The sequence below is a fragment of the Entelurus aequoreus genome, linkage group LG09, assembly GCF_033978785.1.
Source record: "Entelurus aequoreus isolate RoL-2023_Sb linkage group LG09, RoL_Eaeq_v1.1, whole genome shotgun sequence".
Lineage (NCBI taxonomy): Eukaryota > Metazoa > Chordata > Actinopteri > Syngnathiformes > Syngnathidae > Entelurus > Entelurus aequoreus.
Window position 1 is genome coordinate 43444895 of NC_084739.1, and position 64072 is coordinate 43508966.

Sequence of the window (64072 nt, forward strand, 5' to 3'; positions counted from 1 at the left end):
GCCGAGACCACTTTCCATACACTTCCAGAGACGCTCAGCGTCAGATTGGCGGGACAATCCATTTATCCAATGACTGTCTAGTTTGGCTGCAGTGGAACAACCGACTCTATGCTCCACCAGTGAAGTCAATGAACGCTCACCTTCAACACTGTTTACTGCACTGTGAGACTACCACAATGAATGAGAAGAAACTCAGCTGTGGCAAAAGTAGCTAATTCTGAACAAAAATTAAATGCGTTCTAACGTTTTCAATTAGTCAGTGAAATTAAACACAAATGTACATACATATGACCGAGGGTTGTACGGTACACCGGCGACTTCCTTATGCTGCTGTATTGAGCTGTACGTGAGCTGTGCTGCTGTCAACGACCGTACTAATTTGCTACTTTTATGTGCTTTTTAAAGTGTTTTAAGTAGGGATGTCCGATAATGGCTTTTTGCCGATATCCGATATTCCCATATTGTCCAACTCTTTAATCAACCGATACCGATATATACAGTCGTGGAATTAACACATTATTATGCCTAATTTGGACAACCAGGTATGGTGAAGATAAGGTCCTTTTTAAAAAAAATAAAAAAATAAAATAAGATAAATAAATTAAAAACATTTTCTTGAATAAAAAAGAAAGTAAAACAATATAAAAACAGTCACATAGAAGCTAGTAATTAATAAAAATTTGTAAAATTAACTGGTAAAGGTTAGTACTATTAGTGGACCAGCAGCACACACAATCATGTGTGCTTACGGACTGTATCCCTTGCAGACTGTATTGATATATATTGATGTATAATGTAGGAACCAGAATATTAATAACAGAAAGAAACAACCCTTTTGTGTGAATGAGTGTGAATGAGTGTAAATGGGGGAGGGAGGTTTTTTGGGTTGGTGCACTAATTGTAAGTGTAGCTTGTGGTTTTTATGTTGATTTAATAAAAAAATAAATTAAAAAAACATACCGATTATAAAAAAAACGATACCGATAATTTCCGATATTACATTTTAAAGCATTTATCGACATCTCTAGTTTTTTTAAGTGTTTTTTTTAGTATTTTTAAACCGTTTTAGTCGTTTTACACCATTTAATGATATTTTTCATTGTTTCATTCTGAGGCCATTGTTACGGCGCATGCGCACACCATCATTCCCTCCGCAGAAAGCGCCGCTGGAAGCTCCACTGGGAGCACCTCTGGACACGCCCCTGCTCATTCCTCTCATGCAATCAGCAATCAGCGCACCTGGACCTGATGAGGCTCTACGCCATAAGGACCAGCGCATCCTGAGATCCAGTGCTAGAACGTAGTACTCTGTTCACCAGTAAGCTGTCACGTCTAGCTCCTCTCCTTTATTCTTGCTCCCCGTGTTACCTTCTGCCCTTGTGCTCACCTGTCCTTGTCGTTTCCCTTGTCCCCTCAGAATACCCTCCGTTGCCTTGGATTTGAGCTGTGCGCCTCACTTCTCTGGACCTCCCTGGATTCTGACTGCCTCCCTGGATAACGACCTCTGCTTTGGACACGGACCTCTTGATGTCTCTCTCAAACTTCACGGACCTCCCGCTTGAATTACGGATCTTCTCAGCCAACACGCACCTACAACAACTTCCTGCATGGTAACATCCATCCATCCGTTTTCCACCGCATGTCCCTCTCGGGGTCATGGGGGGTCACTAGAGCCTATCTCAGCTGCATTCGGGCGGAAGGCGGGGTACACCCTGGACAAGTCGCCACCTCATCGCAGCCTCCTGGTAACATTTCCTTGGTAAACCCTCACATAGTCATGCACTCACACACATAGTAATATACACACTCCACCGCATCATCAGTCTCAATAAAGACTTATTGAGCGATACCTCCTGTGTCGTGCCGTCTCCTTCCCCCGTTGTACGTAACATCCATGGCACAAAGTGAGCTCACGTCCTTCACAGTGCTAAGCTAACGATCCGCTTACGGCGAGTGACGTGAGTCATGCCTCCCCTCAACTCCACATACTGTATAGTTGCAAAAACTGTTTGTGTCTCAGCTAGAAAGAGATGGAGCTCGAGTGGAGAATTTCGGCGCTATACACCTTTCACGATGCCAAAAAGCAACTGGACACGATTATCCTTGGCAAAACGCTAGCCATTGCCACCAGTGCCCAACTAGCAGACACAGCGATCCTTCCAGATGAGGCCACAGCTGCATCCTGGCCCTCTTCTTCTACTGCAGCAGGCGCTGCCTGTGCTGCGTGCACTCCCACCGCTGCCGGCGGTCCCTGGCTTCACTCGGGGATAGGCCAAAGGTACTGGTCAGCTCCACCCCATCGCAGCCTGAGAAGTAGACCTTGGTCAGACGCCGCAGCAGGAGGTCTCCAGGACGTCTGCCGACATATTCTCCTTCCTCCGTGTCGACGTCGGAGAACGGATCTAATCCCCTGCTGGAACCTGCCTAGTTTCCTCCTCTTACTGGCGACTATGATTACCCTACAGCAGTGGTTCTTAACCTTGTTGGAGGTACCGAACCCCACCAGTTTCATATGCGCATTCACCGAACCCTTCTTTATTGAAAAATTATTTGAAAAAAATTTAAAATTCAAGAAAAAGTTATGTTTTTTTACTGGTGCACAAAATGAACCGTGCATGAACATCACCTTGTTCAAAGAACAAAACCAACACAGTGCATGAACTCACAACAAATTACACACCTTACACACATTCACATGAATTGATTAACGTGGACACCGACTTAAACACGTTGAAAAACTTATTCGGGTGTTACCATTCAGTGGTCAATTGTACGGAATATGTACTGTACTGTGTAAACTGTACTGTTTCATATAATATATTCTATTCCTTTGCAATCTGCTAGTAAACGTTTCAATCAACCAATCAAATAACCTGCAAATCAGATGGAAAACTAAAGGGAACATTGTTTGGGGGTATCCATAATACACCGATAGGGAGAAGTTTTTATTTACACGATAAGTCGGATGTGTCTTTACCTCCGTGGCCAAACCCCTGAGGCTGACTCACCGAACCCCTAGGGTTCAATCGAACCCAGGTTAAGAACCACTGCCCTACAGTGTTGCTGGGCCCCGCACGGTCCACACTACCGTCCCCCACTGTCACGCATCATACCCCGGGAAGATTAACTTTACTCCGGCTCCACAGAAGAACAAACCTGCGGTGCGGGCCTCCCCTCGCTTGAGCAACCCTCATGGTCCGGTATCAAGGTCTGGATCACGACCCCTGAACTCCAGCAGCCATGATTTGGGAACCACCATCCACCTATCCACCATCCACCTATCCACCATCCAGCCCCTCCCACCACCCTACTTATCGGGGACTCTATAGTGAGGAAGGTGCGTGTGAGAGGAGTTCTCAGCGCTGTCATTCCCAGGTGCCACTGTTGCTGACATAACAGGACAAATCCCTGACATCCTCAACTCACTCCTGCAGGTCAGCAAGATAATCATCCACGCAGGTACCAATGACACTCACAAACAACAGTCGGAGCTGCTCAAGCGTGATTATATTGCCCTTTTTAACTCTTAATCGTACACGTTGAAGTGTTTGTATTTCTGGGCCCACCCCTACATGCGGCAGAGGAATAGGTTGCCTGAATACTTGGCTTGCATCCACCTGTGCCTCCCACAACATGGCTTTTATTGACAATTTTCATGCTTTCCAGGAGAGGAGACATCTTTTTGGGAATGATGGGCTTCACCTTAAGGCACCTCTTATCTGCCAACCTGGTGCATGCTCCTATATCCTGATGTCCCCCTGGTCCTAGCGCCTATGGGTTTATTTTTAACAACAATTTACACAAAAATAGACTTGGACCGGCCCTGCGATGAGGGTGTACCCCGCTTTCCGCCGGAATGCAGCTAAGATAGGCTATAGCACCCCCCGCAACCCCGAAAGGGACAAGCGGTAGAAAATGGATGGATGGATGGACTTGGACCTCATTTTTCCACAATTAATTCATTAATTCCTTCCATCATCACTAACCGAACGATACAGATCACATTCACACAACACGGTAAATATCAACAACCTTAAACAACTTCCAAAAAATCACTACCCATTCGTTAAGTTAAGTTAAAGTTAAAGTACCAATGACTGTCACACACACACTAGGTGTGGCGAAATTATTCGCTGCATTTGAAGGTTACCAAGACACCAATCACTATTAAAAATTGCACTTTTAAATATTTGTTCTTTGGTCAATAAGTCTTTTATTATTAATGATTTGATTTTAGGGCCATGTGATGAGGTGGCGACTTGTACCCCGCCTACCGCCCGAATGCAGGTGAGATAGGCTCCAGCGACCCCCCGCGACCCCAAAAAGGGACAAGCGGTAGAAAATGGATGGATGGATGGATTTGATTTTAGACCACGAACTAGACTGCTTTTAACTGAGGTATGTACAGATGTACCAGTTGTCCTCACTGAGGCCTCTCCATCCAATGTTAACTTCTCTTTTTCAATCAGAAGTGGTAGGAAGGGAGGAGGCAAAGCACCAATAGCCACACATTCACTAACATAATCACTATACCACTTTTGAATATCATGCCATTTTTTTTTAGAAACCCCCAAGTTGTGTGTGTCACTGTTTATAGACCACCAAAGAAATGTACTGCTTTTATGAAGGATTTTTATCAATCATTCATTTAACATGTAATATGATCATTTTAATCTACACACTGACAATGTTTTAAACCCTGTTTAAAGGGAATTTTTAAATATGTTAGATGTTATGGATTTTACCCAACATGTCACACAGCCAACTCACAACAGAGGACACACTCTGGATTTGGTCATTACTTTTAGTCTGTCCACCAGTGTGTCCTCTGTTGTCGACTTGGTTGTGTCTGACCACTACTGTGTTTTTTAATATCACAGCTTTTATCCAGCGGGAGACCTCAGTGCGAACTGTGATGAAGCGATATCTATCTTCTGAAGTGGCTGCAAATTGTATTAGAGTTTTTAATAACTGTCCTCCAATAGTTTTACCTGCACCCTGTGATTTTATTGACAATTTTAATCAAAACCTCAAGTCTAGCATTGACGCTGTTGCTCCTCTAAAATCAAGAAAGGTAAGTTTAAAACCAATATCTTCTTGGAGAAATGATGATGAAATCAAAAAACTACAAATACATTTCAGGATAGCAGAGAGGAAATGGAGCAAGAATAAACTAATGATTAACCATCAAATGTTACGTGAACAGCAAAAAAATATACAACACGGCGGTTAAGAATGCAAGAAACATGTTTTCTCCACTCTAATTGCAAACAATAAGAATCAATCAGTCAATAAAAGTTTACTTAAATAACCCTTCATCACAAATGTCTCAAAGGGCTGCACAAGCCAAAACGACATCCTCTGCTCAGATTCCACATCAGGGCAAGAAAAAACTCAACCCAATGGGAATATGATACAATACAATCAGCAAGATAGGATGGAGCAAGATCGTTTAGTATTTTATACGTAAGTAGTAAAACCTTAAAGTCCCATCTTAAGCGCACAGGAAGCCAGTGCAAGTGAGCCAGTATAGGCGTAATATGATCAAACTTTCTTGATCTTGTCAAAAGTTTAGCAGCCGCATTTTGTACCAACTGTAATCTTTTAATGCTAGACATAGGGAGACCCAAAAATAATACCTTACAGTAATCGAGACAAGAAGTAATTAACGTATGAATAATGATCTCAGCGTCGGTGGTGGACAAAATGGGACACATTTTTGCGATATTACGGAGATGAAAGAAGGCTGTTTTAGTAACACTCTTAATGTGTGACTCAGATGAGAGAGTTGGGTCGAAGATGATACCAAGATTCTTTACCGAGTCTACTTGGTATTGGATTGCAGGCCTGGCCCTAACCAATCTGGCGCCCTAGGCAAGATTTTAGGTGGCGCCCCCCCACATCGGCAGTGAAGTGTATATACTCACAAGAAACCGAATAGCTTTGTCTTTGACCTTTTTTTTTACTTAAAGAAAGCAAATTAACAATCAGAATAGTTAACAAGATTAAAAAAAAATGAATAAATAAATGAATACAAAAAAAAAAATGAGTATATGAAATACAATATTTTTTACATACATAAACACAAAATAAAACGTGTCAACAAGTTGCATAAAATAACTTAAAAATACAATATAAATAAGGCACTGCACAAAACAAGATATCAAACCAGTATGACTTTAACAACTATATTACAAAAAAAGGGGATCCTACAGAGTTCTCTATTTGTGCTTTTTAATATTGCATTAACTAGATTGACTTACAAATTACTGTACACCAGGGAGTATTGTAATTACCTAACGTTACATTATTATTTTCCATAACAATTTAGCCCCCTCCACAATATTAACCCGACGTTAAAACAGAACTAGCTATTTATTGATTAGCAATTGCCGAATCATGTAACATTAGCTTAAAGCCAGGTTACTATCACATTCTGTAACAGACAAATAATTTCATGTAGGCTAACGTTACCATACCTGCTACCGCTGTCTTTTTCTCGTTTCTCCTCCTCTTCTTTTCTCTTTTTTCTTCCCTGGGCACCTGACAGTTTTGGCCGTTTTGACATCTTGTGTTGTTTTTTGATGTGGTGTGGTGACGTCCAAAAAGAGTCATGATACGGGAAGGGAGGGGGCGCACCGTGCGGGGGGAGGGGGGGTGGGGCGTAATGTTGTAACAAATAATATTTCTATTAAATAGGCTTTACTTTGCATTTTAATTAACGTGGGATTATTTTTTGTATTTAAAAATACAATTAATTTTTTTCTCCAACATTTGTGGCACTGGCGTGGCGCCCCCTGATGGACAGCGCCCTTAGCATTTGCCTATACGGCCTATGCCACGGGCCGGCCCTGTTGGATTGATTTCAAAATTTGTAGTATCACCCAAAACTTTTGTAAAGTATCCAAACAACAGAAAATAAGTGTTTATCACATTTTAACAGAAGTGTAGATAAAACATGTTAAAACAGAATGTAAGCAGATAAATGCACAAGTAGATAAATATTCCATCGATTTCCTACCGCTTGTCCCTCATAGTTTAGAAAAAATAATAGAATAGGAAATGACACATTATGTTACTGTCTTGTCTTTTGATCATGTTTTGTTTGGTTATGTTCCGTTGGTTTTTGGACTCTTGGTGCACTGTTGTTTGTTTTTTTACCATGCCGACCCATTAGTTTTCACCTGTTTCACGTTTTGGACTCACGCACCTGTCACTAATTAGTTCACTAGTATTTAAGCTTGTAGCTGCCAGGCAGTCGGCCTGGCGACATCACTCTGCTTCATGCCATGTTTACTGTTTCATGCTTAGTTCACGCTGCTTGTTTCATAGTCCATGCTGCCCTGTTTACGTCACCGCAAGTAAGTTTTGTTTATTAATGCCACAGTTAGTGTCTTTTGTTTCATGTCCATAATTTACGTCTTAGTGCTAGTTTTGTTTAAAGCGTTAAATTTTGTGCCTACGCTGTAAGCGCCTTTTGTTTGTATACTTTTTATAGTCAGAATAAAATCATGTCTTAACCTTCAAGCCATGTCCGGTCCAGTTCATTTGCATCTCGGGAAAACATTCCACGCAGTAATTTGCGTAGCCAAAGTCCACGTCATGACAGTTACTGCCATACTTGCCAACCTTGAGACCTCCGATTCCGGGAGGTGGGGTGTGGGGGGTGGGGTGGGGTGTGGTCGGGGCGGGGTGGGGGCGGGGGCGTGGTTGGGGGCGTGGTTAAGAGGGGAGGAGTATATTTACAGCTAGAATTCACCAACTCGAGTATTTCATATATATTTCATATATATATATATATATATATATATATATATATATATATATATATATATATATATATATATATATATATATATATATATATATATACAGTATATATATATATATATGTATGTATGAAATACTTGACTTTCAGTGAATTTTGGCTATATATATTTATTTTATTATACATATAAATAAAAGAAATACTTGAATTTCAGTGTTCCGGAGGCTATCCAGTAGATGGCAGTATTGTCCTGTCTAAGAGTGTCACAACATGGCTGTTTACGGCAGACGAACTGCTTTACGGTAGACGAACTGCTTTACGGTAGACGAAAACATGACTGCTGTTGTTGTGTGTTGTTACCGCGCTGGGAGGACGTTAATGAAACTGCCTAACAATAAACCCACATAAGAAACCAATAACTCGCCCTCGATCATTCTACAGTTATAACGTGATTGGGCAGGCACGCTGTTTATATCGTGGGAAAGCGGACGTGAAAACAGACTGTCGCCGCTGTCCCCACTCAGGTCTGCATGGAGCTGGAGGGGGCGTGGCCTACAGATCCGGCTGAATTCCGGGAGTTTATCGGGAGAACATTTCTTCCGGGAGGTTATCGGTAGAGGCGCTGAATTCCGGGAGTCTCCCGGTAAAACCGGGAGGGTTGGCAAGTATGGTTACTGCATACATCAGCAGCCAATTAGGAACCTTTGTAATCCGTTTGCTAAATGAGAAGTTGTTTAGTATGTTCACTCTGTTTTTTAATGACAAAATTGTTCTTTCATTGAATTAAGAAACCTGTATTTATTGTATAATACGATTTTATGTTAAAATAAAGCCAATAATTACATTTGTTGTGCTTCCCTTTATTTTAAAAAGTATCAAAAAGTATCAAAATACATTTTGGTACCGGTACCAAAATATTGATATCGGGACAACCCTAGTATGACCACTTATTTTTTTACATTTTTGGAAAAACCTAAGCTTCCCTTGCAGTCTTAGAGCAATCGCTACTGCAATATACAAAACCAAGGAAACATTTTGGCGAAAATGTTCAGCGAAAGCTGAAACATTTAAAACGTACAAAAACAACATTATTTCATAAGTTTGCTAAGCTTGGGTGTTGCTGACACTTTATAACACAGCTTGATACACACGGAGAGCAGCAAAGAATCTGCCCATCAACACTTAGAAGCATTTTGAATCAGCATGTTGCATCTTGTTAAAAACACATCGGGTTGTGATAGTACATACTGCATGGTGGGTTTTTCCCTGGGAGTTATGTGGTGGTTCTTGGCACACAGATGTCCTGGAGTCTTGAAACATTTAGCATGCCAAGCCACAAGTCAGGTACTCTATGTCTAATATGTCTAATTATAACTCAAGCTATAATATCCCATCTAGATGCAATATTTTTTATTTATCTGAGGATAATTTGGTGCATGTTTAGTGCATTGGTTTGCCCCGTTAAATACAGTATGATAAGATGGGAATGCAAAGCCTGTGAGATCCACTGTACATGAGTGATGTTGAGAAAAAAGCTAGAATGATGACTAAAAAATGAAGACTGTATTTTGGCGCTGTTTTGCTCTACTAGACTCATCCGTGTGGTAGCAGAAAAGTTCTTAGTCACGGTAGCAGTGTTGAGTCTAGGGAGCGCATTTGAGGATCACAGGAGGCCAATGAAGCCAAAAAAAAGTCTGCCAGGAGTGAAAGACGACACCACCCATGGAGTCTGGGCAGGAGGCATCCAGACGACAGCTCTGCAAATCCATGGTCCCTCGCTGCCAAACAGCTGAACCTCGAAAACCTCTTGCAAGGCACGTTGCCACGCACTGCCGCTATCTGTGTCATTCTGTGATGACATTTTACTTGGAAGTGCGACACAGACAGAAATTATTCACTTGTCGTTACATTGAATTATATTTCTGACCATAAATGTACTTGTTATCTGTGGTAATCAAAGCTGGATTATAATGAGGCGTCAGAGGATATCACAATAGTCAAAACGTCTTGCCTGATACGTATCTGAGAAAGATGAGAGTTCCATAGTGAAGTCTGCACAGAGCTATACAGCAGGCATAGCAAGCACATTGCTGCGTTCCTCACCACCTGCTGAGTCTGAGCTTTGCAATGGTTTCCCACTGACCCGGCAGACTGGTCCAGTAGTCAGGGAGACCCCTCAGTTTCAGCAAGTAGAAGAGTTGGCATCATCTATCTTGCTCGAATCGTAAAATTACAAGAAGTTTTTGGGGACTTGCTGAAAACTTAAAGTTGGTACTCATACTCATGTGAGGGCATGTGTTTAATCATTTAGGATATGGTCTGAAACCGAGTAGACCAAGCTCCCTCCATATACGGCTCTGATTGCACCCAAGTCCAGCGCAGCATGAACGGTCTAGTATGAGTACGTCTTTAATCTCTTTTCCAAATGCTCAATGTCTATGACATGTACAATTATTAGAGAGAAGCTATTTTTACCGACCATATTCTCAAACTTATATGGTCGTCCTGGTCGTGGAACTGTGGACCAGCTCTATACTCTCGGCAGGATCCTTGAGGGTGCATGGGCGTTTGCCCAACCAGTCTACATGTGCTTTGTGGACTTGGAGAAGGCATTCGACCGTGTCCCTCGGGAAGTCCTGTGGGGAGTGCTCAGAGAGTATGGGGTATCGGACTGTCTGATTGTGGCGGTCCGCTCCCTGTACGATCAGTGTCAGAGCTTGGTCCACATTGCCGGCAGTAAGTCGGACACGTTTTCAGTGAGGGTTGGACTCCGACAAGGCTGCCCTTTGTCACTGATTCTGTTCATAACTTTTATGGACAGAATTTCTAGGCGCAGTCAAGGCGTTGAGGGGATCCGGTTTGGTGGCTGCAGGATTAGGTCTCTGCTTTTTGCAGATGCTGTGGTCCTGATGGCTTCATCTGGCCAGGATCTTCAGCTCTCACTGGATCGGTTCGCAGCTGAGTGTGAAGCGACTGGGATGAGAATCAGCACCTCCAAGTCCGAGTCCATGGTTCTCGCCCGGAAAAGGGTGGAGTGCCATCTCCGGGTTGCGGAGGAGACCCTGCCCCAAGTGGAGGAGTTCAAGTACCTCGGAGTCTTGTTCACGAGTGAGGGAAGAGTGGATCGTGAGATTGACAGGCGGATTGGTGCGGCGTCTTCAGTAATGCGGACGCTGTATCCATCCGTTGTGGTGAAGAAGGAGCTGAGCCGGAAGGCAAAGCTCTCAATTTACCGGTCGATCTACGTTCCCATCCTCACCTATGGTCATGAACTTTGGGTTATGACCGAAAGGACAAGATCACGGGTACAAGCGGCCGAAATGAGTTTCCTCCGCCGGGTGGCGGGGCTCTGCCATCCGGGGGGAGCTCAAAGTAAAGCCGCTGTTCCTCCACATGGAGAGGAGCCAGATGAGGTGGTTCAGGCATCTCGTCAGGATGCCACCCAAACGCCTCCCTAGGGAGGTGTTTAGGGCACGTCCGACCGGCAGGAGGCCACGGGGAAGACCCAGGACACGTTGGGAAGACTATGTCTCCCGGCTGGCCTGGGAACGCCTCGGGATCCCCGGGAAGAGCTGGACGAAGTGGCTGGGGAGAGGGAAGTCTGGGCTTCCCTGCTTAGGCTGCTTCCCTGCTTAGGCTGCTGCCCTCGCGACCCGGCCTCAGATAAGCGGAAGAAGATGGATGAATGGATGGATGGATGGATTCTCAAACTTAAAACAAGCAACAAGCAAAAATTCCCAAGTTTCAACTAACTGCAGTAACTAATATCCACGCTGTTCGGAGACATGGGAGGAGTCGAAGGTGCCTCATGCAACAAGCTTGCTTAAGCACAAAAGCCTGGCCTACACCCTTTTTTCACAGCAAAGATGAGATGTATCATGGCTGACGTACGTACATTTGTACAGGCTGTGGATACTTTAGCGACACACAGAGATGGTTGTTCGAACTTTGCTAATATTTGATTTTAGCAATGTATTAAAGATTGGGGCAAGTCCACAAAATTCACTTTTAATGCTGCATATTCATATTAATATTTTTGAGGACATATACTAACTTATTTAGGCAATCATTTTGCCACTCGCTGTCAAAAAGTGATCCTGTGACTCCTTGGCCATGCCAGGGGGACAGCAGTGGTCGGGGAGGCTGTGTTGTATCATCAAATTAAATAATCAAACACGAGTCTTTCGTAACCTTTGCGATATGCTGGCATGTTTAAATGTAAAAGATTTCAAACAAATCTATCCATATACTTATACTGTCATTATGTCACATGAATCTCTAATGTGGCTTGTGTGAGCAGGCTACTGTATAAACACATGTTGTTATAAGCTACACAAATTATATTGATCTCGGTGGTAATCAGTCACCCGTCTCTTTTACATATATGCACTTGTATCCCTGAGTCAGTTTTGTCCATGCACATTGATCTTCTTTTTCACTTTCTTCCTGACCCGACTATTTATTTTAATTTTTTTCAGTCGGCAGGCGGAGTGCAAGTGAAAACTATTTAAGTCAAACAAAACGAAAGAGTGCAGCAGGCACAGGAAGCATATAGCTATCCAGCAAGTGGTGTACAAAGCAAAATGTCATACAACACAAAAAAATACATAGACTAGAGAAGTGGCAGAGACAAACAGGTAGTGAAAACCAAAAACAGAGCGCATCCGGTATTCCTCGCTAGCTTATAGCTAGAGATTGACATAACTTGGTTTTTCAACCATGCAAAGGAAAAAAGAGAGTGTGAAGGACACTGCTGAGAAGAAGAAGTGGATGATATTTTTTTAATTAAAGAAAGGAAGCATCAAAAACATGACAGAGCGTGCAGCTGACTTGGCAGAGCCGTTAAAGCGTATCACTGCCAGTCTGCACCACACAGAAGCAGAACGAGTCTAAAGCCAGCCAAGAATGTTAATATAAAATCAAAACGCGGACATTTATCCATGAAAACATAGAGAAGCTGCTGATGGTGTGTGTGATGAAGAAGCAGCTGGAAGAAAATACGGTAGAAGTCCACTCTCCAAAGTAAATGCTGTACATTATTATTACATTTTGTCACAAAACTACTGCTGTTGTTTGTAATACATTATATTGTATTGTTTGTTACAATATTTCCTGTATAAAGGTTTGTATTTCTTATTACATGTGAAAATTGTGCTGTTGTGAGGGGGCCAAGCACGTTGATTATAGACACAAGTGTTTTGAGTTAAGAGCGCTGTCAGAGAACCAATTAAGCTCGTAAGTTGAGGTAACACTGTTAATGGTGCCAATTTGAAACTGGAACTAATTATTTTCATTATTCTCCATGGGAACATATTTTCTTTCAAACCAGCAACCTGGAATCAATTGTGAAACTGTAATTCCATTTTCTCTACTTGCGGTGCCTCAAGAATAATGTCTAATACAACATTAAACTGTCACTGTTCCCACGTTACGAGATGTATGTTTCGTCTCCCCGTATTCCCTCTGGTTCCCTGGCTGCCTCTTGGATCTCGACCTCCCACCTGGACACGGACTCTGACGCCTCGCTATTGCCCCCGACTTCCTGCCTGTCTCACGGACCTTGGAGCCTGCCTTGCCCCTCTTGGTCTCACACCTCTCAATCAACACTACCGGTAACACTCAACAGCTAATCACCACACATAGTCACACACCACACATATTTGGGTTAGTTTCACACTTCATTTATTATTTATATATATTGTGTATATATATAAATAAATATAGCGCCAAAACAATGTCCCTGCTGTCTGTGCCGTCTCCTTCCTCCTGTACGCGTAACATAAACAATATTGCTTAATGTCAGTGTAGTTTCAAGTTAAAGTTAAAGTTAAAGTTAACGTACCAATGATTGTCACACACACACTAGGTGTGGTGAAATTTGTCCTCTGCATTTGACCCATCCCCTTGATCACCCCCTGGGAGGTGAGGGGAGCAGTGGGCAGCAGCGTAGCCGCACCCGGGAATCATTTTTTGGTGATTTAACCCCCAATTCCAACCCTTGATGCTGAGTGCCAAGCAGGGAGGTAATGGGTCCCATTTTTATAGTCTTCGGTATGACCCGGCCGGGGTTTGAACTCACAACCTACCGATCTCAGGGCGGACACTCTAACCACTAGGCCACTGCGTAGGTATTGCGAGGACGAGTACGTGCATATAGAGATATTGGCTGGAGTTGACGACCATCTGTTTCTTTTTGCTGCATGAGTGAGTGTTTACTAGGCTGCTATTAGCAGATGAAGGTCAGTTTATTGCAGCAAGTTAAAGTTAGCCTCTGACCAGTTTCTGTGTAGTTGAAGCTCACCACAAAATGTTTGAGACCTGGTTCGGTTTCATCCACTTTATGTTGACCTAAAGAGCAAGTGACTGCTCAGCACAAATAAATATGAATCTTTTTCCCCCCTAATCCTTTCGGTGCCCCCTATAGAATGCTGCCCTGGGCAATGTACCATGTGGCCCACAGCTACTACTACTGTCCTAAAAGATGTCACACTGAGAATTCACATCAGCGTTGCACGTTAGTACAGTTGCTAGGCGATTATCGTATAGTAGAGTTAAAGCACATCCTTCCTGAAGTGTTAGTGTCGCTGCAGGGTCTTCATCAGATACAACCGCATGCATCATCAGCCATCTGTCAGTTATAAAACCTTCACTGAGAACAAAATAAAGCTTAAGTACGACAATAAATGGAAACAAATGGAAAATGGGTTATACTTGTATAGCGCTTTTCTACCTTCAAGGTACTCAATGCACTTTGACACTATTTCCACATTCACCCATTCACACACACATTCACACACTGATGGCGGGAGCTGCCATGCAAGGCCCTAACCACGACCTATCAGGAGCAAGGGTGAAGTGTCTTGCTCAAGGACACAACGGACGTGACGAAGTTGGTAGAAGGTGGGGATTGAACCAGGAACCCTCAGGTTGCTGGCACGGCCACTCTCCCAACCATGCCATGCCGTCCCCAATAAAAGTGTGGTTTATCTCAACTTTATTTTGAATGCAATGTTTTCGATCTACATTAGACCTTTTTTTCCTGCTGGATACAAGTGACATTAATGAAAGTACATCCTTTGACCATAATGACAAACTTTAATTCATACAATGTAGATAACTGTTTCATGTGCTTCTCACATTGATGAAGAGTATGAAGGTGTATGGAATCATTCCCTTTGTGATTTCTGCTGAATCTGATTGAGATGTTTTTTTTGTCGAGCCTGAGTAAAACATCATGAAGGGACATGTGTCAACAATAGTCTTCTCCATATGGTGCAAATTTATAATAAAGCTTGCAGAAACAAGAATGTGACGTGTGGAAATTATGTGAATTACTCAATACTAAAGCTTTTATGGATGTTTTCCACTGGTATGATGACTGTGCTCCCACAGTCAACATTATAAATGGTTGTTATTATGCAACACCCACTTTTCTCACCTATTGGTACCTGTTTTTGTGCATTTGGGATCCTCATGAGTCCCGAACATATGAAATCAAAGGAGGCATGGCAGAGATATAAACCCCTTCTGAATTTGAGACTTGAGTGACGTATTTTGCCTTAGTTACAGTACGTCAGTAGATATCTCCATATATGCTAGTGCTTTAACCGAAGAGCTTTGCGCGAGTCCACCATTTTTACTCATTTGTAGTCCAAATTTTAGTCAGTTCCTTATTTTTCTCGATCCTCTTATCGTGGAGCAGACTGGCTCGTACATGCACATGCATCCTCTTCTGTTGTCATTTCTAAAACAAAGTAGCCCATAGTTGTAACTTTTATCTGTCATTCAACTTGATATGGAAGCGCTAAAAACTACAACATGACTGACAAGGTGGAGACGCAGTCGAAGTTGGCTTGGCCTGAAGAGGGGTTTCTGCACGTAAGTAAGAGCGCCTACAAAACGGCGCATCCTGAAGAGACGGTCAGAAAGCAGCTTGAAGATGGTCTGTAAAACTGAATTCATGCAACATTTTGACCAAAGCACAACTATTACATGTCATTTAGACCACAACCTGCTACCCAAAAATGTACAGCAATTCTTCTCAACACAAGAGGAGAGATATAACATTAGGACAAATATAATCACTATGTGGAATTAAATGATGGGATGGATTAAGCAAAGAAGTGAAACAAAGTACTAATATGATCCACTTTAAGGAACTGTTGAAGCTAAAAGTGTTTACAAAGTACAAAGAGGAATCCTGATAAAAATGTTAAACTTTTAAAAATGAGATTTTCTTATTTATCTTATTATGTGAGTTACATCTTATTTAACTATTCATTGAAAACTTCATGATTCATGAATGGTGTAAAAATTGAGAACAGGAAGTTAACAAATGTGTTAGTAATTGCAATGAAATGGAAAAAAGGGTAGGGTTAAATAAGTTGTACTTCTTTCTACTCTTTTTTGGGCATTTTGTAATGAGAAACTAGAAATATGTGATGTATCATATAGTAATCGCATGCATGTTCAAAATAAACTTAAAACCATAACCGCAAGGACATGTTTTATATGTAGAATTTATTAAAATCATAATATGACTTTTTAACACATCAATTATAGATCGAGTGGTACCTCAACTTACAAGTATTTTAAGATAAGAGTTGTTTCTTAGTTTTTTATTGTGCTTTAAATTGCGTGCATAATTTGAGTTACGAGCCCCCCGCCGCCATGTGTAGTAATTGTCCAAAGTCTACAGCTAGATATAGTCACAATCCTGCCATCTAGCCACCGGAACTGAGAAAGGTAGTGCAAAGTCCACCCGAGGAATGCATCACTGTCAGTCTGCATCACAGAGGCTGCAGCCATCAGCCTCTGCGGCATGCAGACACAAATGTCCACATGAGGAACATTTATCCATGAAATTATCGAGAAGCTGCAGATGCTGTGTTCAGTGTGTTTCAGTTCGTTCTGTCTCCTGACAAACTGGATAACTGAACCTTAACTTTGATACGCTGACACAGCTAGCCAACTCTGACTTTGTGGTTCATCACTCAAAGACGTCAATCTACCATATAAACAATTTCCTAGTTTCCATTGTAACTGAGGAGAAGCAGGTCATAGGAGACACCTACAAAAGTCAGATCCCCAAGGTAAATGCTGAACAATAGTATTACATTATTTCATAAAACTACTGTTATGTCCAGAGTTATCCTTCATACTTTGCTAGAAGTTCTGTCTTAGTTCCACAGTTTTTTTCACCGTCTGTATCAAAGTGCCGGCATTTGAGTCAATAACGTGTGGGAATTGTTGTTTGGGTACTCAATTCTGTGGAATGATACACAAAAAAAACCATATAAAACCACGTTTTCGATCAAAGACAATGGATGGAGGTTATTTTGCTGATAAAACAATACTGTATTGTCCTGCAGGATTGACTACATCTTGGCCTTCATGTGTGTTAGAAGTTCTGTAATTTGCTTAAAGTCGAATTGAATATTGCAATTCATACTGAGGAAGGGAAGATCATTTAAAACATAAATGCCTCAAAGCCACCCTGTACAATAAGGAAGCGTTGACGATAATCCTTTATAAAGCCTCTTGCTGTAGATGCAGCTGTCAAGAAAGGCCTTAAATTCCACTGTAATGGAACAGTGCCACCCTGTGGCCCCATCCTTGTCTTACTGCAGGGGACACATCCTAAAGGTTAGTATTTATTAACAATAACCGTATTTGTATCAATGAATGCCATTAGTGGATGTTTGGAAATATTTAATATAGAATAATGGTCAATCCATTTTTCAAGCTTCTGTTGCCAAATTCTAAGTTTGTTCCCTGGAAATACCTTGTCACTGCATCACTTTTTTTGTTTGTTTTGGAGTTAGCTTACCCTAATATTGGTCATGGTTTGTTTGATATGGACATGTTTAACAAAGTACATTGAGGAACATCAGATGCTTACACTTAATGTTATGTTTTTATTAATTTGTTAATGTAATATTTATATTATTATGGGTTTGGGTTTATACTTGTATAGCGCTTTTCTACCTTAAAGGTACTCAAATTATATTTTATTCTTACGTATATTTTATCATATGTTTTATGCTATATATATATATATATATATATATATATATATATATATATATATATATATATATATATATATATATATATATATATATATATATATATATATATATATATATATATTCTCCAGTGTGGACGCCTCAAAGTTTGGATTTTTCCTCAAGTCCTCAGTGCCATGCCATGTTTTCTTTTTGCTTTGTTATTGTCAATAGCTCTGTGTGTGAGTGTGTTTGTGTGTGTGTGTGTGTGTGTGTGTGTGTGTGTGTGTGTGTGTGTGTGTTTCTGTGCGTGTGTGTGTGTTTCTGTGTGTGTGTGTGCGTGTGTGTGTGCATGTGTGTGTGTGTGTGTGTTTTCTTCTCTTCTTTTATTATTGTTATTATTTTGTTGTCTGTTTTGTTTTGTTTTGTTTTGTACAGTACTTTGTGTTTGCCGCTTGCCTGTGCATGAAAAGTGCTATATAAATAACATTTGATTTGATTAGTATACTAAAAAGGAGTAATCCTACTCCATTTACAAACCTTAACATTTACGGCTCATTCGTTATCACCACATATTTCACAGGATGCCTTTTAAATATGACTATTTTCTAGGGACCAATCTGTCATGATCAGTATCAGCTAGTTTTCGTGAAATGTGTCCGATCACCAAGATTCACTATTGCCGATTAAAGAAAATTTGAAAATAATATTATTTAACTTAAATAAAATCAATTCAGGGCCCCCATACACAAGACTTCGAAATGGCCTCACATTTCAGCCTAAACCCTACATTGCTGCCCCACATACACATAGACATCTTATAAGTACACGCAGCATCGAGTGCTACTGCCTACTGGCGCTGACGAGACGTGGGGCCGCCATCTTGGAGTGGTGATCCTCTGCAATTAATTTGGCAAGAGCAATGAACTGTCTGCACATTTAATTCATCTTACCTCACTGAATACCACTGATTTTCACACGCTTTTTGTCGTATGTGTAGCTATGATAAAGGACACATGTTTTGGTGTGTTTTATTATTCATAATTTGCTTAACAGTAATAGAATATTCTTATACGCTACAAGTGACCAGACGTCTGAGATCAAAACTGGGAATATAATCCCAGAGAAGGGGGAAAAAAACAGTCAGCTATTTTTAAATTCAAGAAACAATATGATTAGGTTATATAAACATGCGTATATCCTACATAAACAATGTATGAATACATTAGATATCTATATATCTTAGGGACCTATAGACTGTATCTCTGGGAGTTGATTCTGTCTTGACACTTTGTATTGATATTTTGTATTACATTCTTCCCTTAAATGTTTACAGTGATTGTTTTATATGTATTTTTTATGTATGTCGCTTTGGATAAAAGCGTCTGCCAAATACTTAAACATAAACATATATAAACACCTGAAAGTCTTTATATCAGCTAAAACCACCAATCTGTTTCACTATATTCAGAATAAAACCAAATTCTGTCTTACCCAACAATGAACAATCAAAGATCTTTGCTCCTTCTCAATTCTGTGGTAATATTATTTTCACAAAATACAACCAATAGTATGTTAATGTTAAATCTTACTTGTGAAAAGTAATCCCCCGATTCCTATTTTCAACAGTCCGCTGATTTGAGCAGAACACCAACAAAACATCTTTGTTTTCTACCTGTCAGTTTAGGCTGCTCACCGGCTCCTCATCACAACTTCAAGATGGCAGCCGAATTTCTCGCGTCACAGCAGCCAATGCTGCGTCTACTTATAAGATGTCTATGCACACACACACACACTTGGTATGTTTACATGCACTAAAAAAACTAATTATTGACTTAATTTGGTTATAACCAGATTTTTTTTAAATGTAAAAACTTTAAATAGGTTCTCGACTTTTTAAAGATGGGATTACTAGAATATATCTAGATAAACCCAATTTTGTTTTGTTTGGAATTTTTATATTTTTTTTACTGAAAAAAACAACATATTGGAATACTTCCCCTAATATAACAATAATCAACTCCATTACCGCAAATAAACTGAATTTCTCAGTATCTTTATCAAATATTATCACTGGAGGGTGAGGCTAAACATGTTCACACTGAGAGCAAACCAGAAGCAGCCGTGCTAATAGCTAAGCTAGCCGATAAACTAGGTTTAAACACCACCGAGAAATAGATGCTTAGTAACGTTTCAGAAGCCTGGAACCACTTTGCAGCAGGAAGTAAGCAGTTCTTAACAGTATATTAACAGGTAGATTATCAAGAGTCTGGAGAGAAGATAATATAACAACTGTTGGTGTATCAGCATTGTCACAGTCTATACACGACACGCAAGACTAGGGTGTGTCACGACTTGGTCCTTGGCGTGGATTGTTTTTCCGTGGTGCAAAGCATAAATGTGGAGCATGAATGTGTGTCAAGAGTGATGTCGCCAGGCCGACTGCCTGGCAGCAATGGCCTTAAATACTAGTGACAGGATTAGTGAAAACGTGAGACAGGTGCGTGACATGAGGATGTGAACCAGGTGAAACTAATGGTTACTATGGTGACAAAGCAAGGGAGTGAAGACAAGAACTAAAAAGTGTCCAAAAACCAAGCAAAACAAAAACATGATCAACACAGACATGACAGAGCCCCCCCCTTACGGACAGATCCCAGATGTCCAAAAAAAAACAGGATCAAGAGTCATGGGAGGGCGGGAGGGGCACATGGCGGTGGGTCGCCAGGCCAAGTGGCCCCGAATCCACCGGGGCAGAGTCAGGTGGCGGCGACGCGTAGAGCGCCGCTGTACCAGGCAAGGTGGGCGACCTGGGAATGGCCATATCCATGGCCGACGAGGAGATCGGCGCACTTGGCGTGGCGGACGACCAGGTAGTGGCCACATTCGTGGCCGACGAGGAGGCAGGCGCGTCGTCGTCGTTGCAGGCGTGGAAGCAGCCGATGACACAGGTGCAGCAGACGAAGCAGGCGGAGAGTCTCGGCATGGCGGGTCTTGGCGAGGGTCTTGGTCTTGGTCTTGGTCTTGGCGAGGGTCTTGGTCTTGGTCTTGGCGTGGGGGGTCTTGGTCTTGGTCTTGGCGTGGGGGGTCTTTGTCTTGGCGTGGGTCTTGGCGTGGGTCTTGGCGTGGGTCTTGGCGTGGGGGGTCTTGGTCTTGGCGTGGGTCTTGGTCTTGGTGGGGGTCTTGGTCTAGGCTTGGACTTGGGGGATCATGGTCTTGGCTTGGACTTGGGGTATCATGGTCTTGGCTTGGACTTGGGGGATCATGTTCTTGGCTTGGACTTGGGGGATCTTGGTCTTGGCTTGAGGGATCCCGTCGTGGAGCTGCGACTGGCGGCACTTGGCGTCGTGGAGCTGCGACTGGCGGCACTTGGCGTCGTGGAGCTGCGACTGGCGGCACTTGGCGTCGTGGAGCTGCGACTGGCGGCACTTGGCGTCGTGAAGCTGCGACTGGCGGCACTTGGCGTCGTGAAGCTGCGACTGGCGGCACTTGGCGTCGTGAAGGTGCGACTGGCGGCACTTGGCGTCGTGAAGGTGCGACTGGCGGCACTTGGCGTCGTGATGCTGCGACTGGCAGAACTTGGCGTCGTGGAGCAGGTAACAGAGCTTGGCGTCGGGGAGCAGGTAACGGAGCTTGGCATGGTGCTACTACTGGCGGCACTTGGCGGCATGGAGCTGCGACTGGTGGCGCTTGGCGTGAAGCTGCGACTGGTGGCGCTTGGCGTGAAGCTGCAACTGGTGGCGCTTGGCGTGAAGCTGGGCATGGTGGAGCTTTGCATGGTGGAGCTTGGCATGGTGGAGCTGCTAGGCATGTTGATAGCCTTGGAGCAGGGCGTGGAGCAGGTGGAGGTGGCCGTGCTGGTGGCTGTGGCTTGGCGTGACAAAATTCAGGTGGTGGTGGCCGAGCTGGAGGCTGTGGCTTGGCAGACCGAAGAACGACCCCACCTGAACAGTCCCCACCCCTAGCCCCCCCTCAAGGAGCGGATCCCAGACGAGCTCCCTGCGGTCTGGAACCGTCTTTTAGGGTGGGTGGAGGGAGGCCAGGAGGGGGGCATAATCTTCCCCTCCAAACTGTCCAAAAAGTCTCTCTTTTTCTACCTGGGACTTTGTGAGTGAGAAAAAAAATGTTTGTGACATGGGTGTGACTTGAGTCCTGGGGGGCGGGGCATGAAAACTGGGTGACTGTGATTGACATGCTCTTATATCTAAAAACATGTTTTGATAGTGCTCTATCTTGGACTTAGAGTCTTTTGCTGGGGGCGGGTGATCAAATGAAAAAGAGTTCAGAAAAAAAAAATCCTGGTCTGTGATGTCATCCTGGGGAAGCCGGGCAGGCTGTGGCCCATTTCCGCCCGGAGGGGGAGGAGCTTGCAGGAGCGCCGCATTCTGTCCGCTCACCTTCCCTGACGTCCTCGGTCTGGAGCGGCGCTTCCGGGACTGCAGTGACGCAGCGCCATCCTCGGACCAAATGGAGCTAATCGGAATTAGCTTGCCATTTGGCCCCCACATCAAATCTCGGTCCCCCATGGCACCTAGCGCTTCCCACCTTCCTTCCTCCATCCGCCAAGTTGCTTGCGGAAAAACGGATTGCTGGCGACATCTGTCACGACTTGGTCCTTGGCGTGGATTGTTTTTCCGTGGTGCAAAGCATAAATGTGGAGCATGAATGTGTGTCAAGAGTGATGTCGCCAGGCCGACTGCCTGGCAACAATGGCCTTAAATACTAGTGACATGATTAGTGAAAACGTGAGACAGGTGCGTGACATGAGGATGTGAATCTGGTGAAACTAATGGTTACTATGGTGACAAAGCAAGGGTGTGAAGACAAGAACTAAAAAGTGTCCAAAAACCAAGCAAAACAAAAACATGATCAACACAGACATGACAGGGTGGATCGATCCATAAATTGGTGGTGTAGATACCAAGGGTAGTACCAGCATGATGGATAGGAGAGTGATTAGGTCAACATTTTTATTTACTCAAAATCTTGTATTTGTCCTTTTTGTAAGTGTTTATTAAATACAAATCCTGGACACAGGAGAACATCAAGGGGAAAACCAAAGGATTTAAATGAGTAGTAGATAGTAGTTTTTACTTTTGTTTAGTTATTGTCTTTATTTTGCTCAAACAATTGTATGTAACAGAAGAAAATAAGGAATAAGGAAAGCGGGCCGGCCCGGGACAGGCCCCCCATGACAGGGCCAGCAACGCCACTGGGCAGGCCAGCGGGAGGCCACAGAGAAGCACAATCGGCTGAGGACAGGGCATGGGAGGGGCAGAGGACCTCCAACCTCCCGCCCCCTCAGGGAAACCCAGACAGTAGATACGGGACACCCAGTACACACCAAGCAGAGCTGGCACAACCCCGGCTAACCCTTAATGGACCCCCAAATCGAAACAAAACAACCAAACAAATATAAATAAATAAACATAAGTAGGTCCTGCTTCTTAAAATAATCGGAGTCAAGAATATTTGAGAACCAGAATCGACTAAACTAGAGGAACCGAAATCATACAAATCCAAACAGTACCGAACCCTAGGGATCTGTGCTGAAGTCCAGTTTATAACACCAGGACTCCTCTTCCTAACATCCAGGAAATCGCAAAAAGCTGCTGCCTGACCAGGGCTCAGAAAATCTGTAGCGACTCCTCCCACCCCCACCAAGGACTGTTTTCACTGCTGGACTCTAGAAAGAGGTTCCGCAGCCTCCGTAGCAGAACCTCTAGGTTCTGTAACAACACCGCAGACACTACCACAGTGTATATGTTTCTTTAATTTTTTATTCATAGCTGTATGTAGAAATGGCTAGTTGCATCAACTCTGCTCTTTTAATGTCTTTAATGTCCTTTGTGTTCTTTGATGTTTCCCTCTTACACACATGTAAGAGGGATGTGTACTATGGCTATGAGTTGTTTTTTCCCTTGGCCTCAGTCAGGACCCCCTCTCCAGGGGCCCAGGCTTAGACCGATCCCCCCCATTGTTTACTTGTTTCTCACCTTTTTTGTAAGGGGCGCTGGAAATTGTGTCAGCGATCGTGTTGTGTCTCCCTGTAATGTTTGTCTGATCTTGAATGGGATTGTGCTGAAAAGTTTAATTTCCCCTTGGGGATTAATAAAGTATTTCTGATTCTGATTGTGATTCTTCCCTCAGGCCATCAGACTCTTGAACGCATCATAATAATCCCCTCAATTCCCCCCAAAAACAGATTGACTCGCTGGAATAAAAAAGACAATATAACATACATCCATAAACGTGGATGCATAGGCAAAAGTGTAATATATTTATCTGTATAGTAATCTATTTATTTATATCTGCACCTTATTGCTCTTTTATCCTGCACTACAACGAGCTAATGCAACAACATTGTGTTCTTATCTGTACTGTAAAGTTCAAATTTGAATGACAATAAAAGGAAGTCTAAGTCTAAGTCTAATTTCATTGAGTGTATTGGTCCAGAGTTTCCTACCTTGTACTTCACTTTGTTCTTATGCTGATATTTGTGTCACTCAAAAATATGTAGCTTTCTAAATGTTATTATATAAGTCTTACTTATTGATAGTAAAACGTGTTATTTTGTTTGACAATGTTGCTTATAATTGTTTTAATGACTATTTTGTTGAGATGAGATGTTACAAATAATAATGTCACTTTAAAAAATGTTTTACATAGCAGTATTTGTCTTATTTTCCACAAACCGTGTTTATTTGTGAAATATATTAAAATGAAGCATAATGTGTTTATTTATGACACCAAAAGTGACATTAAGACATTGTTACTATTTGCATTTGTCAGTCAGAACGTCTGTTTAGGCCCCTGCCTCTTCTTTGGAGCGACCCCTTGACCTACCATCACAATAAAGACAGTTCACAGGTGGCGTCGCCGTCATGTCTCATACAAAGGTGAAGAGACACGTGACTTTCGGGTTACTTGTGTCTGTGTGGGTGTTGGGGTTCCCGACAGTGCTGACCTATCGTCCTTTCAGTGAGCAGTGCAGGGATGGCCCAGGTGAAAGTAACAGGGGAGGCTGTGAGAAACCCCCAGGACTGTGTTGAGGTGTTCTCGGACATGGCGACTGTTAGCTCCACTGAAGGTAAGTTAAAAAATATCTCAATTTAATGTAGTCTGTCTTTAGTTGATTCATTTTGAACAGGGGCGTGCTGGTATTTTCCGATAAAAGATTAGTATTTCATCCATAATAACTAATACTGTATTTTTTGAGTGTAACCCAAAAAACACATAAGAGTTTGAATGAATATTATTATGTAATGATAACATTTACTACATGATGTTCAGCCAACAAACTAAACATTTCCCTTCAATTAAAGACATTTGAATTTGCATCTAATATTTGAATATTTCAACGAGAGGTTGCATGTTTTACCTCCTAAATCGATATATTTCCGACTAAGAACAATTTTTATTATTATTTTTTTAAGTATGATGTTCTCAATGTCTACAATTTTAAAAACATGTTTACACAACTGAGGGTTTATTTGCAATGTTTAGAAATAATTGATAAACCTATATTAATTTTCCTGAGGGAACTCTCCTGAAGGAATCAATAAAGTACTATCTATCTATCTGTTTAATAGTATTCAATATCAAATTGACGTTACAAGTGCAGATGGCAAAACAAGTATGTTGTATATTTAAAAGAAAAAGTGCCAAATATAATTTTAAACAATTAAATACTTATCTGGAAAAACTATATTATGTTCTAAAAATAAAGTTATAAAAAATGTTTTTTAAAAATAACAGCAACAATTAGGGAAAAGGAGCAAAAATGTGTAATGTAGGGAGTGTTAGTTGAAATGTTGATGCTGATAACACAAATCTGGCATGAAGACGTTTTTTATATATATATATATATATATATATATATATATATATATATATATATATATATATATATATATATATATATATATATATATATATAACTTCTCAGCATATTATTGGTTTTAGTCGTCGTACCTAAATATATCATACATATTACCAGCCAAAGAAACCACATTTTTCTTTTGAAGCATTGCTGTAGGTGTTATTTTATTTAATGTATTAATGGATATCATATGCTATACATAGCCTTAGCCACAATGAGCCCTTCTAATGCAAGGATTTACGTAAGTTACTAGAGTGCAAATATTCAAAAAAGAAAAAGGCACTTTATGAAAGCAATCATCAAATTGACGAAGGCCAGCAGAGTCGTGCACTTTGACAAATGAGTGACTTTGCTGCTAGTTGTGGTCATAATCTGCATCAAATCCCTCAGTTTCTGGTATCTCTTTCTCACGAGCTTGTGTTTGGCAACTAAATCTCTCTCGCTCTCAGGTTGCTTCATGCCAGTGGGAACCATACAGTCCTTCTAATCCTTCTTTTATCGAAACAGTCGTAGGTGACCTTACGAGTTAAGTCAAGCTTTCTGCGAGATGGAAGCTGGGCTACACAAGGACATCATGAAACAAGAGCTGAAGAATTGTCCTTAAAGTCAACGTCTGTGAAAAACCTCACCGTCTTTTTTCATCTCGAAAACAGAAATTGGAGATTTATCGTGTGCGACCTCCACGGCTGTAGGTGTCAGCAGACGGAGCAGAGCCTTTCAGTCTCCAACGAGGAGACGCCTGCGCACTACCTTCAGCCACAAGCAGCTGGAACATCTGGAGATGGCCTTTGGACAGAACCAGTATCCTGACATCTACTTCAGAGAGGAGCTGGCACGAATCACCAAGCTCAATGAAGCCCGCGTACAGGTATATATACACATATGCACACACACATATGCACGCACACACACACACACACACACACACATGCATGCGCATCATACATTCTTGTATTTGTTACCTTCTTGAGACCTCCGAAAAATGCCTACCTCTTTCTAGATATATAAAGATTTGTATTTACAACATTAATAATATATACATACAATGCAAATATAAAAAAGGTAAGCTTTTTGTTAATACATTTTTTTTTGTTGAATTTTTTGTTTGTAATTGGTTTTTAATCTTCATTATTTACTAAGTTATTACGGTATGTCTCTATACACATATTTATTTTTATTTTTGTGTTAATGTTGGGTAAAGGGGGCGCATTTCAATTTCTTACACACACTTGTTACATATGTTGGCCAGAGGGAGAGTACTTAATATTTTTACACACACTTGTTATTTCATATGTTGACCAGAGGGGGAGCACTTTTAAAACCGACACACGGTCAGTTTGAAAAATCCCTTTTTTTTTGGGACCACCCTAATTTTGATATATTTCACCACCAGGGGTGCAAATGAGACATTCTCTATCAGATGCAATGGGTTTCCTTATTGGGACCATGATTTTGGTCCTAACTTGTTCACCGGTCCTCATATGGAAGGTACTTTTCCTTGTTGATGTCTCATGAAGGATAAAAATACAAGAGAACACACACACACACACACACACACACACACACACACACACACACACACACATGCACACTGACTAAAGATGTGCAAGTCATGATCGTGTTCTTCAAAACTTGCACGTTTTTTTCACTGATTTAGGACACACACTCAGCTCTGCTACTGTTAGCTAAATAAAAATGGAGGCCAGGTTAACAAGTCACAAATTGTACAACTGTTAGTCTCATTGCATTTGCATTAGAAAAGTGGAAAAAGCAAACGATCTGTTCCTTGACTCATAAATACTCTCCCGAACAATTCACTTGTGTGAGGTTGACTCACACAAGTTGACTCACTTGTCGGGAGCTCGTGGGGGCTCGGTTGCTGGTGGGGCGGGGGCGGACTTCCCGTGTGACTGCGGGGAGACTCAGGGCCCCTCGGGGCGGGACGTCACGTCTTTCTGCCCGCGTGGGTTGTGGTCTCTCGCTGGCTTGGGGGCTGGCTGTCCCCTGCTTCTCCCTTGCCTTGTCCTCTGCCGGGTGCGTCTGTGTACGGCCTGCTGCTGGCCCTGCTGGGTGGCACAGTGGGCCCGGCTCTGGGGTTTCTGTTGCTGGCCGGCCTGGCTGCGTGGGGCCGGTGGTCCCGGGATGGGCTCTCTGGGTGGCTGGGTCCGTACTTTGGCTCCCGCACATACTGGGAGACTAATATATTTTACATACAAATTCACATACATACTCACATGTACACAATTATACATACATATACACACACATAAGTATATTCAATCATTAATACATACATACGCACACACATACATACTTACGCACATACATAGGTACATACGCTCCCACATACATACACAAATACAGTACATACATACACACTCACACTCACTGGACAAACATACACACATACTGTACATATACAAGCACTTATGCATACATACACTCATGCATATAATTACATTTCATCAAACATATATTAGCATTTTTCCCCTAGGGGAAACTGGGTAAAACACGGCATACGGACAAAGCTTAACCTATGGTTACTATAACTACTATACAGTTTGCTTCTCTTTCTTCCCCTCCATTGATCTGCTTTATTTTGTATTTCAAGTTATCATTACATACATGTATTGTTGCATTTGAAACAATTGTATTGTTGATAACAGAGGTAATTATTGTTATTATTCATTATCAATAGTGCTTTTTGTATTGGTATTTGTATTGCTCCATTTGTGGAGCAATAATGTTTATTGTCATTTCCGTGTTATTAATATTTACTTCACTAACTGCTTCTTTGCTCTCACTTTTACTATCATATTTGTACATATCGTATTCACTGATGCTGTTTTGTTGTTGTTGTTATTGTTGTTGTTTTTGTCTCTATGTTTTATCCCCCTCTTGTCCCTGCAATTTCTCCCTCTGTCTTCCTTTTTTTCTCTTTCTATCCCCTCCTGCTCCGGTCTGGCTGTGCCAAACATTAATATAAATCCATCTAATAAAGTCAAATACAAATAAGACAACAAGAGAAGTATCCCACACTTCTCTTTTGTAAAGTAAATCTGTACAGCAAATATGGGAATCTACATCAACAATAGGATTGGCCTGAGTAGCTGGACAGGACAAAAAAAAAAGTTTTCACTGACTGGGTTGACAAAAACTGTTTCGTTGTCTCAGTGGTACTCAACAAAGATTTAGTCGGGATACAATGACTCATGGGTTGTTTGATGAAGACAGGAATTTTACGGACTGAAGACTACTCGACAACGACTCGAGTTATCCTGACTCCTAGGTATTCGACGGGCACTCAAGTCTTACTGACTCACATGTTGACAAATACTCAAGATTAACTGACTAATTGGTTGCTCGATGAAGACTGGAATTTCCCTGACTCACAGGTATGCGACCTAGACTCAAATCTAGGTTGATAAATACTTACGTTTCACTGACTCATGGGCTGACAAACACTCGAGACACGCTCGACAAAGATTCAGTCGTGTTACAATGACTCACGGGTTGCTTGATGAAGACAGGAATTTTACTGACTGAAGAGTATTGGACACAGACTCAAGTTTTGTGCTCACTGTTCACTGACTCACAGGTTAACAAAGACTTCAGTTTCACTGACTCACAGTTTGCTAGATGAAGATTTGAGTTTCACTGACCCACAAGTACTCGACTGAAATTTAACTGACTAATGGGTTGCCAAATACTCAAGTTGCATTGACTTACTGGTAGTGGAAAAACATTTGATCGTGTTTCACTGACTCACTGGTTGCTCAATGAAGAGTGGAGTTTCACTGATTCACAGGTACTCAATAAAGACTCAAATTTCACTGACACACGACATGACCAAGACTTGAGTTTCATTAACTCGATGAAGATGAAGACTCAGCGGAGGAACTTGTTGCGCAATTGCGAGTTTTTGCGCGAGCGTTTGCGATGGGTGCCTTGAGTGAATCAAGTATTTGATTCCCTTTATTGAGTGACTCATATGAACTCAAGTCAGTAAAAGGAATCAAATCTCCAATTGCCAACTGACTACAACCCATTTGTTCTTTTGGTGATGTTTGCATAAGTTTTGTGACAAACTGAGAGTGAATGTTGTCATTAAAACAAAAAGTGCTTAAAAAATTAAATGTTAGGGGTTGGATTCGTGTATTTATTACCTCTGATTATGTCTGTCAGTAAGCAATATAACTTAAAATACTATGAATAGATTTTCATGAACGTTTCAGGAAATTTCCAAAATGGGATAAGCAACAACTAATTAGATTGTGCCGCTGATCTGAATAATTTCTACCACGTTATCTTACGTTTACATTTTGAGCTTCAACTTGTGTGTATGCTTGCGGCCCCGCCTCCACCCACAAAAACAAAACGAGTGGTGGACTTAACTCGGTTTATTTGATTCCGCTCTAGACACAGTAGCTCAAAAAGTTATGGGCACATTTTGATTCAATTTTCAGATACTGCCAGAAATTGCATAAGGAACAAATTATAACCTTTTGGGGGTGATCCGGCACTGTCTGGACTCAGGACATTTTTACTATTGGAAGTTAGGGTCATTTTTACGTATTTAGGTTCAGTTAGGCAAGTTTGAAACAATGTTTGTAGTAATTTATTACATGATATAATGTTTGAATTAGGTTAGTAAAATTGCAGGATGCCGTGAAAGAAGGGTAGAAAAAACAGTAGTGTGTATAAAGACTGGATCTTAAGTGTTTCATATGAGCATCTTAAAATAATACATTGTCCTCTCTCCTCTACCTGATGGTGAACAATCTGGAATCTTCCTTTATGTGTCAACAGGTGTGGTTTCAGAACAGAAGAGCCAAGCAGCGTAAGCGTGAGCGGGCGTCCCAGAAAGCTCTTTGTCTGGGTGTTATACCAGGCCACAGGGCACTGCTGGGCAGCATGCACATCCCACCATCAATGGCTCGGCACTATTATGCTCAACCCCTAGCCACGGTTCTGCCTGCCGCCATGTTCCCCCACCACCCAACACCAGGCAGCCAGTACCCCTGTTCCTCTATGCCACCGCAGGTGACCCCTCAACATCAGCATGAGGAATGGTACAGCCCCCTGAGGAGCAACCTGACACCAACTATGTTCTCCCTGACCTCCATGCAGCCCCTGGACACCTCTCACTGGAGCTGAGCATCCACCAGGAACAAGATTGTTCACCAAACTATAGTTAGGCTGTCGAGTATTAACCAAAACCTCAGTCACATGTCCTTTCTCACATATTCATGTTCATGGAGCACCTTTTTTTATTATGAAAATATATTATAGTATATCAATAAGATATCAATGTGATTAATAGGAATTGCCCTTTGTGTAACAATGAAGTTTATGATGTCCATGTCCAAAAAAACTAATATCAGCATTGAATCCAAAATTCTGTCTTTACAACGATAAAAACACACAGCTTTTGGTTACGTTGGTATGCCATTCCAAACGGTCCGATGGAGATAGAACTGTACAAAAAAACATAACATTCCATTGAAAATGTTTAAATCCAATCAGCTCACTCATAGGAGGGGCCATAGAGGTCGGGGGCAGTGTGAGCTAGGCGGAAACCGAAGGCAAGGCACTTGGCGGTCCAATCATCGACTACATAAGCTAGCTCTTGGGACGTGGAACGTCACCTCGCTGGGGGGGAAGGAGCCTGATCTGGTGCGCGAGGTGGAGAAGTTACTGCTAAATATAGTCGGACTCACTTCAAAGCACAGCAGGGTCTCTGGAATCAGTTCTCTCGAGAGGGGCTGGACTCTCTTCCACTCTGCTTTTGTACGCAGTGAGAGGCAACGGGCTGCTGTGGCAATTCATGTTGCTCCCCGGCTCAAAGCCTGCACGTTGGAGTTCAAACCAGTAGACAAGAGGGTAGCTTCCCTCCGCCTATGGTTGGGTGGGTGGGGGGGCGTCCTGACTATTTGTGCTTACCCACCAAAAATCAGCTCAGAGTACCTGCCCTTTATGGATTCCCTCAAGGGAGTACTGGAGAGTGCACCCTCAGGTGATTCCCTTGTTCTGCTGGATGACTTCAACGCTCATATTGACAACGACAGTGAAACCTGGAGAGGCGTGATTGGGAAGGACGGTCGCCCGGATCTGAACCCGAGTGGTGTTTTGTTATTGGACTTTTGTGCTCGTCACAGATTGTCCATAACAAACACAATGTTCAAACGTAAGGGTGTCCATATATGCACTTGGCACCAGGACACCCGAGGCCGCAGTTACATGATCAACTTTGTAGTTGTGTCATCGGATTTGCGGTCTCATGTTTTGGACACTCAGGTGAAAAGAGGGGCCGAGCTTCAAAGTGATTTTGGACCACCATTCGCCGCCTCAGGAGGGGGAAGCAGTGCACTGTCAACACCGTGTATGGTGAGGATGGTGTGCTGCTGACCTTGACTGCGGATGATGTGGACCGGAGGAGGGAATACTTCGAAGATCTCCTCAATCCCACCTACACGTCTCCCTATGAGGAATCAGTGCCTGGGGAATCTGTGGTGGGCTCTCCTATTTCTGGGGCTAAGGTTGCCGAGGTAGTTAAAAAGCTCATCGGTGGTAAGGCCCGGGGGATGGATGAGACCGGCCCGGGGGATGGATGAGACCCGCCCGGAGATCCTTAAGGCTCTGGATGCTGTCTTGGTTGACAAGACTCTGCAGCATCGCGTGGACATCGGGGGCGGTACCTCTGGATTGGCAGACCTGGGTGGTGGTTCCTCTCTTTAAGAAGGGGAACCGGAGCGTATGTTCCAACTATCGTGGGATCACACTCCTCAGCCTTTCCGGTAAGGTCTATTCAGGTGTACTGGAGAGGAGGCTACGCCGATTAGTCGAACCTCGGATTCGAGAGGAGCAGTGTGGTATTCGTCCTGGTGGTGGAACTGTGAACCAGCTCTATACTCTCGGCAGGGTCCTGGAGGGTGCATGGGAGTTTGCCCAACCAGTTTACATGTGCTTTGTGGACTTAGATAAAGGCATTCGACCATGTCCCTCGGGAAGTCCTGTGGGGAGTGCTCAGAGAGTATGGGGTGTTGGACCGTCTGATTGTGGCGGTCCGATCCCTGTATGATCGGTGTCAGAGCTTGGTCCGCATTGCCGGCAGTAAGTCGGACCCGTTTTCAGTGAGGGTTGGACTCCTCCAGGGCTGCCCTTTGTCACTGATTCTGTTCATAACTTTTATGGACATAATTTATAGGCGCAGTCAATCATTTAGGAGATGGTCTGAAACCGAGTAGACCAATCTCCCTCCATATACGGCTCTGATTGCACCCAAGTCCAGCGCAGCATGAACGGTCTAGTATGAGTACGTCTTTAATCTCTTTTCCAAATGCTCAATGTCTATGACATGTACAATTATTAGAGAGAAGCTATTTTTACCGACCATATTCTCAAACTTATATGGTCATCCTGGTCGTGGAACTGTGGACCAGCTCTATACTCTCGGCAGGGTCCTTGAGGGTGCATGGGAGTTTGCCCAACCAGTCTACATGTGCTTTGTAGACTTAGAGAAGGCATTCGACTGTGTCCCTCGGTAAGTCATGTGGGGAGTGCTCAGAGAGTATGGGGTATCGGACTGTCTGATTGTGGCGGTCTGCTCCCTGTACGATCAGTGTCAGAGCTTGGTCCGCATTGCCGGCAGTAAGTCGGACATGTTTCCAGTGAGGGTTGGACTCCGCCAAGGCTGCTTTTCGTCACCGATTCTGTTCATAACTTTTATGGACAGAATTTCTAGGCGCAGTCAAGGCGTTGAGGGGATCCGGTTTGGTGGCTGCAGGATTAGGTCTCTGCTTTTTGCAGATGATGTGGTCCTGATGGCTTCATCTGGCCGGGATCTTCAGCTGTCACTGGATTGGTTCGCAGTCGAGTGTGAAGCGACTGGGATGAGAATCAGCAGCTCCAGGTTCGAGTCCATGGTTCTTGTCCGGAAAAGGGTGGGGAATAGCTCTTGTCCCAAGTGGAGGAGTTCAAGTACCTCGGAGTCTTGTTCACAAGTGAGGGAAGAGTGGATCGTGAAGACGCAGTGCGGCGTCTTCAGTAATGCAGGCACTGTATCGATCCATTGTGGTAAAGAAGGAGCTGAGCCGGAAGACAAAGCTCTCAATTTACTGGTCAATCTACATTCTCATCCTCACCTATGGTCATGAGCTTTGGGTTATGACTGAAAGGACAAGATCACGGGTACAAGCGGCCGAAAAGAGTTTCCTCAATCGGGTGGCGGGGCTCTCCCTTAGAGATAGGGTGAGAAGCTCTGTCATCCGGGATGAGCTCAAAGTAAAGCCGCTGCTCCTCCACATTGAGAGGAGCCAGACGAGGTGGTTCGGGCATCTGGTCAGGATGCCACCCGGACGCTTCCCTGGGGAGGTGTTTAGGGCACGTCCGACCGGTAGGAAGCCACGTGGGAGGCCCAGGACACGTTGGAAAGACTATGTCTCACGTCTGGCCTGGGAACGCCTCGGGAGGAGCTGGACGAAGTGGCTGGGGAGACGGTAGTCTGGGCTTCTCTGCTTAGGCTGCTGCCCCCGCGACCCGACCTCGGATAAGCGGAAGAAAAATGGTTTGGTGAATGGATTCCTCGATTCCGTGGGATATGGAAGTAGAATTGTCTCACATCAACTTATATATATCAATATGATATTAATACATGTGCATATATTAATAAATATACAAATACAAATACAAATGTGATATACAAATAAATAAATAATTTTTGTAAACGCGTATTTCTAATTATATTTTTGAGATTTCAAAATATATACAAATAACATTTAGAAATATAAAAATCTGACACAAATAAATCAAGAATTTGTATAAATAAACGTGTATTTGTAATTATATTTTTGTAATTTGAACATAAATATGCCTGATTTTTTCTTTGTGTTTGTATTGAATTTGCAAATGTGGATCGTTTTTTGCTTTTGTGTCAAGGAGACATTCCTCCCACAAACCAGATGCACAAATACATGTGACCTACACACTCCCCTAAACAACCAGCAGAGGGCACTGCATCCTGATAAGAGATCAGTATCTACATCGGGACAAGGTCATTAAACGGCATTGATACAATAAAATACGCAGCTAGCACGGTCTTTCAGATTAACTGGATAAATTAGCAAGATGGCTGCGCTTCAGAGCAGCGGCTTCGTACGAGCGCTCCTGGAAGTGAGGGCAAAAATACCCCTCAATTCAGTCAATTTCATGGCTGGCTCACAGCGTGTTCACTCCGTGATCACTTACGACCGACTTACGATTCTGGATGTGGAGAGATCGGGCCATTTTGGGCTGATAGATGCGTGTACGATGGACCTGCTCGCTAGCTTGGGAATTCTTCGCGAGCTACATCCAGCAGTGGCCTTTGAAGCAGCGGCGTCGACTTCCAGCGGAGACCGACAGCGAAAGAGACGTAAGCGATGCGCTCGGAAGCAGAAGCGGGGGTGTCGGGCGGGGCTAACAACAAAGCTAAATGCTTTGTTGTTAGCGGGGCTAACGAAAAAGCTAAATGCTAATCCACAAAGAAGCGCTAATAAGGAGTCTGTTAAGCTAGAACTAGCCAGCGCCAGGCTGGATAATCCCTGCACACATAGCAATTCTTCTAGAATAATATACAACTCACATAATGTTTTTTCTGCGTCAGAGGTGGACATGCATTTTACTGAGGTGGCAAACAATCTAAAAATTCCTGTCATATCAATTCCTAGATATGGTCGAAATTATTTAAAGTGCACTATGCATAATAAACGTAACATTATTAATATTGCTACTACGGATACTTTCAACAAAAACTCCTCAAAACAGCCCACTACCTATAATATGGGCTTTTTAAACATAAGGTCATTGTCTTCCAAAACGTTATTAGTTAATGAAGTCATCAGAGACAACAATCTTGATGTCGTTGGTTTAGCCGAGACCTGGCTCAAACCAGACGAATTTTTTGCGTTGGGTGAGGCGTCTCCTCCTGGCTATGCGGGAACGCATATTGCCCGCCCCATTAAAAGGGGTGGGGGTGTTGCACTAATATACAACAAAAACTTTAGCCTTACCTCGGACCTAAATAATAAATATAACTCGTTTGAGGTGCTCACTATGAGGTTTGTCACACCGCTGCCTCTCCACCTGGCTGTCATCTACCGCCCCCCTGGGCCCTATTCGGACTTTATCAATGAATTTTCAGAGTTCGTTGCTGATCTAGTGACGCACGCCGACAATATAATCATAATGGGAGACTTTAACATCCATATGAATACCCCATCGGACCCTCCATGCGTGGCGCTCCAGACTATAATTGATAGCTGTGGTCTTACACAAATAATAAATGAACCCACGCATCGCAACGGTAATACGATAGATCTAGTGCTTGTCAGGGGTGTCACCACCTCTAAAGTTACGATACTCCCGTACACTAAAGTAATGTCCGATCATTACCTTATAAAATTCGAAGTTCTGACTCATTGTCAACAAACTAATAATAATAATAATAACTACTATAGCAGCCGCAACATTAATACTGCCACAACGACGACTCTTACTGACCTACTGCCTTCAGTAATGGCATCATTCCCAAATTATGTGGGCTCTATTGATAACCTCACTAACAACTTTAACGACGCCCTACGCGACACCATTGATATTGTAGCACCGCTAAAGCTAAAAAGGGCCCCTAAAAGGCGTACCCCATGGTTTACAGAAGAAACTAAAGCCCAGAAATTATCATGTAGAAAGCTGGAACGCAAATGGCGTGCGACTAAACTTGAGGTTTTCCATCAAGCATGGAGTGATAGTTTAATAACTTATAAACGCATGCTTACCTCAGCTAAAGCTAAATATTACTCAAATCTCATCCACCTCAACAAAAATGATCCTAAATTTTTGTTTAGTACAGTAGCATCGCTAACCCAACAAGGGACTCCTCCCAGTAGCTCCACCCACTCAGCAGATGACTTTATGAATTTCTTTAATAAGAAAATTGAACTCATCAGAAAAGAGATTAAAGACAATGCATCCCAGCCACAACTGGGTTCTATTAACACAAATATGACTGTATATACGACGGACATTGCCCTCCAAAATAGTTTCTCTCTCTTTGATGAAATAACATTGGAGGAATTATTAAAATGTGTAAATGGGACAAAACAAACAACATGTTTACTTGACCCAATTCCTGGGAAACTTATCAAGGAGCTGTTTGTTTTATTAGGTCCATCAGTGTTAAATATTATAAACCTATCACTTTCCTCTGGTACTGTTCCTCTAGCATTCAAAAAAGCGGTTATTCATCCTCTACTCAAAAGACCTAACCTCGATCCTGACCTCATGGTGAACTACCGGCCGGTGTCCCACCTACCGTTTATCTCGAAAATTCTCGAAAAAATTGTCGCACAGCAGCTAAATGAACACTTAGTGACTAACAATCTCTGTGAACCTTTTCAATCCGGTTTCAGGGCAAATCACTCTACGGAGACAGCCCTCGCAAAAATGACTAATGATCTATTGCTGACGATGGATTCTGATGCTTCATCTATGTTGCTGCTTCTTGATCTTAGCGCCGCTTTCGATACTGTTGATCATAATATTTTATTAGAGCGTATCAAAACGCGTATTGGGATGTCAGACTTAGCCTTGTCTTGGTTTAACTCTTATCTTACTGACAGGATGCAGTGTGTCTCCCATAACAATGTGACCTCGGACTATGTTAAGGTAACGTGCGGAGTTCCCCAGGGTTCAGTTCTTGGCCCTGCACTCTTTAGTATTTACATGCTGCCGCTAGGTGACATTATACGCAAATACGGTGTTAGCTTTCACTGTTATGCTGATGACACTCAACTCTACATGCCCCTAAAGCTGACCAACACGCCGGATTGTAGTCAGCTGGAGGCGTGTCTTAATGAAATTAAACAATGGATGTCCGCTAACTTTTTGCAACTCAACGCTAAGAAAACGGAAATGCTGATTATCGGTCCTGCTCAACACCAACATCTATTTAATAATACCACCTTAACATTTGACAACCAAACAATTAAACAAGGTGACTCTGTAAAGAATCTGGGTATTATCTTCGACCCAACTCTCTCGTTTGAGTCACACATTAAGAGTGTTACTAAAACGGCCTTCTTTCATCTCCGTAATATCACTAAAATTCGTTCCATTTTGTCCACAAGCGATGCTGAGATCATTATCCATGCGTTCGTTACATCTCGTCTCGATTACTGTAACGTATTATTTTCGGGCCTCCCTATGTCTAGCATTAAAAGATTACAGATGGTACAAAATGCGGCTGCTAGACTTTTGACAAAAACAAGAAAGTTTGATCATATTACGCCTATACTGGCTCACTTGCACTGGCTTCCTGTGCACCTAAGATGCGACTTTAAGGTTTTACTACTTACGTATAAAATACTACATGGTCAAGCTCCTGCCTATCTTGACGATTGTATTGTACCATATGTCCCGGCAAGAAATCTGCGTTCAAAGAACTCCGGCTTATTAGTGATTCCCAGAGCCCAAAAAAAGTCTGCGGGCTATAGAGCGTTTTCTATTCGGGCTCCAATACTATGGAATGCCCTCCCGGTAAAAGTTAGAGATGCTACCTCAGTAGAAGCATTTAAGTCTCATCTTAAAACTCATTTGTATACTCTAGCCTTTAAATAGACTCCCTTTTTAGACCAGTTGATCTGCCGTTTCTTTTCTTTTCTTTTCTACTCTGCTCCGGGGTGGACCGCTAGCCTGTCCATCAGATGGGGACATCTCTACGCTGCTGACCCGTCTCCACTCGGGATGGTTCCCGCTGGCCCCACCATGGACTGGACTTTCGCTGATGTGTTGGACTTTCACAATATTATGTCAGACCCACTCGACACCGAGGATGTCGTTGTGGCTTGTACAGCCCTTTGAGACACTAGTGATTTAGGGCTATATAAATAAACATTGATTGATTGATTGATTAGCTAATACAACACTAACATTACCTAGCTCAGGCCCGTTGTGCGTTCCCTCTGTAAAGACATGGATTATTTTTGTGCAGAGAACTCTGAGCATTTTGCATATAATGCATAGCATGCTCTGTGACCCAGACCGCTCTGGCTGCAGTGCCCTCTGCTGGTTGTTCAGAGGAGTGTGTAGGTCACATTTATTTGTGCATCTGGTTTGTGGGAGGAATGTCTCATCATCACAAAAGCAAAAAAGCGATCCACATATGCAAATTCAATACAAATACAAATACAAAATCAAGCATATTTATATTAAAATCTCAAAAATATATTTATAAATACATGTTTATTTATACAAATTCTTGATATATTTGTATGTCACATTTTTATTTTTATAAATTTATTTGTATATATTTTCAAATCTCAAAAATATATTTACAAATACGAGTTTATTTATCCAAATTATTTATTTATTTATCACATTTGTATTTGTATTTTTATATTTATTAATATATGCATATGTATTAATATCATATTGATATATATAAGTTGATGTGAGACAATTCTACTTCCATAGTGGGATGATTAGCAGGCAAACAGACCTGCTTTTTGAAGCAAACTTTTGGGGAAGATGTAATCCAGTGGATTTTAACCTGGGTTCGATCGAACCCAGGGGTTTGGTGAGTCGGCCTCAGGGGTTCGGCAGAGCCTCCGCCGCGGAGGTCAAAACACACCTGACTCATCGTGTAAATAAAAACGTTTTCCTATCGGCGTATTATGGATACCCCCAAAGAATGTTCCCTCTAATTTCCATCTAATTTGCAGGTGTGTAATTTGTTGTGAGTTCATGCACTGTGTTGGTTTTGTTCTTTGAACAAGGTGATGTTCATGCATGGTTCATTTTGTGCACCAGTAAAAAACATAACTTTGTCTTGAATTTGAAAAAAAAAAAACATTTTATTTTTCACTAAAGAAGGGTTCAGTGGATGCACATATGAAACTGGTGGGGTTCGGTACCTCCAAGAAGGTTAAGAACCACTGATGTAATCCAAAGCACAATCACATGAAAAGTGGGCATATGATAGGCTGACCATACGTCCTCTTTTCCCCGGACAAGTTCTCTTCTGCAGGTGTGTCCTGGGTGTCCGGGCGGGGTTTTTTAAATGCCTCAAATGTCCGCATTTTGAGTTAGGATTGCGTGTATTTTCAATATACGTCTTGGGCAGGGATCGGCAACCCCTAACAACTAAATTAAGGGCAAGGACGTGCCGTGATTGCACTGCATATATTATCCTCTATTACTTGCACAAACAGCATGCCAGCCCGGCCTCATGTTGTATGAAGCTTTCACTTGCACACGTGGGAGACAGCAAGGCATACTTGCTCAACAGCCACACAGCATACACTGACGGTGGTCGTATATAACAACTTTAACACTGTTACATTACAAATGTGCGCCACACTGTGAACCCACACCAAAAAAGAATGACAAATACATTTCTGGAGAACCTCCGCACCGTAACACAACACAAACACAACACAACAAATACCCAGAATCCCATGCAGCCCTAACTCTGTAACCTCAACCGACGCACGGAGGTAGGGAGGGGGTGGGGGGGGGGGGGGGGTGCGATGTGTGGGGGGGTTTGGTGCTAGCGGGGCGTGTACACTTGTGTAGACTGGGAGAGTTAGGGCTGCATGGGATTCTGGGTATTTGTTGTGTTGTGTTATGGTGCGGAGGTTCTCCAGAAATGTATTTGTCATTCTTTTTTGGTGTGGGTTCACAGTGTGGCGCATATTTGTTAAAGTTGTTATTTACGGCCACCGTCAGTGTAAGCTGTGTGGCTGCTGAGCAAGTAAGCTTTGCTGTCATATTCGAGTGCAAGCAGAAGATGCATTCAACATGTGGCCGATCAGGTAAGCTGTTTAAGCAGACTGTAGAGGGCGCTAAATACAGTGCCATCACCCCCAAATTTCGGGTGTCTCCCGGGGAAAGTGGGAGGATTGGCAACTATGACGCTGTTGAACACCATTCATGTAAATCTCGTGGGCCGCACTAACTAAAACTGTCATATTAAAGTGCGGGCCGGGGCGCGTGTCTGAGACCCCTGGTTTAAACATAGCACAAAGCAATAAAAAACTTTGTATGCAGTGTTATTTCATTTTAAATTTCAAAATAGTTTTGAGGCTCCCATTGTTTTCTTTCATTTGTGAAACTCGTCAAAATGGCCCTTTGACTGATAAAGGTTGCCGACCCTAGACTCTAGGGTTAAGTTAAGAAGGGGTTAAACAAAACAAGCTGTGAAGGTGCGCACGCAGAAACATTGGTGAGGGAGGGGCAGAGACACAGAGCGAGAGAGTTAGTGAGTGGAGACAGACATGAAAACAAGAAATGCCGAAAAGTAAATGCAACTTCAAGGATGATTTGCGGAAAAAGTATTTGTGTTTTGGTCCTGGCCGTGACACATGGGAAGCAGAATGCACTGTGTGCAAAGCAGGCACGTGTATATCTGTGGCAAATAAAGATCTACAAGCCCATATCGACACTACAAAGCACAAAACAGCTGTGCAGGGCGAGAGCTCGTTTATGACAACCTTTTTCCAAAACACAACATAGAATGTGAGATATAACAGGATAATGCATACATTTGGCATTTGTTTTCAAAACGCTTACAAAAAAGTGGTACCCCAAAAATATACTGTGGGACCCCATTTGTATGATTTGATGGGGTCCCTGGGACCCCATTTTGAAAATTCCTAGCGCCAACACTACTGTCAACATAGGAGAAAAAATGCTTTATTTAAATAAATATATTACTTATGAAGCAAGTTCGAGTATCATTGGCAAATTTTCACCTAGTCCCGGCCTTGGCGTGCTGCCCGCCTTGGCACGCATATATGTGTCCTCTTTTTGGGATTTCAGAATATGGTCAGCCTAGCATATGAAAAAGTTTGTCACAAGTTGCAATGATGAATGACTGTACTGCATCATGCTAAGCCCTGCTTTTAACATGTTAGTTACAATTAATGTAGTGCAGTTCTGCAATCACAGAAGTATTCATTGCAATAGTGTTGTTGTTTTTTACAGTTTTTATGCATTTCTAACTTGTGTTTTGTATATAGCATGTTCTGTACTTTTTAATCTTTTACCTTTCTGTTTTAATTTGTACAGCACTTTGGGGCAGTAGTCTTGTTTAAAAAATTGTGCTATATAAATATGTAATCCTTGACGTAGTTATTGTAGTTTGCAATGGTGTGGAAATGTACTGCATTCTGTTGAGCTGTTTCTAATTTTTTGAGCAGGTTAGCAACATGAAAGGAAATGACAACAAATAACAGTTAATTATGACACATTTTGAATACAGTTCTGTGCAGGCTGGGTTGGACATTTGATGTCACATGATAAAAAAGACTAAATTGTAATGCTTATTTTGTCTTTATCTTACAATAATGTGCCACAGCCTTAATGGTTACTTTTTTGCAGTAATGGTAAACAATAAAAAAAAAAAAAAAAAACGTCAAATTCTGCTGATTATAGATTTTAATAGTTCACATTTTCATAAATATTTTTATTCAACAAGACAAACTGAAGAATCAACACAAGACATATAAATATATGTATGTATATATATATATATATATATGTATGTATATATATGTGTATATATATATATATATATATATATATATATATATATATATATATATATATATATATATATATATATATATATATATATATATATATATATTCTAATATAATATATATATATATATATATATATATATATATATATATATATATATATATATATATATATATAGAGACTTAATCTTTAATAAACTGTACATTATCAAAAATCGCAGATGGACAAAAATGGCAGCTGACATCCAAAAATGTGTTGAGGTGTTTCACTGGGAATACAAAGTAAGCTTAGTAAGAGTACGTTTTATGAGCTTGTACACAAACTAGCGCACTTCTCGTTGATCTCATTCAGTGATAAAGAGGCAGCATTTCACAGAATGGCACTGCGATACATTCACAATGTAATGATACATTCATGACAAGTAACTGCTGGATGCACACAGTGTTACATTCCAGATAAGTAGCAGTTGGATGCACAGTAATTGGCTCAGATGTCTAGATATCATCATCCGGATACAACGTTCGGGCATTTTTTTTAATTTTTTTTTAAGTATCACACTTTTGGTTTGAGTTGTAATCCAGCTGTGGCTCAGTGCATTTTTAGCTCGGGAATACACTACTAAATGTGATTTAAATGAAGTGGCCCCTTTAAAAGGCACTATTGTAGGAATTTACAATCATTAATAGTGCAGACATGTCGCCCACAGGGTAATGTTTGATTTTGTGTTTTGCTATGAATTATCTAGCTTGCTGCTGCTGCAAGATAGCAAAGAAAACTTGACTGATTCCTGCAAAAGAAAATGATGTTTTAAACAAGTGGCCACTCTGAAGGCTGTGCAGGTTCCATTTTGCTGTGTTGTGGGCAAACACAGCGTTGTGTGAGGTGATGTGTTATTCCAGTGATTTGGCAAACTCAGCGTAGTCTATGTAACCATCATTGTTTAAGTCATCGTCCCTCAGAACGTCATCGATTAGATTCATTAGATCTTCCTCGCGCATCGGCTGGCTGTTTTCTCCTTTTTCCTAAATAAAAGGAAAAGAAAGGAAAGTAACTGAGTACTCAGGTAGAAATAAAGTCATAATAGTAATGTTCCAAAACCTCTTAAAACAGCCGTATATCTGGCAAATGTAACCTCATATTGCTTATACAGTAAAATAGGGCTGCACGATTTTGGCCACAAATAAAACCTCAAAACTACAAAAGACAACAAGAGGAATGGGTGTTGCTGATGTCATCTTGTGATTTCTTAATGAAATAGACTAATAAAAAAGGCTAAAGAAAAGTTATACATACTGTATTTTCCGGACGTATATTTTATATACCTACATTGGTAAATAAGTCGCTAACACTAAAACACTAAAAAATATTTTCCCACATATTATAGCAGCACCGGATTCTAAGCCGCAGATACAGTATATACTTTGTAAAATGAGTTATCTCCACAGTAAGATTTTGTAAATGTTTATTAATTCTTAATTGTTTCCAAACGGTGCATGTAACACAGCAGTAAAACGGTTAATCAAACAAAACATAAGTCATCGTCATGGGCCCACTAGCTGCGAAAGCTAGCTCTCCAATCGGCTAAACAGACTCAATGACTCCACGGTGACGTTTTGGTGAATTTGTGAAATTTGTGAAAGGAATTTGTGGAACTGAAACAATACAAAAAGAATGCCATTCTAAGTTAATAATACTAACGCAGACACTCGTAAACGCGTTTGCATATTAGCTAATGCTAACAGTGCTAGCTTCATTACGTTACGATAACACATAAAAATAAAAACACTCCTACCCACATCACATATGGGATGGTTTAGCAAGTAGGAGTAGTTTTAGTTATATTGTTAAATTTACAAACATTGATTCGAGTGATAAATGAATAATCCATACGAGTAATTAAAAAAAAAGAAAGAAAGAACGAACGAAAGAAAGAAACGCCATGGACTACTAGAAGACGGAACAACACGGTTAAAAACACTAAATGTCGTTCATGTATGGCCAGTCAACAGATTGGGTTCCTTCGTGAATATCACAACCTGACAGTCTTTTGATCAAATTTGACAATCTTAAAGGCCTACTGAAATGACATTTTTTTATTTAAACGGGGATAGCAGATCCATTCTATGTGTCATACTTGATCATTTTGCGATATTGCCATATTTTTGCTGAAAGGATTTAGTAGAGAACATCGACGATAAAGTTTGCAACTTTTGGTCGCTGATAAACAAAGCCTTGCCTGTACCGGAAGTAGCGTGACGTCGCAGGTTGAAGGGCTCCTCCCATTTCCCCATTGTTTACACCAGCAGGAACGTGAGAGTGAAGGACTAGAGTGCAGTGCAGGACGTATCTTTTTTCGCTCTGACCGTAACTTAGGTAAAAGGGCTCATTGGATTCCACACTTTCTCCTTTTTCTATTGTGGATCACGGATTTGTATTTTAAACCACCTCGGATACTATATCCTCTTGAAAATGAGAGTCGAGAACGCAAAATGGACATTCACAGTGACTTTTATCTCCACGACAATACATCGGTGAAGCACTTTAGCTACGGAGCTAACGTGATAGCATCGTGCTTAAATGCAGATAGAAACAAAATAAATAAGCCCCTGATTGGAAGGATAGACAGAAGATCAACAATATTACTATCAGGAGACACCGAACCAAACACTGGACCTGTAACTACACGGTTAATGCTGTGCCGCCTGTCGAAGCCTAGCAATGCTGTTGCTAACGACACCATTGAAGCTAACTTAGCTACGGGACCTCATCAGAGCTATGATAAAAACATTAGCGCTCCACCTATGTTATTCCTCTATCCTCCAGCGTTTATTGTAATCAATTATGCAAATGAGCAATGATTTCATCTCACAAATTTTATGACAGCCAATAAATAGCAACTTTCCTTACTGAGGAGTTGGCAACACTTGAAGATGAAGAGAGATCAGAAGAGATTGAGGACATTGAGGACAGAGATGTAGAAGAGATACAAATTGAGAACACAGATGCAGAGGATGAGACAGAAGAGCCAGCAGAGAAAACAGTGGAGATGATTTTAATTTCTATTTTCTGGTTCAATAAGACTTGCATTAGTGCAGGGAGATCTGCTGGAGGAGAGGACAACAGTCTTGAGAACAAACCAACATTAAAACAGGCCAAATCAGTGTGAAAAAGGCCATATTTCGCATCATGCCACCAAAGTCTCAGGCTTGTCATTTTCTGAAACTTGGCAGCCTTTTATTTGTATCCAAATTTCAGCTTTGTCATTATGCATTTTAGCTCTATTTTTGTGTTTTTTGAATTGTTCATATTATATCCATTAAAAAAAAGCACTGTACCACAAATAACACCCAAGCCACACATTGAACATCACTGGTTTACAGATTTCACCAAGAAGGCAAAGTGTAACCAAACGTTGAAAAAGTTTCTCTAAGATGTGTCTTCAAGTTGTTACCACTTTTAGAAGTGATCAAGGTTAGTTCGCTTCTGGATGTTTCCTGTGTTTTGCTATTTGTAAGTGCATTACCCAGAACTCTTACCAGTACAACAGAACAAAAAGTATAGAGTTTCCTGCAGAGTTGTAAATAAAGACTTTCTGCATTGTACAAACAAGCAACAAACATAACAATTTACACAATGTTTTATAACGCTCTCTGCTTTTATGGAGATGGAGCTCTGCTCATATGGTGAATACCCTGCCCTTCACGAACGTTTGCATCTGATTACCGAATAAACAGGCGACACAAGACTCCTCTTTCACTTTGAATAAACACCTCAACTCGCTAAGTATAACGTCAAAGTCGCAAAATTGGCACCGGACAACCCTTCTGCTGCAGCTTATTCTCTGGCAAAGCAGGTTTGTGTGAGATGTTGTGAAACGAACCCGAAAGTGCCAACTCCCATTTATTTATTTTTATTTTTGCCTACAAATAAATACATAAAAATGGTTAACACTGATGTGTGTGTGTGTGTTTGTTTGTGTGTGGAGCACCATATGTCTATGCAGATTTGGAGTGGAGCGTGCACTTGCAGGAAGGAGGAGCCTAGCTTGGAGGCGAAAAACATGATAGACAGGAACATCGATTTAACGATTGTCTTTTTTTAAACATCGTCATAATGAATTCGAATTACGATTTAAAATCGATTAATCGTGCAGCTCTACAATGAATAGATGCTTTATAATAGTTACAGCATGAATGCTTCAACAGTCTATTTACATTTTTAAAGACAAAATATATATCTTGAAATATAACTTAATAATGAGGTTTTCGAGAATTATGGACCTATCAAACATGTTTCACTTTTGAAAATGAGATAAACTGAATATGGTGTGGGGGTAATGCAATGAATGAAAAAAATTCATTAAAAACAATTATATTTAGGTTCAAGCAAAAATATTATGTTACTCTATAAACCGGCACTGTCACTCAAACAATTAAACAATGGGAGGAACATTCAAATTAGAGCATCTTTAAGAATTCCATGTTCTTCAAGAGGTAGTAAGTAGCAAATGTTCACATGCACTTCTGGTCTCACCTCAAGAAGAGCAAATACACAGAGCACAGCTTCTTACCTCTCTGTGGACATGCGTAATAGCTGTAGCTAACTCCAGTCCATCCAACAGGTTGTTGCCGTCGTAATCATGCATCTTGAAATAGTGCAGCTGAAGCTCCTGAGGCGACATTTCTTTCTCTGGTTTGTCAATGACACCCTCCAAATGCTCCATTATGTGGCTGCAAAACAAGAGAGAGGAGTTCACACTGCTCCTGTCTGCTCAAAGTTCATCAGAATACAGCCTCAATAGTTCATCCACATGACGGTTATGCAGGCATCGCTCACTCTTTATCTTGGACCGCCGCTTTGTCAAAGCGACCGTGACTCGATAAGGTGGCACCACTCTCAACCACAGGCGGCTGTCTCTGGACATGGTCCCCATGACAGTGGACACACAGCAGACAGGAGGACAGGAAGAGGAGGAGACCACATCTGCTGCTTCTCATCGTGCTGCAAGGCAAAAGGACACACATAAAGCAAAGTTACGCGAAAAATGAATGCACTGCTGCTTACTGTTTAGTATTATATTCTAGCATATTTTACCAGACTGTGGTACGTGTACCACTAGTGGTATGCCAAATAGTCACTTGATTCAAGTAGAGTATTTTATTTTCCTAAAATAAAACACAGTGTTACTCTTCAAACTATGTGTGTGTAATGTTACATTGGCCAAAAATATAAAATATACTTGTTAAACAAACTCTTAGGTCTACTATGCTACTGTTTTTGAATGTTGGTTACCGTATTTTTCGGAGTATAAGTCGCTCTGGAGTATAAGTCGCACCAGCCGAAAATGTAATAAAGAAGGAAAAAAACATATATAAGTCGCACTGGAGTATAAGTCGCATTTTTTGGGGAAATGTATTTGATAAAACCCAACACCAAGAATAGACATTTGAAAGGCAATTTAAAATAGATAAAGAATAGTGAACAACAGGCTGAATAAGTGTACTTTATATGACGCATAAATAACCAACTGAGAATGTGCCTGGTATGTTAACATAACATATTATGGTAAGAGTCATTCAAATAACTATAACATATAGAACATGCTATACGTTTACCAAACAATCTGTCACTCCTAATCGCTAAATCCGATGAAATCTTATACGTCTAGTCTCTTACATGAATGAGATAAATAATATTATTTGATATTTTACGGTGATGTGTTAATAATTTCACACATAAGTCGCTCCTGAGAATAAGTCGCACCCCCTAATACGGTATTAGGGTGGTATTTGGAGAGCCACGTTTCTGCTGAGGTAAAAAAAAACACTTTGAAAATCACTGTATTATATTATGACAAATGAACAACACGCAAGTGGAATGTTTAGGTTAGATCAATGCTTCTCAATTATTTTAAGTTCCAAGCTGTCGCCTCTCTCCCATGCACACAAACCACAACGACATCCTCGACATGACGTTGTGTCCATTTTAACATTGGAGAAAACAAAAAGTGGATAAACTGACAGCAAATAATAACTTCATTAACATAGTTTTTTAGTTGGTAACCAAAAAGATTAAAAGTGCATCAATTTGTCTGACATTCAAAAACATTTAATCCTTATTTAAACTATAACTATTTGATAATGAAACATTAAATCCATCCATCCGTTTTCTACCGCTTGTCCCTTTCGGGGTCGCGGGAGAAATCAACTTAATAAATAATAAGACAATTAAAATGTTTCAGCAATATTAAAACTCGGGAGCACAATATTTAAAACACTTTAATCTACAAAACCAAAAATAATTTGACAAATTGTGCTGATTTTTTTTTTTTTTATCAAAATTTGTAGTGCATAGGTTTTTAAATCATGATACTGATAAAGCATGTTTTCGGGGTCACGCGTGTATCACCTGGCATCGCATCCCACCTGCCCTATTATTTGAGAAACGCTAGGTTAGATGCACAGAATATCATATGGAGGCAGATTGAAAACATGTGAATAACCGTACCTGTGTACATAATCAATAGTGCTGAAAAACGTTATACAAATAATGAATCCATGGGATGCTGGCAACATTTTTCTATGCCAATCACACATAAACCTACAGTCGTGGTCAAAAGTTTACATACACTTGTGAAGGACATAATGTCATGGCTGTCTTGAGTTTCCAATCATTTGTACAACTCTTATTTTTTTGTGATAGAGTGATTGGAGCACATAATTGTTGGTAACAAAAAACATTCATGAAGTTTGGTTCTTTTATTAATTTATTATTGATCTATTGAAAATGTGACCAAATCTGATTAGTCAAAAGTATACATACAGCAACATACGTTACCGATTTTGGTGATGTAGAAAAGTTACAATCAAATCAAATTAGTTTCATGGCACGGCCTCTTAACTTCATGTGAGTGATTATAATTGTGTTGACTTCTCTGAGTCCATTTAAAAAGGGCTCATGTGATGCAGTCATTAGACTCGGTTACAAACGCGACAATGGGAAAGTAAAAGGAACTCAGCACAGATCTAAAAAAAATGAATCATTGACTTGAACAAGTCAGGAAAGTCACTTGGAGCCATTTTATAGCAGCTTAAGGTCCCAAGAGCAACTGTGCAGACAATTGTTCGTAAGTATAAAGTGCATGGCACAGTTTTGTCACTGCCAGAATCAGGAAGAAAACGCAAGCTATCACCTGCTGCTGAGAGAAAATTGGTCAGGATGATCAAGAGTCAACCGAGAACCACCAAAAAGCAGGTCTGCAATGAATTGGAAGCTGCTGGAACACAGTCACACAGTCAAGCGTGTTTTGCATCGCCATGGACTGAGAGGCTACCATGCAAGAAGGAAGCCCTTGCTCCAGAAGCGACACCTTAAGGTTCGTCTAAAGTTTGGTGCTGATCACATGGACAGAGATAAGACCTTCTGGAGGAAAGTTATGTGGTCAGATAAAACAAAAATTGAGCTGTTTAGCCACAATACCCAGCAATATGTTTGGAGGAGAAAAGGTGATGCCTTTAATCCAAGGAACACCGTCATGCATGGTGGTGGTAGTATTATGCTCTGGGCCTGTCTTGCTGCCAATGGAACTGGTGCTTTACAGAAAGTAAATGGGACAATGAAAAAGGAGGATTACCTCCAAATTCTTCAGGACAACATAAAATCATCAGCCCGGAGGTTGGATCTTGGGCGCAGTTGGGTGTTCCAACAGGACAATGACCCTAAACACACGTCAAAAGTGGTAAAGGAATGGCTAAATCTAGCTAGAATTAAGGTTTTAGAATGGCCTTCCCAAAGTCCTGACTTAAACCCCATGACTTAAACATGTGGACAATGCTGACGAAACAAGCCCATGTCAGAAAACCAACACATTTAGCTGAACTGCACCAATTTTGTCAAGGGGAGTGGTCAAAAATTCAACCAGAAGCTTGCCAGAAGCTTGTAGATGGCTACCAAAAGCACCTTATTGCAGTGGAACTTGCCAAGGGACATGTAACCAAATATTAACATTGCTGTATGTATACTTTTGACCCAGCAGATTTGGTTACATTTTCAGTAGACCCATAATAAATTCATAAAGGAACCAAACTTCATGAATGTTTTTTGTGACCAACAAGTATGTGCTCCAATCACTCTATCACAAAAAAAACAAGAGTTGTGGGAATTATTGGAAACTCAAGAGAGCCATGACATTATGTTCTTTACAGGTGTATGTAAACTTTTGACCACGACTGTATCTAGGTGGAAAACCTGATGTAAATGAAAATTGTATTTAGGATAGCCCCTTAAGATATAATTTACACGGGGGTCCGAAACCAATACTGAACAACAAAAACCTACATTACAATGAAACAACAGATAAAGCCACTGCACTACTTCCACATCTGCTCACTCACATTTACATAAACCATCGCAATACATTACAATACAGTACAAGACAACGTCAACAGCAACTAAATACAATTTCAAAATCAGAAACAAACACAACTTGTTTGCAAGTGGGAAAATACATCTGATAATGGTTTTAAAAAAAAATAAAAAAAGAAGTAACGGACTTGAAAATGTTTCAAATTATTCCAATCGCCGCTTTGTGACGTTATAGTCCACAGCTTGTTGATACACTACTCGCTAGCAAGGAGTTTACACTAGCATTGCGTCCAGTACCACTGGCTGGTGAATGTATTGTATTATAATGGATTGAGTTTAAAACATTTGCATGGTTGTGGCGTAAATAATAAATGTATTCACCTGACTCTACGAGGATGGGTCTTGTTTCTCAGCTGGAGAGTGACAACGAACAGTCAAAGAAGAATTGACAGACCTCGACGCTTGCCGTATTTCCACAGTGACACGACATCGCATTGTGATTGGTCCAAATTGCCAAAGATGATGCAAGTGAAGCAAGAGAGTTAACTCAAATCTTATTTTCGAATCAACGTTTGCTTTGTAAGCCTGTATGTCATGTTCGTCGACTTATTAGCACATGGTTTATTTACTGGTGTATGCACAACTATCTGTATTTTCTGTATGTAAAAAGCTGGTATGTGTTCATTCTGAATATGTTTATTGAACTTGCAAGCAAAATTATTTTAAAACGACGGTATCTAACTTACTTAAGTTACAGTTTTCAAACCAAAAATTATAAAAAAGTAAACCTTGTTGCCATTAGTGGTTTAAAATACAATTTTTTAAATGTATATATGTTTCAATTACTAATTATATTGAAAATAAATTGATCATCGGCCGAATAGAAGGGCTGGCGTTCAGGCTGTCACTCATGACTGTCTCATACGCACAGAGGCGCTCCTGGCGAGAGTTGCGCCCTGGGTAAACCATCCCTTGACGCCCCCATTCAAAAATAAGACTTATCTATGGCGTCACATTAGTACCAAAAATCCGAGCGCATAAAAACTGTTATCGCGCGCTGATTTTCCACTTCGTGCGCGCGCGCGACACCCTTTTGCGCGCGCGTGGTACCTTTGTGCGCGCGCGCGGCGCCTTTTTGCGTGCGTGCGGTGCCTTTCTGCGCGCGTGCGGTGCCTTTCTGCGCGCGCGCCGTCTCGGTCTGTGCGCTGTCATGTTTCATGTTGGTACTTTGGGGGCGGGCATGCTTAGACGGCCCCAAGAGAATACAGAAGGTTGGAATACTTGAACGATACAGAGATCCACAAATCTCGCCATAACCGCTCTATCCTATTGAGGGTCACAAAAACATAAAAATTGAATTTCCATGAAGGCAAACATGATATTGTGTTAATAAGTGAAAGCTAGAGGAATTGTACCTTTGATTGTGGACACTCTTTCCCGAGATGAAACTTCCACGATTGTTGCTGTTGTGTTCATTCAAGTTAATCTTAAATACTGTTCTTATACTTGAATGCCTATTGGTAATGTGTTCTACTGTCTTACTCAGGCTATTTACGTTGTGCCTTTTGATACCTTGAAGCCACCGTAGTTGGGCTGGGCCTGTTGAGGAAGTTACTGAAATAAAGGAGAGTGCTGTTGTGAAGTTGAGCGAGGCTGTTGTGTCTGTTATTTGAACATAACATTTGGCGAACGAGGATGGCTGACACACCTATATTCTCCCTGCCACCTCCGGACCCGTTTCTACCCCTCCCGGGCGATCCTGTCATTCCCTGGAATCAGTGGAAATCGTCTTTTGAGATGTATCTTTTGGCCACAGGTTTGGACAATGCCACTAGCGCGAGGAAGCGCGCCATTCTCCTACACCTGCTTGGAGCGGAGGGGAACAGAATTTTCAATTCTCTCAGCGGTACGCTGGACACTTATGATGCAGTCATAACAGCTTTGAGCGGACATTTTGTAAAATCACAGAATATCCTACTCCGCCGGTTGGAGTTCAGACGAAGATGTCAGCGCCCGGGTGAGTCTGCCAGGCAGTATGTAGCAGATTTAAGAGCCCTATCACAGAACTGTAATTTCGGCAACCTCACTGATGAACTCATTCGAGACCAGCTCATTGAGAAAACGTCTAATCCCAGAGTGCAGGAGGAGTTGTTACTCAAGGATGCAACTTTGACACTTGATGACGCACTAATAATCGCAATACAAGTGGAATCGGCTACTGAATGTGCGGCCAAAATTGCGGAAAATAAGCCTCATAGGCCTACCCCTGTTATTGAACAGTCAGTGCAACAGCTATCAACCTCAGACCCTGATGCTGCTATACAGGTAGCGCGTCCCCAGCCAACACGTCAACAGAGACGGTGTGGGAATTGTGGCTCCAACCGCCATGCAACAAGGGCCCAGGACTGCCCTGCTAGGGGCCAAACTTGTCGCCGTTGTCAGAAGCCTAACCATTTTGCCAGGTGGTGCCGGTCCGCTCCGGCCGATTACCCTGATGCACAGTCACATGACCCGGCGGTGCCTGTGCGCACTGTAGGCCCCCACTCAGCGACTTTCTCGAGGTGCCCTGTTTACCTGGATGACTGCTGTGTCCCTCTCCTCCTCGACACTGGGGCCAAAGTGTCACTACTGAATGTCGACACCTGCAACCTGCTCTTCCCGAACAGACAGCTACAGCCCCCGTCCACTGCCCTCTGTGGCTACGGCCGCAGCAAAATCGATGTCGTCGGCCTTCTCTACCTCCCGGTTCGCTACACCTCTACAGCTGTGGACCGTTTCCCGTTCCACATCACGCGCCGCGGCGAGAACATCATGGGCCTCGACCTCTTCACTAGCCTGGGTTTTACCCTGCAGGACAACAGCGGTATGCGGATTCTAGACGTAGCGTCTCCGAGGCAACACGACCAGCCGGAGCTGTTTAACGGCCTGGGCTGCCTCAGCTCATTTACACACAAGCCACTCCTGGACCACAGCGTGCCTCCCGTGGTCCAGCCCCTTCGCCGTGTTCCCCTGGCTTTGCGGGACGGCGTTACGCAGGAGCTTCAACGCCTCCAGGCTGGTGGAATCATAGAGCCCATCGACGCTTCCCCATGGGTGTCCAACATTGTCATCGCCAAGAAGAAGTCGGGCGGACTGAGAGTCTGCGTCGACCTCCGCCAAGTGAACAAGGCAGTGGTGCCTGACAAATATCCTCTTCCTACGACGGAGGAACTCACTACACACTTCCACGGCTCCCGAGTTTTCAGTAAATTGGACTTGCGCCAGGGCTATTTACAAGTCCCTTTACATAAGGAGAGTAGGGACTTGACAGCGTTTATCACCCACACTGGCCTGTACCGCTACACGAGGATGCCTTTTGGGCTCAATTCAGCGCCGAGTTGTTTCCAGAAAATCATGTCCACAATCCTCGCTAGCTGCACTGGGACTGTGGTGTATCTGGATGATATTGTGGTGCATGGGCCAGATGCTGCCACACACGATGCCCGCCTGGAACAGGTTTTCACCGCACTCAAGCGCCACCATGCCACGCTGAACACAGAGAAGTGTGTTTTCGCTGCACCCGCCATAGACTTTGTTGGGTTCCGTGTCTCCGCCGACGGCATCTCGCCTCTCCAGTCGAACGTGGATGCCATCATCGACGTCCCCACTCCTGCGACGGCCTCCCAGGTGGCATCATTTTTGGGGATGACAGCCTACTACATGCGGTTCCTGCCTCAGTACTCCTCCATTACGGCCCCGCTCAGGATGCTGCTCAGGCAGGAGACACCATGGTCTTGGACTCCCAAGTGCCAGGTTGGTTTCGACGAGTTGAAGCGGCTCCTCACCACGTCTCCGATCCTGGCGCACTTCCAACTGGACAGCCCCACATTCGTGACCTGTGATGCTTCCGCAGTGGCTCTAGGTGCCGTTCTGTCACAGATCCATGATGGCGTAGAGAGACCGGTAGCGTTTGCCTCTCGGGCGCTCAGCCCCACTGAGCAGAAATATTCAGTGGGCGAACGGGAGGCACTCGCCTGTATATGGGCATGTGAGCGTTGGCATCTCTACTTATACGGAAGGTCCTTTACTTTACGGACGGACCACCAGGCCCTGACGACCCTGATGTCTACCTCTGGTGTGGGGCACAGGCCCCTCCGTCTTCACAGATGGTCAGACCGTCTGCAGCAGTATGACTTTCAGCTACAATTCACCCCTGGCAGGAATAACGTGGTGGCAGACTACCTGTCCCGTCCTGCCACCACCCAGGGCCCCGCTGTCTCCCCGGAGGACGAAGAAGACGTGGTCCACCTGGTCCACTCACCATTGAAGGACACTGTCTCCCTTCGTGATTTGGAGACGGCCTCAGCAGCCGAGCCTGTCTTCACCATGCTGCGTGACTACATCAGACACGGTTGGCCTTCCCGTGTCCCACCTGAGCTAGAGCCGTATTCCCGTGTGAAGAACGAACTGTCATGCTGGGGTGAGGCCTGCATCGCCCGGGGACACTGCGCTGTTATCCCAGTAGCCCTCAGAGGGTGTGTCTTACAGATGGCACACCAGGGTCACCTTGGCATAGTCAAAGCCAAGCAAAGGTGCCGTGACACAGTGTGGTGGCCCGCCATCGATCGAGACCTGGAGGGACTCATCCGCTCCTGTGCAGCGTGCCTCACCAGTGGGAAGACTGGGCCACCCGCTTCGCCTCCACTCCAGCCCCTGGACTGGCCAACTAAACCGTGGGACCATCTCCAGCTTGATATCTGTGGTGAGCTGCATAATGTGCCACACCACCAGAGGTTTCTTGTGGTGGTCTACGACCTGCATTCCAAGTGGCCTGAGGTGGCTCCCATGGGAACGGTCACCTCTGCTGCCGTCGTCGCCTTCCTGGACCGCCTGTTTTCCCGTTGGGGTTTACCCCGAGCCATCACCACGGACAACGGTCCTCAGTTCCTGTCCTCGGAGTTCACCGCCTACCTTGCCAGCAAGGGTGTTACTCACATCAGAACCTCCGTCTACCACCCCCAGGCAAACGGGGGGGTGGAAAGGTACAACCAATCACTGAAGAATGGACTGCGTGCTCACATGTCCGAGGGATACTCGCTGGAGGCTGCACTGAATCAGACCCTCCTCCACTACAGGGCGACTGTCCACTCTACAACAGGGGTCTCTCCTGCCAGCCTCATGGTGGGTCGAGAGTTTGTGCTTCCCCTGTCGAGACTCCGCCCACCGATGGCCGCGAGCCCGCAACCATGCTCAGCAGCAGTCAAGTCTCGCGTCAAGGGACAACAAACTTCCATGAAGCAAAGGTTCGATCAGAAGCACAGGGCTAAATGGCCAGCTGTCAGAGTGTCGGACTGGGTCAGAGCGCGCCGGCCCCACCGCGCCAACAAACTGTCAACATTCTGGTCTGCTCCATACCAGGTCAGCCGCCAGCTGGGCCCAGCTTCATTTCAGTTAACCGATGGATCCCGTTGGCACGCTAGCTGCCTGCGCAAGGTACCTGCCCCTCCTCACCAGCCTCACGTCACAGGGGTGGCACCGAACATTCCCGCATTGGGGCCACGCCCTCCGGTGCCCGATCCAGTGGCAGCACCCCTCGCCCAGGCTGTGCCGGTCGCGCAGTGCCCTGCTCCAGCACCGGCCCCACTGCCGGTCCCCCTTGCTCCTGAGCCTCGGCCTGTTAGGGCCCGTGCACGCCCTGAGCGTTTTCAGGACTTTGTGGCCACCTTCCATACTTGAAGTTTTAAGAGAGGAGGGGAAATGTTGTGTTCATTCAAGTTAATCTTAAATACTGTTCTTATACTTGAATGCCTATTGGTAATGTGTTCTACTGTCTTACTCAGGCTATTTACGTTGTGCCTTTTGATACCTTGAAGCCACCGTAGTTGGGCTGGGCCTGTTGAGGAAGTTACTGAAATAAAGGAGAGTGCTGTTGTGAAGTTGAGCGAGGCTGTTGTGTCTGTTATTTGAACATAACAGTTGCCACGGACTGTGAACATAAACCGGGCGATGTCCACGTTCTCTACTCCCTGGTCAGCTCGTACCCTGAAATTGGTTAAAATGGAGGAATCAACAGAACAATGTATTTGTAACTTTTGTACATGAGTACACTATCCAATTTGTATTTTCAACATTAACAAATGTGCCCAGTAATAATAGTATGCATATAAAGTCCCCTTTTTGGTTACAGCTAAAAACATGCAGTGAGACAAAAGCAAGGAATCAAAAGCAAAGAATATGAACTGTGTGGAGAAATGGCATAAAATATGTTCCTGTCTTAGTTTTTTTAATCAAATAGTATAAACACTTAATGCTGTTGTTCAGCCAAAGGATGGGGTACATAATATTATATTTGTATCTGTCATTTCTGAAAATTGCCAATATGCATAGCATTGTAATAATCTGAATAACACTACCTTGAGGGTAAACCATGTTGTTGAGTGGCCTCCAGAAAGAAGTGAAATGCTGTTGAAGCACAGTTGTTGGTCGCTGCATTTAAGTACAGTATCAACAAAAGTCAAATAAAATGTAAACCATGCGTGTGCACCTGCACCAAGATTACACTTGGAAACTAAAAAAAAGTTAAATAAACACGATGGCAGTTTGAATACAATATGTGGGCAACTGCCAAATTTGAACAACTGCTTTGGATAAGTTGCCTCAATAATGTGAGATTCTGGCATATTGGCTACAGGGAAGGCGAGGGTGAAATTACAAATTATGTACAAGATCCTGTCCTGGGAGGCTTAAGTACATGGAGCAATTGGACTGAGAATGGTACTATTGTAGCCTCAAAAAAAATGTTTTAAATGAAACAATACACAGAAAGACTAATTATTATAATGTGATTTGTAAAAAACTAAAATTAGGTTACCTTTCTCGAAAAACCATCGATTCCTCCAAATATGACAATATTGTATCTGAGAAGCAAACATACAACTTGAATTTAGTCATTTACGATTTGTGCACTAAACAGTGTACAAACAGTGAAATTTGGTTTAAGTGGGTAAAGGTCCAGAATAATGCATACAAATAAAAATATTCCATATATTATGTGAAATGACATATCCCCATGATGGATAGTCACTGTACAAATGAGAACTGGTTGATTATCAGATTACATATATATAAACATCTTCAGTACAAACCTGATCAACTTGTGATTTGTGTCCACATGTACCAGGGACAAGGGCCCTGGTACAGAGTAAACTCTGCGTATGACACAGCCAAGACTGGACAGTCTTGAGATGATACCTATGGAATCAACTCTGTGCATGCAGGCAGCAACTCTTCTCCATGGAACTCTGTGTCCCAGAGAATCCAGTCGGCCTTTTACCATTCTGTAGCCTGCATTTGGTAAATCACGCTTAATGTCAGAAACCAAATAGTCAAGCTCAGCATCGGTGATGGGACTATACATGGCCCTGACAGAAAGCTCATTCTCTCTCATCCTTCGATAGATTGTCATTCTTGAAACACCCATCAATGTGGCTATGCAAGGCACAGGAAGGTGTACGCCAAGCAGTTCCTTCACATGCTGTTCATCGACCAAAATTTTGGGGCGTCCTTTGGTGCCTGTCTTCTCCACTGTGACATCTGGGGCTGGATGTTCCAGTTGTGCTTTCACAAGTTCAAAGAGTTCCTGCAAAGTCTGGATAATAGCAGCTGGTACTTGAATGTGGTTGGATAGGGCTTGCAGAAGATACAGCTCCTGTCGACAAACAAATTCTAAAAAGTCCAAATTTAGTGGAGTTGTGGAAAATGCCAATTGAATTTTATCTAAAAGTCTTTGAAGAAGGTAATGTCTCATCTGTTGAGAGAACATCACATAGTTAATGAAGTGTCAAGATCAATATCTCTCTTTTCATACACATATAACCAGTCAACAGATGTCAGTCAATGATGGAAATTATATTTTCAAATATGTTTTCTTTCCTCACTTGTCTGTGTAAAAAAATATTTTTATTTATTTAACATTTGTATATGTACATATTGAATGTATGCCACAATGTGGGACTATTTATTTTCTTTCCTCTATCTACTTTAAGTTTACACCAGAGTCTACCCGAACCCACTTATCTATGCGTACTTCATATCAGGACCACATGATTAGCATATGGGCCTAATTATTGATGTTATGATTGCAATTACTATTTTAGTAGAATAATGAATGATAGGTTATCACTACAATTAATGAATATGGTTTTAATATTACTATAAAAAGTATTTACGTTTCTGCAAACAACTCAAACTATGAAAAAATAGATATCAGCCCAGATCAGTATAGATGGCAGAGTTAAAAATATGTATTTAAAAAAACAAAAACAAAAAAAGCTAGCTCCATATATTACGCAAATTAAATCTGAGAGATAATAGTGTAAGATTTACTTGTTCAGCCATGATAGCCCCATGAAAACGTGATTTCCTTCCTCTTTAATCCCAGGGAACTGCCATGGACTTTTCATCATAGATATGAATAAAGTAAGATGGCCGCCACGTTGCTCCTCCATTGACTGACAGCGCTCAGAGCCAATCAGAAAGAAGGGGCGGTCTAAGCATACCCGCCCCCAAAGTAACAAAAAGAAACATGACAGCGCGAGGAGAGATGCCAGACCAAGACGGCGCGCGCGCAGAAAGGCACCGCGCGCACGCAAGAAGGCGCCGCGCGCGCGCACAAAGGCACCACGCGCGCGCAAAAGGGTGTCGCGCGCGCGCACGAAGTGGAGAATCAGCGTGCGATAACAGTTTTTACGCGCTTGGATTTTTGGTACTAATGTGACGCCATACTAATCCCCAAACCCTGCCACCAACACAACAATATATGTTTATTATTTGTGTTATTTTATTATATTATTATTTTATTACATAATCTTACATGCTAATGTAAGAAGAGCAGAAATAACTATAAATGAAATACAGTATTTATTTTTTTATTTACAGACAGGCATAGTTTTTTATTTCACTGTTGTTTCTTTTGTTAATGTCAGAGTCTGTTCTGCAAAAAAGTAATCCCTAGAGGCACACAGTTTATGGACAGGGACCCACAGTTAAAATATAGATCATCATCAGTGTTGGGACTAACGCGTTACAAAGTAACACATTACTGTAACGCCGTTAGTTTTGGCGGTAATTAGTAATCTAACGCGTTATTTTTTATATTCAGTAACTCAGTTACCGTTACTAAATGATGCGTTACTGCGTTATTTTACGTTACTTTTTATGTAGTATAAAGTGTGTTTTATCGGAGCGCTGCAGTGTCATCGTTCTGATTCTTCATGTGTCACAAGCCGAGGAAGAGAGACCTGCGCTCTGTGTGTGTGTCTGGGTGTGAGTGTGAGTGTGGGGAGGGAGGAGAGGGGGGGAGGGCGTGTCTATATCATGGCGGAGCCAGAAGTCGAGTTTGTTAACATGGAGATATTTTGACTACTTTTCTTTTGTCGAGCACACAGAAAATACAATTTTAGTCAAATGTAAATTGTGCTTTGGATCAAAGATCCCATCTACTGCCCAAAACAGCAATTCAAATCTGCTGAAACAAGCTACATAAGCGACATGCTTCGACGTAGCTAGTAAAGAATGACAGAGACTCCGATGCCACCACTTGAGGATTAACTCTGCCTCTGCTCATCATTCAGCACTGAAGGTACACACTCTGTCAATCAATGTTCCCTCTAATGTTTCATGTGTGTTAGGAAACGCAAAAACTCCCTGAGCATTCAGTGGAGCCCATGTGAGCAACATCAGACGTGCACACTGTGGCTATACCAGCAGCACACCTGTCCCAAACCTGACTAAATAACAAGTTCAATCTCCATCCATCCATCCATTTATTACTGCTTGTCCCTTTCGGGGTCGTTGGAGCCTATCTCAGCTGCATTCGGGCGTAAGGCGGGGTACACCTTGGACAAGTCCCCACCTCATCGCAGGGCCAACACAGATAGACAGACAACATTCTCTTATTATTATAATCAAATGACAGCAGTCATTTCCATTTCTAATATAAGTGTTTAGGCCCACTTACAATGACAATAACAAAACATATTGTTTTTCATGAACCGTGTACTTGTATTGTTTGTCTGGGTGGAGGTCCTGCTTTTGAAATAATTTGTAGCCCTTTCAGACATTGCATTTAGTTCCCATTAAAACATTCACATGTTGCACAATGAGATGTAAGCAGGGGATCATGTGTACATTCCTGCAACTTCCTGTTTGTAAAAAAAAATATTTTTATTAGTAATATACTAATAATATAGTAACAGCATTTAATGATTAATATTTATAAATTAAGATTCCTAATAAATGACACTAGAATAAGCACACATTTTATTGGTAAATTATAGAGTAATGACCTGGAAATACACCTTATGTGTGGTGTTGGAGTTGTCCGACTTCTTGTGTGGCTGTAAACGCATCACTGACTAAGTGCCATATGTGCATGTGTTGGTGCAAGTGAGAAAGAGCGAGCGGCTGCTGTTGATATAACAAAGTTGCTTTTGGTCTGGTTTGTACTGCAGAAAATGACCACTTTTGCTAGATATAATTTTTTTTACTAATGTTTTGGTGATGTGTTTATGGCCGACAATAAAGAGTTTTGCTCAGTAAAGTGATGGATGGAATTCATGTCCTCAAAGCGTCTCGACAGACGTTACAATATTTGAACAAGGATGACGAAAAGTGTCTTCTCTGTCGTGTTGTGTCGAAAATTGTAATGCACTTATTTTTTAATTTGATTTTGTGCGTGGCATAGACGTGTGCAGAGGGCACTTGAGCAGTGCGCAATTGCACAGGCGCGCACCTTAGAGGGAACATTGCTGTCAATTCTCTTATATACTCTTTCATTCTAGACTTCTAGAGTGTTTGATTATCACATCACTCTAAATGTATGGACTATAAAGTTCACTAACAAAAAGTGGGATGCTAGTGGGCCAGGCCAATCTTTCCTTATCTCCAAACTAAAACTGGGGAAATGTGTATAGTGTTCTGGGCTTCAGACATGATTTTGTGTCAGAATTCCTTGAGGAAAAAATGCCTGATTAAGCTTTGTGTATGTAGTGTGTGCCTTCCTTGCTTTACAGCTATGCTGTTATTGTGCTGTTTGTTACTTATGTATGTTATGTTGCAGCTATTTAAAATAGTTTTGTCAATTTGTTCTGGCCAGAAACAAATTGGCCCTTTGAAACATATCTTTGTCTTTGTGTGTTGTATGTAGACCACATTGCTTAGCAGAGTTCAGTGATGCAAATGCATGTCAAGTTGATCAACAGATTGTATTATTCTCCAGTGCAATAACAGTACTGACATGAAGGCTAAAAGGGCATTAATGGGAGCTTAAAAAAAAAAAATAAGAAAAAAATAAGTAACTAAATAGTTACTTTCCACAGTAACACATTACTTTTTGGTGTAAGTAACTGAGTTAGTAACTGAGTTACTTTTGAAATGAAGTAACTAGTAAATATAACTAGTTCCTGGTTTTCAGTAACTAACCCAACACTGATCATCATATAAGATACAAAATACAGTACAATACAATACATGTCAAAATCTACCCACCAAATACCCATTTACAATTCCATTTATAAATAAAAAAGGAATCTTTAAGTCCACCAAATCAGTCTTAATATCCTATTATTCAAATTTGATTAAAAGGTTGCATCTTGAAGATCTGCGAGAATCTCATCATACATACAGAGGTCAAGACCAAGTATATAAACACCAATGTAAATTGCACAAATCCTTCATCACAGGTTCTAAAATCCATGCTTGAAAAATCCCAGAAGAAACATATTTTAAAAAAAACATATTTTTTTTGTATGTCACGTACGAGTTCTGTCTTGCATCATCCTAATAACATCTGAACAGTTCCAGTTATGATAAAACACCCGTTTTGTAGCAGACCATAATATGAATTTAGTGTTGAGACTAGCAGAATTTTCAACCCGTGTTTTTCACCCTGTTTAAGCTGCTTACAAAATGCCATGTCAATGTATATTAGAAGTTATTTAACTTATCGTATAGGAATAGCAAATTCTATAGTCCGCACTTGCACTTCTTGTGTTGCAAACACAAACGGGACTACGTTGCCTATGGGTTTTGATTGATTGAGACTTTTATTAGTAGGTTGCACAGTGAAGTACATATTCCGTACAATTGACCACTAAATGCTAACACCCGAATAAGTTTTTCAACTTGTTTAAGTCGGGGTCCACTTAAATTGATTCATGATACAGATATATACTATCATATATACTATCATCATAATACAGTCATCACACAAGATAATCACATTGAATGATTTACATTATTTACAATCAGGGGTGTGGAGGGGGGGTAAGTAGTGGACATAGAGAGAGAGAGAAATTACTCAGAAATTAGTCGCATGAGATGGTGTCTCAATTCTTATAATTGCTAGTTAAGAAAAACTAAAAAATGGCAATATATTAGCAATAAGCTAATTAATCAGTCAATCAACAATCAATCAAAGTTTTTTCATATAACCCTTAATCACAAATGCCTCGAAGGGCGGCACAAACCACAACAACATCCTCGGCTCTGATCCCACATCCGGACAAGAAAAAACAACCCAATGGAAACAATAAGAAACCTCAATAGCCTATAGCCTACGGTCACTCTTGTCACTCATAGAAATCTGCATACCTTTATCTTGTGCCCGTTTCTCATATTCTTTTTCTAAATTGGGCACCTGATGGCTTCTTTGGTCTTTTACTTTGATCCATGATAAGGCTGAAGACTCAACTTTTTCATTACCTATTGCCAACATCGTCCGTTCGCCCGTCAATCAACCGGAGTCACGTTGATTGACTCCAATTAAGTCGCAATTAATTACATGTATAGGTATATGGGTCTATTTTAAGTTTAGAAATTAATTTATTTGGAAGCAGTTTGTGTTGTGGCCTCAGCTGTCATCAGTCTATCCCTCGCCCGCCTCTCCCTTGGGGGGGGGGCTCATGTACAAAACTTGCGTACGCACAAAAACCTGCTGTACACCCTTTTTAACGGCCATGGTGAGATGTATCAAAATTTACGCTGACAATGAAATGTACGCTGCCTCTCATCTGACATCACATGGACAAAGATAAGACCTTCTGGAGGAAAGTTCTGTGGTCAGATGAAACAAAAATGTTGCTGTTTGGCCACAATACCCAGCAATATGTTTGGAGGAGAAAAGGATGAGGGCTTTAATCCCAAGAACACCACACCTACTGTCAAGCATGGTGGTGGTAGTATTATGCTTTGGGCCTATTTTGCTGCCAATGGAACTGGTGCTTTACAGAGAGTAAATGGGACAATGAAAAAGGAGAATTAACTCCAAATTATTCAGGACAACCTAAAATCATCAGCCCGGAGGTTGGGTCTTGGGCGCAGTTGGGTGTTCCAACAGGACAATGACCCCAAACACACATCAAAAGTGGTAAAGGAATGGCTAAATCAGGCTAGAATTAAGGTTTTAGAATGGCCTTCCCAAAGTCCTGACTTAA

The 64072-nt window shown here is 42.1% G+C and overlaps 3 protein-coding genes across 5 annotated transcripts; 1 reads left to right on the forward strand and 2 right to left on the reverse strand.

The window, feature by feature from the left end:
- The first annotated feature begins 4341 nt into the window (after window positions 1-4341).
- On the forward strand, window positions 4342-30857 carry prop1 (PROP paired-like homeobox 1). 2 transcript variants are annotated; one of them, XM_062057724.1, is made up of 5 exons: window positions 4342-4398; window positions 24568-24674; window positions 24758-24865; window positions 26311-26525; window positions 30467-30857. In XM_062057724.1, exons 3-5 carry the CDS (start codon window positions 24772-24774, stop codon window positions 30812-30814), a joined length of 657 nt encoding a protein of 218 aa, XP_061913708.1. In that variant the 5' UTR covers window positions 4342-4398; window positions 24568-24674; window positions 24758-24771; the 3' UTR covers window positions 30815-30857. The 2 variants fall into 2 exon arrangements, with proteins under 2 accessions (XP_061913708.1, XP_061913709.1); XM_062057725.1 differs by lacking the exon at window positions 4342-4398 and having other exon boundaries at window positions 24674-24865.
- Window positions 30858-42419: 11562 nt separating this feature from the next.
- On the reverse strand, window positions 42420-51138 carry mcfd2 (multiple coagulation factor deficiency 2, ER cargo receptor complex subunit). 2 transcript variants are annotated; one of them, XM_062057727.1, is made up of 5 exons: window positions 50982-51018; window positions 49870-49954; window positions 47073-47237; window positions 46807-46966; window positions 42420-43258 (listed from the first exon to the last, which is right to left on the reverse strand). In XM_062057727.1, the coding sequence occupies exons 3-5, from the start codon at window positions 47231-47233 to the stop codon at window positions 43127-43129; spliced, it is 453 nt and encodes a 150-aa protein (XP_061913711.1). In that variant the 5' UTR covers window positions 47234-47237; window positions 49870-49954; window positions 50982-51018; the 3' UTR covers window positions 42420-43126. The 2 variants fall into 2 exon arrangements, with proteins under 2 accessions (XP_061913711.1, XP_061913710.1); XM_062057726.1 differs by lacking the exon at window positions 49870-49954 and having other exon boundaries at window positions 50982-51138.
- A 5471-nt stretch (window positions 51139-56609) lies between these two features.
- LOC133656989 (uncharacterized) lies at window positions 56610-59018 on the reverse strand. Its single transcript, XM_062057876.1, has 3 exons — window positions 58965-59018; window positions 57757-58386; window positions 56610-56621 (listed from the first exon to the last, which is right to left on the reverse strand). The coding sequence occupies exons 1-3, from the start codon at window positions 58974-58976 to the stop codon at window positions 56610-56612; spliced, it is 654 nt and encodes a 217-aa protein (XP_061913860.1). The 5' UTR covers window positions 58977-59018.
- Between the last annotated feature and the right edge of the window lie 5054 nt (window positions 59019-64072).

Excerpts from the sequence above, each read along its gene's own strand:
- prop1 (XM_062057724.1), top strand. The coding sequence starts at position 24,772 with ATGGCCCAGGTGAAAGTAACAGGGGAGGCTGTGAGAAACCCCCAGGAC. Across the intron at positions 24,866-26,310 it reads GACTGTTAGCTCCACTGAAG|AAATTGGAGATTTATCGTGT; the intron begins GTAAGTTAAAAA and ends TCTCGAAAACAG. Across the intron at positions 26,526-30,466 it reads TCAATGAAGCCCGCGTACAG|GTGTGGTTTCAGAACAGAAG; the intron begins GTATATATACAC and ends ATGTGTCAACAG.
- mcfd2 (XM_062057726.1), bottom strand. The coding sequence starts at position 47,233 with ATGAGAAGCAGCAGATGTGGTCTCCTCCTCTTCCTGTCCTCCTGTCTG. Across the intron at positions 46,967-47,072 it reads GCGGCGGTCCAAGATAAAGA|CCACATAATGGAGCATTTGG; the intron begins GTGAGCGATGCC and ends CTTGTTTTGCAG. Across the intron at positions 43,259-46,806 it reads TTACGCATGTCCACAGAGAG|GAAAAAGGAGAAAACAGCCA; the intron begins GTAAGAAGCTGT and ends CCTTTTATTTAG.